This window comes from Condylostylus longicornis, unplaced genomic scaffold, assembly GCF_029603195.1.
Source record: "Condylostylus longicornis isolate FDR11 unplaced genomic scaffold, ASM2960319v2 ptg000006l, whole genome shotgun sequence".
NCBI classification, from domain to species: domain Eukaryota; kingdom Metazoa; phylum Arthropoda; class Insecta; order Diptera; family Dolichopodidae; genus Condylostylus; species Condylostylus longicornis.
In genome coordinates, this window is record NW_026577975.1 from 2,435,973 (window position 1) to 2,508,061 (window position 72,089).

Consider the following 72,089-nt stretch of genomic DNA (forward strand, 5'->3'; position numbering starts at 1 on the left):
TATGGACTTGAAAGTACTATATATATATATACACAAGTATAACAGTTTATGTTTATATTCTCATTTGTAAGTGAATATCATTATCAATTTCAAAATTTAAATAAAAAAAAAAAAATTCTAGTAAATTACAAAATAACCGATTTCCGTTCTATAATCTTTATCCGAGTATCCGAGTTAAATTTATTATACAAGTACCTACATATTATAATGTTATACTCATATGCATCTGATATACTCATACAATATTTGTGTATGTAAGAGAAAATTTAATTTAATTTTAATGAAATGATAATGATCATCTTTTGTTTTTTATTGATATTGATTATATGTGTATATAATTATGTAGGTTTGTGTATTAGAATAATTCTTGGGGTTAAAAATGTTAATGGTACGATCACTATGTAATTTTAAGTTATACATAGGCTTGTATTAATATTAACGGTGTTAAATATGTCGCATACATTTTATGGGTAATTTTAATAAAAGAAAAGTCACTTTCTTCTCAGGGATGAACAGATTGTTTATTGCCGTCTTCTCTCCTCTAATTGATAAATCCGTGCAGGTGATTCTACAAAATCCAAATTTATGGTAATACTTCTTAAGGCTGCAATAGTTACTGAAATTGTTAAACAATTTTTTTCCACATTCCAGAAGCTTGGACTTTATATTTTTCGAAAGAGGGACATTTATCATTCCCGTACAGAAGTTTTGAGATCTATAATAGGATGATGTTATTCGGGACATAAACCCAGATTTCTCAATCTTAAAACAGATCTCATTATAGCTACAAGTAATATCCAATTTCCATAGTTTAATTGAAATTTTAGTGATAAAAAGAAGTATGTTCGACCCAATAAGTTAATATTTTCTTGCTGAGAATAAAACTCTAAATCGGTCGAGCTATGTCCGTCCATCTATCCGTTAAACCTCGCGTTCGTTTTACAATATCCGATCATCAATAAGATATGGCACACATTCCAGGGTCATTACGAAAACTCATTCAATAGATAACTTTTGTGAAGACTTGCTTTTCAAGGTCCTAGACTCTAAAAAAATTTGTTTTTTTTTTAAATTTCAAATTGTTCCTTTTACAATAGCCTATTACTGAGAAAAATTATAAAAGTTATACATTTTAAAGGGGTGAAAAAAATAAAATTACCTTAAAATAGGCGGGTATTAAATTTTTTAAAATTTATATTAGTATTTACTCTTAAATTAATAATAAATATAGCAACAATGTTATTTTATTCCTAAATAATTGAAAAAATTAAAAAATTATTATTCTCTCTGTAATATGTAGTTAGTTAGTGTATGACAATTTAATATGAAAACCCTTGAATATTTCCTAAAAAGAAAATCAAAACAAAAACAAAATTTTGTTTTTTTTTTATTAGCATCCCCCGTATTTTTTCAACATTTTTATTATTTAAGCATTCCGCACTATTGAATTCAATTTAGTAATTGATTTATGCATATGGTTTTTTTGTTTGTTATAAAATATTTTATCTCTCTGTTGAGTACTAGTATCTACCATTATAATAAGTCAATTCTACACTGTCATATAACATATATTAATGTATATGTGTGTATTATAAAATCTGTGTCTATACAAAATGGAACGGAAATTGAATTGAATCATAAATTGACAAGTTAAAAATAATAATAAAAAAAACAAAATGAACGAGATTTAATATAATAGAGAATATCTAATATTCTTACTCGTTAGTAGGGAGAATATTATAATAGGCTGTTTGGGTACTGTACAAATATTCGTCAATTTCAGAGTACAACAATATTTTCAACGAGATTCCATTTAAATATCACCGCTTCAGTCAAATAGACAGTAATTATTGTTATTTAAATTATTGTTTTTTATTTCTTCTTTATAGATAAATGGCTTAAACAATAATCACACAAATTTTATTCAAATCTTTTATATAGAATTCAATCATAAATGAATAATAATTTTCAGTAAAAAATTTTATTCTGTATACGTACGTAAAATTGAAAATAATGAATTTCTTAATTGTAATGATGGAAAAATAATTTCAATTGATATAAACAAATGAAAAATTTACGTGTATGTATAGATAAATGGTATCCGTAGGTATACATACACAGCGCCGGATCTCTCATATATGCAAAGTATGCATTTATAATGGGCGCTGAAAACAGAGGCGTTAGTGAAAAACTAAACAAAAACAAAACTAAATTTTAAAATATATAAAATTTTCTCCTTTAACTATTATAAGAAAATTAACATGATAACATGTGCCCAATGTACAAATATTGCAAAACAAACAGCTAAAATTTTAATTCCAGGCCTTAATTCTGTGACTAATCTTACATTCAGAATGATAGAATTACAAGAAAGTAACTTATTATGCTCAATATGCAATGTTAATTGCACATTGTTCATTGCTTTATGATAGAGGGCGTACGTTTTGGAAACCGCGTAAGGCGCCGTGTATGTTAAGAACCGCGCCTGAACTTGCATATATAAAATCAGAATTGTATTTTTTTAAATTATGCACTTCCGTTAATTATTCGCATCTCAATAATTTCTGATTATTGTTGCGTTTGTTTTCTTGTTTTACTTATTTTACGTACCTATAATATTGCGTTTTGTCATTTTTAAATTAAGTGAAAGATATTTAAATGATTTTTTTTTTTGTTTATTCTAAAAGGTTAAATTTTTTAGCCAATTATGATGCCAGTTTTTTATCAAAGAGCGTTTTATTAAAACTTTATAAATGAATATGCATATACTAGTATGATATGTACTCGAGGCCGTTAAGCCTTTGTCACGTCGACTCATAAAATCTTTTGTGATACGATATGTACTCAAATATGGTGTTATGAATTTTTACTCTCTTAATTATGAATATTGATTATTGGTTATTTTTTTATCTCTTACAATTTAATAGAGAGAATAAATTATCGAAGACTTCATCTCTTCTCATTGTGCATATATTATTGCTCATGTGTTATACATAATTTCAGGAGTGTGTATTCCTCTTTGAATATTATTGCTCTTTTGATGTCAATTTAAATAATAATTTTTAACTCTTGTTGATTTAAAAGAGAACTTAAAAAAATGAATTCAGAAGACAAATATTGAATTTATCCAAATAGAAATTCTAAGTGCTTTGAATATATAAAAAAAAAAAAAAACAAAATTTTCATTATGATAACGTGACAAATTTTATTCAATTTTCACAAAATATTTTCTTTCATTTTGTCAATTTATTTTCGAGCAATTCAAACAAATAACAAAAAAATTTTCAAATTAACAATAACTTTAATTATTGTCATTTTTATTACAATTATACACTTAATTTTTTTTAACTTCTTTACTTTATTTCTATTAAAAAATATAACATTCACAGCTTGTTTGTGTGTATGTATGTGTGTAAGCGTATTAAAAATAAAACTTATTTGTCCTTAAAATTAATACTTAATTCTTTTAAAAATTCTATTTTTTTTATTTCTCACTGTAATGGCATTTACGTTATGTAATGGATTTGTGTGACGACGACGTGCTTATGTCCTGCAATATTGAAAGACTTTTTATCATTTACAAGCCACAATAAAAATAACAATAAAAAGAAAGGAGACAACAAAACAAAATAAAACAAAATAAAACAAAATAAATAAAATTAAAATTGTACTTAATGAAATTTTTTCTTTAATTTATTTAGTTCATTAATAAATTAATGTAATTTTATAAAGAACACAAGTATAACTCTTTTTTTTTTTCTTCTTTATTTATTTTAATTCTCATTAATTTGTAAAAAACTGAAGTTGAGTGAAAGATTAATGAATACCAGTAAATAGATTCTGTTAATTAAATTTGTTAATATACAAATTCTATTTGATTGCACCTAATCCACCTAATTTTATGAACTATCTAAACGTCTAACCATTAATTTTTATATAAGCCAGCCTGAACTCTTTCAAGAGCCAGTTTATTTTGAGAATTCAGAGTATATGCTATTAATATTGGAGTTAAGTAAATTTTTTCTAATTACAATCGTTCTAGCTACAATTTTTTATATTAAAGTTAACTCTAGCGACAATTTATTTACAGAATATAATTTATAAGGGAACTTTTCTAATAATTTTGTAACTTAAGAACTCCTAAATTATATTATGTATACAAGTTTTTGCTGAATTATGCAATAATGTGACGTTAGTGCAATTTTAACACTATGCTAATTCGATTTTTACTGCAGATCACCCTCTCAACGAGAGGGTGGATCAGTTCGAAATTACCTGAACTGGGCTCCTTAACATGGGAGAATCTAAGTAAAGTGAAAGGCGGATGAGCTCGTGAGACATGGGATGACTCTTAGGTTTCTACCTAAAAAAAAAAATCTTGTAATGCCTCTGAGTACGTACAGGTTGCTGCTACTTGACGTGGCAATTGAACAAGCCAATCGCAGATGAATGAGTGGAATCATATGCAACGCGACTAGAGAACTGTGCCAAGGCTGGATTTGCGTCAAATCAGGTCTCTAATTTCTCTCCAGCGGAGAGATATTGGAGCAGTGACAGGGGTAATAACGAAGCATTGTCTTATTGGTAAACATTCCAGGAGAATGGGCCGTCCTGTGAGTGATCTTTGTTGAAGTTTCTATGACGACCAGGAGGTGAAAATCGTGGTCCATCTCATTTGCTTATCTCCTAGGAATTAACAGACGGAAATGTCTTGGATCATTTGTTGTTTTTACGAACTATGAACCTAACGATTGTGTATTAAATGCCTATTTTAATTTCTGTTTTGTGTCGTTGTCCAGTGTATAATTTAAAATTATCTACTGCAATAATAATTAACTGTAAAGATGCAAGCTTCAGTAGAAACAAAAAGGGTTATTCTATAAGATCTTTAAGCGTTGTAACATAAAAGCTTTCAATTGTATTACTGCTACTCCAGTTTCTCAATTTAAATTATTATCGAGTAAACTAAAAAAATAAATTGAGTATAAAATTTTCCCGTTCATACTAAATCAACCATTTTCAGTTCTTCATCAACAAACTTTTGTTTTTTTTTGTTCTTATAATGTTCCAACAGTTAAAGAGTTTTTCATAATAATTTTCATATACTTTGTTTTTTTTTTAAATGTCCTCTATAAAGAAAAATAAAAATAACAAATTGTCGTATATAATTTTTGGATTTTTCCTCTGTATTTTAATAAACCTTTTACTACCATCCAAGTCATTACTATATACAAATAAATTCTAGAAGAAATAAAATGAAACGGTTAAAAAAACAAAACAAAATCCCTTTTTTTTTTTTTCTGAAAAAAAAAAGGAGAAAAGTATTATACACGACGAAAACGAGAGAGATACTTATCTTCGACGAAAGGTAAAAGTTACCTGACACAACATTGATAATCCAACAATAAACAGAAGAAAAAAAAAATCTGACAGACTTTATATGTATAAAAACCAATTCTCTATCTCATTCTCTATATATTTTGCTCTCAATGAAAATTTCTCTTTCTACCCTCTTTCAATTTTTCCAGTAATATTCTCTAATAATTTTGTATTGTTTCAATTTTAATACTCGTATAGTTAAGAAAAAAGGGTTTGTGTTTAAATTAACATTGAAAAGAATGGAAGAATTATAGAAGAGGAACGACTAAACAACTGCATAAATGAAAAAAGAAAAATATCTACTTATATAATATTATGATAGAAATATAGATTGAGGAAGAAAAATTAACTCGATAATCTGTGCAAGAACACGACTACCATTAGACCTTTAAAATTTTGTTTTGTATACCTTTTTTTGTTTTTTTCATTTTTGTGTCTCAGCCATCGAACTTCACTTCTTCATATGACCTTTTTATGAATTCTTTTATTCCCTGTTCTTTTTGTGTTTCTACGAGGAGGACTGAGTATTCATTACCAATAATTCTGAATATTTTTTTCGTTTCTTTACAAAATTTTCATCAAATCATGTTATACACGTATATTGGGATCTCGTACTTACTGCCAACTCACCATCATCGTTAATTCGCTTAATAAGCTGAAATTTTATTGTATGTTTTTTATTTTTGATTTCACTTTACGTCGATTTCATACATTTCATCACCTTTGCCTTTTCCCTTTTTAAAATATAAGTAAAACTCAAACTGAAAAGGACTTATAAGGATTTCGCTTCCTGTTTTTGTATGTATTCTTTTTATACTTTTTTTTTTGTTGGTTTAAGGTGGTGCTTTTTATTAAGAATTTTTCATACTTTCGCGTTTTGATTTTTATTTTTTGTGTTTTTCCACTAGACAACGTGGTTTTCTCCCTATAATATTTTAAATATATACAAATAGAATAATAAGTTAAAGATGATGTGGAAGATGAAGGAAATGGAAGAGGAATGGTGGTCTTTCTAATGAAATAAAAGTGTCCTTAACCCTTTTTTAAGAAGTTCAGAGCAAATGCTATTTTTTTTTCTACATAGTTTCATTTTCAATATTGACAACATAAGATTTAAAAAGAACGAAAAGTGAAACTGGAAGTTTGCATAGTTCAAATATCTCTTTGCTTGTCTTCAGGTTAAAAATTACATTTTATTCAAAATTTCGAATTCAGATTTAACAAAGTGTATGCAATATTTTATTTACAAGAATGTAGCCGTTACCTCACTTTTTTTGAGCGGATTAGATGAAAATTGCGCACAGATTGAAAACAATGACCCCTCTTAATTTTTGTAAATACTTTTTTTTGGTAGTATTTTAAACGAGAGTTGAACGACACTAAAACGTAAAACAACACTTAATAAAGACAAGTGAAGAGTTGCACCTTATAAAAAACTAAGCTGATATGTCAGTGTATTAGTGCTTTTCAGTCATTTAAAGTGCTGGATATTTATAGTATATCCCTTATGTAGGTTGGAGCCGAACATTTCATTTTTCTTATTGTAGATTATACAGAAAGTTGACAGAAGACAGTAGAATCTGAATATTTTCGTAAAATATTTAAGTACAAGAAGAAATAATAGAGATTATTAAAATTTAGCGAATGTTAGCAAAAAATAGCGAAAACTTAGCGGATGTAAATTTTAAGAATTTGAGCCGGTTTTTGAGGAGCTCCCGCGGTACAACAACAGGCTTAGTTGATCTATGTGTACCCTTCAGGGGGCCACGACAATCTAACCTAACCTAATTAAAACCGACTGGAGAGGACAGGCCATTTGGGGATCACAGAATATTTTAGAATTTTTGAAGCAACTTTTTATTTTGAATTCATATTCACCTTTCCCTTATCTTCGGCAATGTTATACAAATTAATATTTTCCAATATTTTTTTTGCCTTGTCAAAAAAAATTCTTATTTTGACTACACATCGTACTCGAAACTTTTGCTCGATATTAGGAAAACAATGAAAAAGAAAGAATTAATAATTTTTATCAGTATGAAAAATTTGTGCTCGTACAACTAGAAACCAAAAACAAACTAAAAAATTTTGAAAATTACAAATATAAGAAAATTTTATGCATTACTGATTACGTATATCATTCAAATCATCATCACCATCACATAATCACTTTAATCGTCTAGTATACATACATTATCCTTGCAATACATTGTTATTACATTGATGCACTCTTCAAAAATCCAACTGGTAACATTCTAATATTAAAAAATTTATCAACTTTTTTTTATCAAAAAAAAAAATTTTTTTTTCAATTTATTCAGAAAAAGAAAGGCTGAAGTCGTCAATAAAAAAAACTCATTTTTGTAAACTCATCCTTGAATACTTTAAGTTAGAATGAAAATAACGAGATTTCTATACAGTCGATAAGGAAAAGGAACAAGTAAAAAGTCTATAAACAATTCCAATCAACTTCCTGGAACACTAAAAATTAAAAGAATGAAAATCAACTTTTCTTCACTTCGGAAATTTTCATTGGAAATTTTTTTTCCTCTTCAAATTTATCAATTTTTTTCATTCATTTTTTCTTAATCAACGCAATTTATTTACAATTTCTTTTCATTTTTTTTCTTTCTTTTTGTTTTGCATTCATATTCCAAATTAATCTTGACCATACAATCACATCTATATATGCTCTCCATTGCAGACATTTTTATCTACTTTATAAATGCAAATTAATAATTTTTCTTGTCTTGAGGCTTTTTCATGCCTCTTTTTATGTCTACCCTTCTCTTCTATAAACATTTTTTTTTCTTGATTCTTTTTTTTGCATTTTCTCTTATGAGAGTATCAAAGTTTCTAAATAATATTTATCATATCCTTACATACATCAAATTTGATCTCTTCTAAGAGACATAAAAAAAAAATAAATAAAATTTAAAAAGAAAGAGAAAGAGCTATGAAAGAGTTATCACACACGATGATTTCTAGTAATTCTGGAATTAAAAAATATGAACGTGTTAACGTACGTCGTCTATGTTTAGAGTCTGGGAATGTATTTGGAACATAAACAACAAAAAAAAATATAACATAGGAACTGAATGGAATAGCAAGAAAACAGAAAATCCTTTAAATCCTAGTCAAATAACAAATGTACATGTAAAACTTAAAGTTTATGGGAAAGAGCAGTTTTATGAAAAGTTATGAACAAACTGTTCGGCGTAAAAATGGAATTATCAAATTAAATATTCCGGACACTGTGGCGTTTCTTACACATTTTGTAAGAAATATCAGTAGCAGCTATAAGAAAATGATCTTAAAATATATTGGGCATAAAGTTATTCATTACTGTTCCGTTTCGTGCGGGAAAGATGAAAAAAGAGATCGTGATGTGCAATTCTTACTCATCTGATTCTATTATCTTAGGAACTACGTATGTTCCGTGCGAAAAGCTTTATTAATTTTTCAACGAAATTCGGACTAATTATGTTTTATTCGTCTGGAGAATTTCATGGTGAAAAATATTTCTTACAGTTCCAAGGTATGAGATCATGACTGTCTTGAGTACCTGGTAGAGTAAGCCTCGTGCTCTAGAACTAGTTGGATTTTGAGTTTCAACAGGTTTTTTTTTTGGTTTCACAAAGGCTTTTCGAAAAACCTTATGAAAACATCTAATTTTGGTTGAGACACTACAATATCCAGTCTACAGTAATCCGGTCCGTAACTTCACTTCTACATTTACCAATCCAAACAGAATACTTATGATTTCTAACAATATCATGCGTCTCAATTTTTCTTTTATTTTCGGTCTCATTCAAAAAATTAGTTTTTTTTTTTTTTGTTTTGCAAATATTCAAAATATTTCTTCCTAAAACACAATTGCACATTCAAAATATCAAAAAAGTTTGAATGATATGTTCAGTAAATTTTCTATGTGAGTAAAGTAGTAACAATTATTCCAGGATAACATTTTGTTAAAAAACATAAAAAAAAGAATAGTCGTGTTTCTTCTACATATGAAAAGCATCTTCATTTTGCATTCATGTACGGAGTGTAAGCAAAGAACAAGACTTAAATTCATTAAGGCATATATGAAAAGAATGAGACAGTCAAAATAAACATAAAAAAAAGGAGTAAGTAGAAAGGATAAAGATCATAACGGTTCAGTAATTTAAAATATAGGAATTTATAAGACCTAGCATTTTTGGCCCTTAATTTTGTTTTTTTTTTGGGAAATCAGTAAGAAAAGCAAAATCAAATACAAAACAAAAACAAGAGGACTTAAAACATTATTATGATTTTAGACGTAATGTACAGGACAACAGGAGAAAATATTATGGAACGGAAAAAAAAATGTTTGCAATATTTCTCAATCCTTAAAAATGAAAGAGACAAGAGAAAAAAAAATCAAGGAATTGAATGCAAAATTGATGATTTGAAATTCATGATTTCCGCTTTTTTTTTCTTATTTTTTTTCCAAATTAAAGAAGTTCATCTCTTAAATTGAAAATTGTTAAGCACACAAGCAGTTTTTATTTTAACATTTAATTGCAATGTATGAGAATTTTTGGATAAATGTGATGATTATGTTATGAGTTCAATAAGCAAATGTGCTATTCGAGTCACAATAATTTTAAAGAGAGAAAAAATATTTCTGGTATACACCAAACTGCCAATTAATAATTTTATAAGCAGTACTTTATGTTTCATCAAAACGAAATTGCCATAATTAATGTTGTGAACCATTTTCATCAGGAAAGCTATTCCCATTTTAAGCGAACCGCATGTAAATGGGAACGAGAATCACAAAAGATCCTATGAGTCGACGTGAGAAGGGTTTCAGGGTTTCGGTTCCTGGGAAGGAAAAAAAACGAACAGCTTTTAAAATATCTGGTAGGAATGACAGCATATTTTAAGCTGGAACAATTGCAGAAATAAAATTTTAAAAATAGCAGAGCAGGTAAAGCAGCAATTGATTGCTCAGTATCGTCTTCGTTATTATGAATACTAGGTAGTATAAAAGACAATAACCATAGTAATATGGGCATATAGTAATATTAGGTAATATTCACGATAATTTAATTGGCAATTATAAATTGACGGCGGAGGTTCGTGTATTAGAAATAGATTGTTAACTGGCTACATCAATTTAAACAAGGAAGAATAAGAAAACTATAAAAAGAATTTGGTTTAACAAGATTAGACGTTCGAGTATATTGGTGACAATGCTTAGGGAGATAGAGATTTTGCTGGCTTTGATCAAAAGGTATTTCAACATTGTGTGGTGAGTATTTTTGTAAAATTTCATGTTTTAATTGAAAAAACTAAGAAAGCACATCTGAAAACAACGATTGTTATATCCGGATGTGATTCGTAGTTCCTGAGATAATAGAATAGGATGAGTAAAATTTGTATATTACGGTGTTACTCTTTCTTTTTATAAAAGCTTATTTTCAATCAAATTTTCACGACTTACAGGGTTAAGAAACTTTCTTACAGGGTTAAGAAAGCTTACGCAAATGCGCTCCATTAAAAAATATTTCAAATTTAAGTAGAAACTTTTCCAGACATAAAAATATCAATTACATTGTTAAAAATTTAATTTAATTTAATTTTGACACAAAAAAAAAAAAAACATGGCGGCTATTCAAAAAATTCTATTTTAATATTTCTTGTGGTATCTCCTTATCAATATCTGCAAAATATCATCAGAATGGTCATTGGCTTGAGGAGTTGAGAGAAATTTTCTATTTTTTATTCACAATAAGAATTGTAACCAAAATTCTATTACTTTTTTTTTTTAATATAGAAGAGAAATGTGAAAAAAAAAAAAAAAAATTTTTTTTTTTGATTTATTATTTTAATTTTTTTTTTCTTATTCTTAATTTGTGATTTAATTATCATTCCTTTATAATATTTTATTATTTATTTTTTGTTTTTTTCATCTTCTATTTATTTCTGTGTGTTCTAAATTGAAAAGGACACAAGAAAGCTATAAATCTTTCTATCTTAATTAACTTATTTATTTTTTTCTGTTCATTTTCGCTCATAATTTCTGATTTTTTTTCTTCTTTATATTTGTTGTTGCTTTTCATTTTCTTTATCATAATTTAATTTTATGTTTTTCTCATTTTTTAATAATATATTTTTGAAATAGTAAAAAAAAATTCTTGATTTTCTAGATTTAAATTTATGTTTTTTTATTACAATTTATTTGTTTTATTTTTTTTATTTTATTAACTTTTATTAACTTTTTTAATGTTAACTTGCATCCCACTTATATGTTTATAGGTGGAGTCAGGGACAGATCTACTGTTTATGCAAAGTAAGCATTTTTAATGGGCGCCGGAAGGCATGGGCGCCATTGAAAACTTATTTATTTATTAATTTATTAATTCATTATTTACTCAAAAGAGCTTTATATCTCGAATAGAGTTCTAATAATTATACATATTTCTACATATTTAAAAATTTTAAAGGACAAATGCAAGATATCAAAATATTAAATCAAAATCAAAATCAAAAATCAAAAGAAAATAATAATAAGAAAATAATAACAAGTAGTCGAAGTATACACTTAACGAAAAAGCGAAATTAAAAATTACAGAAGATTAAAAACCAAGATTCTCAAAGTTTTATACATAATTCATGAAATTTAAAAATTTAAATCGTTTATATTAAGTTCAAAAAATGTTTATTGATTTTGTTCTTAAATTTGTTAATACGGTATATCATTATGGATGGTAAGAGCCTTATTATATTTATCATCTTAAAAATTAAATCTATCCTTCGACGACTTTACGTGTATTTTACCAGCGTTTTTAATTGTATATTTGAATGAACTTCACTTTTTAAATAAAACTTGGCTTTTGCGTTTATGTTCTTAATACAAATTGAATGCACTTGAGTCGCTAGACTGCAATTAATTATAAAATTGATAGGTAGCAAGCAAGTTTGTTGTTCAAATGAGTTTCCTGTGTGGCGATTCTAGTTTCATATCCAAATAAGTTCTTAATTGCTTTATTTTTCGCTATTTGAATTAATTTAATATTTTTATTGCATACGTTTTTCCAATTATGTATAGCGTACTACATTATAAATGGGTAAAACATACTGAAGTACACAGATGTTTTTAATTAACTTAATAAATAAAAATTTACTTAATCAATAATTTTTTCCGAAATTAACTTGATAACATCTATAAATATTGCAAAACAAGAAGTTGATATTTTAGTTCCAGCCTCTAGGCCTTAATTCTATGACTAATCTTGTATTATTCAGCATGGTAAAGTTACAAGAAAGTGATTCGTGATGTACAACGTTTAATACATATTGTTCACTGCTTTGAAAGTAGGGGAAAGGGCGCGCATTTTATATAAAAAGTGTAGGGCGCTCAAAACAAGTTTAATCCGGGCTTGGTTGGAGTACAAGTAGATACGGTTCACATTTTTTTTTTCAACAGTTTTCTTTTTTACATAGTTTTGAACTTGTCTCTATGTGTGTTTAATTTTATAGTTGTTGTTATTTTTACATTTCAAATATAAAACATTTTAACTCCCAAACATAATTAATCCTTAATTTTCATTTTTTTTTTTACTGTTTTACTTGAAATTTTTTTCTCTGTTATGGTTTTCACTTTATTATTTTTCTCCTACTCTCCTATATATACTCTTTAATTGGTAAGTTTATAATATTTTTTAATTTTTTTTTTTTGTTTTGTTTGGTTTGATTTGATGGCTCTACTTTTTATGGGTGTTTATTTGTGTGTAGGTTTTGATTTACTTTAATTTTTCATATATACATACAAAAAGGATAATCGTGAAAAGTGAAATAAAAAAAAAATTTATAAAAATTTTTTCTCGATTTTTTAGTAATTTTTTTTTTGTCTTGTTTTATAAAATTCGTGCTTGAACAGAGAAGAAAATTTTTTCTACCACTACTTATTTACTTATATATATATATATATAAATGTATATATATATATATATATACATTTTACTTTAATAATAAAAATATAACAAATCAAATGGAAATGCTAATTCAATGTAACCTGCCACAGGTAAGTTAATTAGTTAAATTAAAAGGTGAAAGGAGTAAAAAAAGAAAAATAAAAAAAATAAAATATAAAAGTATGAGAAAAAATGAGAAGAGAATAAAAAAAATAATTTTTATACAATAAGGATAATAAAAAGAATTATTTTGTATATATATAAAAATTTTCTTTCTGAGAAGCAAACAGAAACGAAACAGAAACAAAAAATGTCCTTTCTTTTTTTTTTTTAATTTAATTTTTTTTTCTCACTTTTGAGAAAACCAGACGAAAAAGATGCCTTTAATACCAAAAGTATATAGAAAACCTATACTGTTATTGTAATTTTTTGGTGACTTTATGCATGTACACACTCTTTGTCTCTTTCTCTCTCTCGCTCTCTCTCATGCCACACATACATTTTACAGTTATTTAAGCACATGTACGTTAGAATTTTATATGATGACTTTACACCAAATATTATTTAGAGCACTGGGAGTTAAAATGATGAAAAAAAAATTAAAATTAAAAGTAATACAAAAATAAATAAAAAAAAAAGATATAGTTAAAAAAAATATAACAAGAATAATAAAAAAAAAAGAGAAAGAAAAAGTGTTAAAGTCAACCACATTTAGTGATGCAAATTGCTACGAAGAAAAACAACGAAGAAAAGAGAACGCAACAACAATAAAATAAACAAAAACTAAACTTAAGAAAGAAAAAAAAAATTAAAAAAATAAAGAACAAATTTAGCGGGAGAAAAATCTTATATAATTATTATTTATGGTTGTTTTTTAAAATAATTAAAAATAATGAACTTTTTTACATGAACACATACATATACACACACGTATGTTAGGTATATGTGAACATATACAGTTGAATATACAAGTAAAATTATCAGAAATAGAAAAATTTTAATAACAGAGAATCTGAAAATTTGTGAACAAATTGAGAACGATACCAATATCAAGTCAGGGCAGTTTGTACTCGAAATCGCAATTTTTTTCCAAATAATTCTTATTTAATCAAATATTATAATATTATTCATCCATTGTTGCATACTCAAAAAAACATACGATCAAAGTTCATTCGGATTTTAATATTTCTTTCTCTCTGTAACAATTAATTCCCACTAAAACATTACTTAATCAAATTTATGGGGGTTAGTTTAAACCACATCAGACCCAGTTCTTGTTTGTTCGACGCACTACCCTCACGACCGCTTTCAAGAGAATGAACAATATTCATTAAAAATTGCACATTGAGCACTCTCTTATAACTTTATCATACTAAGTGAAAGATTGGATATAGAATTAAGGCCTGGAATAAAATTTTCAGCTCTTTACTTAAGAATGTTTGTGTATGTTGGTAAAATCAATTTAATTTCGCTGTTAATTCAAAAAAAAAAAACTTTGGAAAACATTTAATTTTTTCATTGTTTGAAGAAATTTTCAATGACGGCCCTCTTTTCCGACGTCCTTTGCAAATGCTTACTTTGAATATATGATAGATACTACGCTGTCCTGTATGACACTATGATTTTGTACTATAACCTCTTTAATGCTATGTATATAATTCCTCATATTGAACATTTAATATTTTTTGTTGGTGATATTATTATAGTGATATTATATAGTATTGGTGATTTGTTGATGAAATTGTTGAACATTGTATTCTTAAATAATTTGTGTTCAATTATAGTTTTAAGCTAATTTTTCACACTACATAATTATATAGGCACACACTTTGAAAATATAGCGGACACTTTGAAATTATAGCGTATTGTTTGTATGCCCGCCTGTATATTCATTTACATATTTATTATTTAGATGCAAAAATTTTCTTTTTTTTTGTTTGTATATACTACAAAGTTATAGTTGTTGGCGGTACAAAGGTGGTAAATCCTTATTTTATTTTTCTTTAATTTTAAATAATAAGAAAAAATAGCGGAATTCTTAAAAGCATTTTTTAGTTTTCATTTTATATATCTAGTTCAATTTGGTTACAAATAAAAAAAAAAAGGAATAAAATTAAAATAAATAAATTATATTTAGATTACAAAACTAGGGACAATATTGTTTTTTGTAATTATATGCCTTAAAAATAAGATGAGCGATCCAATAAAGCTGCCAACACGAGTTAAACAGAACTGCCCATTATCTCCTCTTCTGTTCAATGTAGTGGTTCATGAGGTTATGACGAAATTAAAAAATACTGCTAGAGAAATAAAATGGACCTTTTCAGATAGTTTGGAAGATCTGGAATATATAGACGATATAACCCAGCTTACACACACGTGCTATGATATTCAAGTGAAAATAAGATGACTAGAAAAAGTGCTGCAGAGGTTGGTCTTAGAACAAATTCAGGCCAAACAAAATGTCTAAGAATTAATGCAAGTAACACCTTTCATTTGTGTGTGTGCCATCTCACTCACTTACATAGATGTCGTCTCCGAATTCTGCTACCTGGTTAGGATAGTTACTACAGATGGACGTGCAAAAATAGATGTGACTCAGGAATGACCTATAATGAACAGACTCAGGCTTGCTAGAATGGCATTTGAAAAACTATTAGTGTATTTTTAAAAAAAAAAATTGCAAATATTTTTTTTTTCTCAGCGTACTATAGATGTCTCCGTGGTCCCGATAATTGCCAAATTTTCGAATATTCAAATTTCTTTTTCTTGTTTTCTACTTCTTTTCTTGATAATAGATGAACTGCAAAAACATATGAAAAAATCCAGGATTTCCAATTCTACTCCGGCTATGACTTCGATTCCAATACTAACTGCCTTAAATAAATTTTAAAAACTAGAATTTCTTTTTAATTTTACATTCAATTAAAGAGGTTTGATACTGATAATCTGGAACCTCGGCTCTATTGTGCCACAATTTTTTAAATAATAAAAAAAAAATGGAAATTTTAGAAAAATTTCCACTTGATATATTTAATATTTAGATTCTTGATATATTTAAATTTAGAATGGTTCTCCTTTGATTTCAAAAATATTCGGAAGTTCTTATATAATGAAATAACGAACTCGAGTATTGTTATACTTAAGAATTTAACATCAAAGAGTTCAAATATTGAATATCTAAAATAATTTTTTTTTTTTTTAATTCTAAAAACTTTTTTAGTGGTTCTTATTATATAATATTTATGCAATTTGTAAAACATCAAAGAATTTTTTAAGTTTATAATTTCTTATTGAAATTAAATGAGTATATACTATACTTTTCAAGTATAGGCGACAAGGAAAACAATGATTTCCGAATTCTTTTTTCTTTTTTTTTTTATTTTTCTCTTATAACAGAATTTCAATAAGGATTTTCATTGAAAAAAGAAATATTTAAAGTGAGCTTTCTTTTAAAAAACATTTTGAAAGAAAAAAAAAAACTGAACATATGGATTTGTTATACCGGATTTTAAATAATTTTTTTGAATATAACAAATTAAAAAATTCAAAACAGAGTCTATATATTTTTAATACTTTGTAATTATGGAATAAAAAACGTTCTCATTTTAAGGAAAACTTAAGAATAATATAAGATTCAATTATTAAGGATTTGAACTGAAATTTTTATAACAATTGGTCTGCTTGAAAATAGTACAATAGAATTTTGTTCGAAACCCTTAGACAAAATGAAAAATTTATGTACCAGCTAAGATACTTCCGTAAAAAAGGGAATAATTTTCCAACATAGCCTTATTATACATATAATTATAACACTCACCTTACAAATTTTTAATTTGAAAGCTGCAACAAATTAAATTTTTCATTAAGATTTTTTCTTTTCATTACTCCTCTTGAGAGCATTGAAACCTTCTACTTGTCTTTAGTCAAACATCAGTTTTAAAGGTTTCATTGAGTAAGCTAGCTGGTGACCAGACTACAGTAATGTTTTATTGAATATTGATGTTTATTAATATTTATTTTATATTTTTTTCATTGGTGTGCAATATCAAATATTATAGTTATATTGAACATTTGCGAGAACAATGACATAAGTCAAAAAGCAGAGTCGAAATTTTACCTTTATTATTATTATATTTATACAAAAAATAATACAAAAAATTTGTTCTTATACTTGTAGAATAGTTTTATACTCACTTTAAGTTCCGGGGGTCGAAGTTATATTTTTGAGTTATGTATCGTTATTCTTTCCAATGTGTAATATGGGTAATTACTTTTATTATTAACATTTTATATTAATTGAATTAAATAAATATTAAATGTTGAAATAAATATTAAATGTTATTACTATAGTGACGAGATCAGAATTCAAACTAGAAACGAAGGGTCTCTACGGGTAATGATATAAAATTTCAATTATGATATTTGAGTACAATTGGCTCCAATTAAAAATTTAGATGTTAATCTGAATGTACTTCATTATCATTATTTTATTTGAGAGAGAAAAAAATTTTTCACTATTTCTGTCTTAATAAAATAATATAAAAAAATTTTAAATGATATTCCAGATATTTTCTATATTTTCTATGTTATAGAATTTATATATTTAGATAAAGTCATATATGTATGTATGTGTAGTGTTTGAAGAACTGAAATGGTACTCATATTATTTCTTGTGTAAAAAATACCATTGAAAAAGAACAACAAAAGTAAATTTTCTATAACAAAATCTTCTATATACGAGTATGTATATGATTATGTCCTGGCAAAAGCAATTTTTTTTTGCAAAATTTCTTTTTGAATAATTATTTAAGAATTTAATTGTTTCGCAAGGGTTGAATAAAGATTTCTGGTTCTCCTATTTATTTTAATTTTTTTTTTTTTTTGCTGATTTTTTTATAATTTTTTCACCTTCTATATACAAAATATAAAATTTTTATAAAATTTTTTTTTTCCAGATGCAATTGTTTTGGAAATATTTTTACTTTTATATTTTGAACAAATTTTTTTTTTATATAAACGTTCAGAAATTATTTGAATCCTTAAACAACTTAACTTTTATAAATTTTTTTTCTTTAACTTCTTGTTTTTGCTTATTATTTGATTTTTTTTTTAATATTAATTTAACTTTTTATTTTCTATAATATACTTATATATGAAAAGTCTGAAAATCTATTCCAATGATATACTAAGGATAAATATGAGTAATATATGTAAAAAAAAAAGCAGAAAAAGAAAAGAAAAATAAGGAGTTGTTATTTAATAAAATCAAATGAATTAAGATTTTGTTTAGTTTGGCAAAGAATTTTACGGGATTATGTCAGAATATTCAGAAGATATCGAAATTAAATAATTGTAATTGTCCTATTGGGGATTAATTTTGGTAGAAGATCATAGTTTGAGTATGAATGTAAAACCTAGCATATCTTAGACGCAAACCTATTGGTTTATAAATAATTTGTGTCTACGACAAGGTTCTTAAAATTTTTACGATAAATAGTAATATCACTAAATAGTGAGCTTCCTGGAATAACTCCGATCATTATGTATGTATAATGTAATAAATTTCGTTATTGAAATTTTTCTATTCTTTTGATATTCCAATTTAAAACATATTTTAAAAATAACGTAAAAATATATTTTTATATCGTAAATTGATCCGAATTTTCAAACGTTATTTAAAAAGTCAGAAATCATTTTTGAAATGTTTCTATTCTTTTGATATTGCAATTTAAAACATATTTTAATAATAACGTAAAATTATTTTTTTATATCGTAAAAGGATGTATATTTTTGACATGTAATTTTTGAGATAAAAAATCGGAAATCACTCAAATTCAAAATTATTAAAAAATTAAATTTTTATTTTTGCGTTCACAAAGTATAAATTGAGAAACTAGTCAATTCATTCATTTTTTTATCGTATATCGTAAAAATATTTTTATATTCAAAAATATCATTTTCGTATTGGTAAGTTTTAAAACTAGCATTTTTCTGATTGAAACTCAATTAGAATTTTCAAAATTTGCGGTGCACTAAAAATTTTAAAATTCTTGCCTTTGCCTCCTAATAATATGCAATTGCATTTAAAATATAAAATATAATTTTATTTAAATTTTTCGATTTAATTTCGAGTAACACTTTTGACACCAAATAATTATTAGAAATTAAAAATTGTATTTTCCCAAGAAATGTAGCATTTCAAGTTTGGCCCCAGTAAATGGGTCCGTTCCCAGGCATATGTCCCGCTATTAACGGGTTCGCAATTTATAAACTAATAAAAAAATGACGTTAATTCCTTTGGTCTTAATTTCAATTAAAACTTGAAAATATTTATGTTTTCAATAGAGAAGTTGAAAATAAAAATGAAAAAATCAAAAAAAAAAAAACAAGCGAAATAAGTAAAATTGCTTGCCTGCAAGGCCGGTTTTATTTTAATTGTTTTTGTTGTTGTTCCAATTCCAATTGCAATGTTTATTGCACTTTGGTGATATGATGATGGCTTTGGTAGATGGTGCATTATTTTGTTTTAAAATTTATGGGTATAACGGGAAAATTATAGGAGTTTTCCTTTTCTTCTTTTTTTCAAAAAACCTCCATTTTATTATTATTTTTCTTTTAATTTTTTTTTCCTTTTCTTATTATTATTTCTTTTTTGTTTTTTAATTTATAAGTTCAAAAAGCTTAAACGGTATATTGTGTGTTTTGAATATTTTTTTTCTCTTTCTATATGATTTTTTATTGTTTACTGTTTTTGATTGTCGTTGTTGTTTTTTCTTTTCTATTTTTTTTTGAATTTCAATTTAATTATTTAAATATTTTACCGTTAATTTTTGTTGTTCTCTTTTTGTTTGTTTTTTTTTTTTTAAGGTTTCCCTTGTAATGAAATGCACAATTATTTCTGAAGATTTTAATTATTTTTCTTATATATCGCGTTCTCATATTGTATAGAAAATTTAAAGGAAATATTATTGCAAAAATAAGAACCAAAAAAACAAAATGCAGAAAAAAAAAATAAAGAATAAAATTCAAACTATTAAGAGAACAAAGTTATAAAAGAGATGAGGGTAAATTATGCCAGGATTTATTTTTTATTTTATTTTTTTTTTTTAAATCAGGATTCTTTTCGTTATTTAAGTATTTCGTTAAATAATTTTTAGAATCGGTTTTATTTCCTTATTGTTTTGCATTTTGTTTTATTTTGCCATTTTATTATTCCCGTACATTGAATTCAGAATGTTATGAATTTGTTAATTTGTTTATAATATTATATATAGGATAACATTAGAGTTCTTTGTCAGGTAAAGGTGTCTACTCAATAATTAAAATGGTGATTTATGAAAAATTTTTATAATATCTTGATTACGGTAATAAATCAATTGAGGCGCTCAGCACATTAGTGGCCTACTTGTAAAAATGACACTACTAGTAAATTGCAATTGAAATATTTATTTTTTAAGAAATTTTTAAAAGACAAAAACGAACTTATGTCAAAATAGAATGAAATTAGAAGTCAACCAATTATTTTAAATATAAAGAAAAATTCTTTAGGTCATTGAAGCTTTATTGAACATAATAATTAATTTTTGCAAAAATGTTAGATAGTCCACTATTGTGTCTAGAGCGCCTCAATTGATTTTTATTATTTTATTCAAGAAATTGTATATAGTAAGTACAAATTACAAAATTTAGTTGCATTTGAAATAAATTTTAAAATAGAAAATTTCTTTCATACACCAATAGAATTTGTATCATCTTGATTACCAGAATTACCAGATACCTGATTAAATCTTAGACTAAAATTGATATCATATCAAACCTGATAAATAGAATAGATGGCAAAAAATCGAGTAAATCTCAAACATGTCCTCATTCAATACTCAAATTTTCAAATACAAATTCTGATTGTACTTGAAGTATTCTCACACCTGTTGATAGGTCAGGACAACTCTTTGAATATTTAAAAAAAATTTCACATTTTGATTTTTTCTATTTTTATATTCTTTATTGTTTTTTCTGTTTCTGTATAAGAAGAAAGGTAACAAACGATTACCAAGTAAAGGTTTAAAAAAAAAAAATTATTTTCCGTAAGTATTTAGTCAATAATTAAAGGGCATAACAATAATATAATATACATATGTATATGATGGAACATACATGAATATATATTTTCATCTATAAATATTAAATCTATAGGCATATAATGTTAATAATGTCGTATAATATGTACGACAACGTGTGTTTGCAATCATATATGATCGTTTAATTATGTATGGCATATAAGTGTTTGATTTGAACTACAAAAAAACAAAAAATAAACATACACTCATACACACATACAATAAGGAAAAAAAATTCTATATGATTACCGTAGAAAATCTTTAGTTTTAGGTTAGAGTTACACCAAATAATGACTTTAGAATTGTTAAATGAAAAAAAAAAAATGGAAAATGGAAAATTATTGAAAGAAATTTTCTTTTTTGTTTTTGCTTCTGTTTTTACTCATAATTGCATATAGTGTTTATAAAGAACAGGAAAGTTAAGAATAAAAACAAAAAACAAAGAGAAAATTATAGAAAATACTTAAAGTTTAAAAAATTGCGATATAGCTAAATTAGAATTGAAAAAAAAATAGAAAAAAACAACAAAAAAAAAAATTATAAAATTGCATACATTCAGGATAAATTCAAGTGTGCATAATTAATAGCATTATTTTGAGTAGAGCTTACAAAACAAAAAAATTTTTACAAATAATTTCTAAAATTTTTAAGTGGGCACCTATTTAAAATGGAGAATTTCTACATTTTATATCAATTAAAATCTACCTATACAAAAAATTATTATTTTTTTTTTTAAATTTCTACGTGTACATATATAAATAATATACATCTGCAATTAGGTTTCTTCCGTCAGCCCTGAATTTTTGAAAAGAATAAAAGAAAATTTTGTTCTGTATAAAATGTTCTTCGTACATTTAAAATTAAAAGTAATTGAAATTTGCAAACAAAAATTATTTTTTAAAATTTTTTGCTATTGAATTGTGAGTCACAAGAAGAAATACAGATCTTTCAAATTCTCGCTCCCATAATATTATGTTTAAATTCTTAAACCCTTTCATATCGGAATTCGTTCCTATATAAATCTCTTAGCCACGTTTCATCGATATTAAACTGTAATCGAATTCCAAAAAGTTGGGTGGGAATTCTATTTTTAATATGAGATCATACCCAATACATGGTTGTAATAGTTTCCTGCATCATTCTTATTCCCTCTCCCACCTTTATTTCCTATATAGAATATAGGAATTACCTATTTTTCATTCGAATATACTAGTTATCCATTTTTTATTCGACATTCACTTATGTGACTTATATTGAAGAAAAAATCTAATTGCAGGTGTAATGTTCATAGCAGCTACCCATTCATTCTTACAAAATTTTAACTACAATTAAGAGATACTTGCTTTGTGGAAAATAATTCCATTCAAATTGAGTGTCACTTTGTTTCACTTATCATAATGAAAAATATAATTTTTCTTTTTCATAGTCTTTCTTGATCTTTTGGCCGACTGCTTATTATACAAGCTGTAGATGACACAGATGATATCAGTATTGAGTTTTTTTTTCTATCTCACAATAATTATATCTCGTTTCCAGCGGCAAAAAAATTTTAGTGAAAAATTTTTGTTTAAAATGCCAATTTATACTTATATTTTATTTGACTCCTAAATACTTATATAACTTAAAACTTAGTTTTTTGATAATTGCTATTAAATTTTTTTATTATTTTCGCAGCTAAAATATTTATGTATGAAGGTGAAATTGCATTGACCTAATCAACTAGAGACTGACATTGTCTAAACCCTAACTGATTCCGACAATTTTATTCGAGTCTAATTAGGAATTGAAGACATCTTCCCTATCATATGTTTGCGTTGATAATAAAGTAGAAAACGATTAGAATTGGTTTGTGTCAATAATAAGACTGTGAATAATTAGTTTAATTTAAGAATATAGCGCCACTAAAAAAGGGTAGTTCGTTTGTTTAATTACAAAAATATTGCCTTCTGTAATATTAACATAAACTGTCTACACAATGATTGTACTCAAGGTATTACAATTTATTGAAGTATTTTAAGAAGTCATAATATTATATGTGAAAATATTGAATTTGGATTAATAAAGAATTAAAAACGAATTAAAATTGCTCTTAATCTAAATTATGAAAGGGTCGAATCCCATGTTTATTATGAATTAAATTCAATTTTATTAACAGAAATGAATGTTAGCATATTAATATTATGAATGAAAGTTAAAATAATAAATATAAATAAGTAATAGCATTCGTTAGACGAATCTTTTTAATACCGTAAAATTAATTTTCATACTAACTAATTCTAAAATAAATTTAATTTTATAACAAAATATCAACAACATTCACAGTTTCAGTAATATTTTTTTAAAACCAACAAAATCTTACAAATAAAATTAATTTTTTAGAATGTGTGTGTGCTCCCGTTAAGATAACTTTACGATAAAAACCATAAATTAATAATTAAGTTGATTATTTGACTTTTACTTTTAATGATAATATGAAACTGATTATCAGAAAATACGCATACGTTTATATAAGAACAAAGGCAAAAATAATAATTTATAGAACAACAACCTATAAATTTCCTCTTTTAAACCATATTGTATATAAAGAAGTACATAATGTTATACATATGCATGTGTAAATATTCGAAATTTTAAGCGAACTATGTATGCATATTTGCTGTTAAACACGAAGAGTAAATAAAAATTTGACTAAAATAGCTCCTCATATTTTTTTTTTTTTGGAGTGTATTTCTTGTAAATTATAAAATTTAATGGGAAAAAAAAAACTAATTTTATTCATTGTTTTTTTGGTATTTTTTCAACTTCATAGACAAATTTCCAAAAATTTAACTTTAACTTACACATAATATTTATGTATGTATGTATATAAGTAATATCAAAATATGGGCCGTTAAAATAATTTAATGATCTAAATATAAATTTTAAAGAGACACTTAAAATCGTTTTAAATTATAGTAAAATACATGCATACATATACATAATAAATATGTATAAAATCCTGATTATAAAATGCAAAATAAAATATTATAGAAAATTTACTAAGCATTTTAGTAGCTGTTATATGCATGAATCTCTATATACTGCTTACATGCATACTGTACATATTTAATCTATCTATATACTTTACTTATATCTTGAATATAGTATTTTGGGTGAGGATATTTACTTAAATTTATGAGTATATATAAGAAAAAAAAATTTTATTTTATTTTTTTCAGAAATATATAAAGGATAATAGATTTTTAATTGGTAGGGATTTATACATATATGTATATACAATTAATATGATTTTGTTGTAATATAAATTTGTTCTATAATATTTTAAATTTAAATAACTTGTGACTAAATTAGAGTCTGGTGAGTATAATTAGAAATTATTAAGTTTATAATAAATTCAATTGATTTAGATTTACTTAAGAATTTCAATTTTGAAAAATTAACTCAAAATAATTTCTCTTATCTCTTATATAAATTTGTGAGTAATGGCTTTAAAATCCGAAATAATTCTTAAAAACAAAATTTTGCAAAAAATGTTTTGGAAAATCCGTTCCTATAATCATTCTTGTTTTCGAATTCTTAAAAAACAAATGTTAAATTATAAAAATAATTCCAAAATTTTACCCTACCGATTCTTCATTATTTGCAGCGATCGTTATATCTAACTTTGAAGCACAGAAAATGCCATTTTTTTCATATTTCTCGGTCATAATTGATTAGCAGTGGCTATTTATTTTCAAAAATACTGCCAAGTTAGCACTTTATTTTCAAAAATCCCGATTAATTTGAACCCAAAGATATTTAAATATGACGTTGTGCGATTTGAACGCAATAAAAAATTTTCTTTCACACAAATGAGTTTCGAATAAATGCCAATGAATTGATAATTTACTAAGAACAACAAATTTTTTTTAACTAAATCACTATCTAATGCAACTCAAGTTCTATTGGTTATTTTTTGCAAAAACTGTTTGGGTAAAAAAAATTACGCATTTACCCACCTATTTACAAACATACATGGGTAAAAATGAACTAATTTACAGGTTAAAATTTATAAAATTATAGTTGCACTATTAAATTTAGGTATTTCGTTACCCAAACATAATTTAACAACATTTATTAATATGAGGGTAATAATAATATTATTACCCTCAATTTTCAATAATTTAATATTCCAAATATAATCTTGTTCAAAAAGAGATTGTATCTATTGTAACGGTATTTAAGAATTAAAATATCCTTATTATAATTTTAAATGAAAAATTTTTTTGATTTCAACTTTTTACATACTTCTTGAAATATTATTTACCCAAAATAAATTAAAGAGAAAGCAATACAAATTTTATAATTCAATTTCGTTAAATACTCTCTTAAATTGTATGAAACGATTTTAGACTTCGTTAAAACAAGTTTGATTTAAATAGATTTTTAAAATGTATGATTCAATACCGTAAATATTTTTCATGCAATTTAAAATACAAAATTATTTTTCAACTTGACTGTATCCTTTTTGGTATCAAAAAATCAATTGTGAAAAAATTATTTAGTTTGATTAAGGGAACCAATTGGAAATTTTATAATACATTTAATTTTTGTAATTCGAATTAGACATAAAATTTTATTAGATTCAAGATAAAAATTATACTAAAAATATTGAAAGTTCAACTTCTCTTCCATCAAAAATTTTCAAGACAAAATTTTGAAAATTTTTTAACTAAATTTTTATTTGCTTTTCTATTTTTTAATCTGATAGTGTTAAATTTATATTTCATGCTACTTAATCTACATTTTAATTTCAGTTTAATGCCATAAAAAAATAAAATTAATAATTGTATCAAGCTTTTCAACTACATTTAATTTATATCACGCTTACATTTAAATTATTACAAATTAAACATACAATTCGTTTAATACAAAAATATTGTCGTAAATCAAACATAAATATCATACATTAAATGTATTAAATAATAAATGTATTATACAAATTCATTCAAAATGTTCAAACAAATAGAATATAACAAATTTTTCAAATAATCGCATGATAGAAATAAAACTATCACGACATAAATGCGATATATCACAAAGGCAAATTATGTGATATAAAATTAATGTGCTACAAATTTCTATATACTTACGTAATCACAAAACTATTATATTTGCAAACAAACAATGTATACATACATTATATGCTACTATTTCAATAATATTATTAATTGAATTGATCTATGTATTACAGAAAATAATTTAAAAAATTATTATTTTTTATAGTTTGTTAAATTTCAAGCTTTATTTCAGCCACAACTTCTTAGAAAAACTCAAAAAAAATTTTAATTTAAATTTATTATTGTAACATTTCATATGTTATATCGATTAACCGTTATACCGTACCAAACCTGTTACATATTAACATGTCTATACAAAAATAACATTTAAATACGAAAAAAGGAATAAAATGTTAATGTTATGTTATATGTATTTATTAACATATATTTTCGAAAATAAATATTTTAACAGTGATTGCTATAAATAACAGAAATCAAAATGTTAAAATAAAATATTAAAATCAAATATGTTAAAATTTTTAAACATTACAGAAATTGACTCTTATAACCAGTTTATATTTTTGTAAGAATATGTGATTATAGAATTATTGCGAATATAAATGTCATAAATAATGAATATAAAGGAGAAAAAATGGAAAAATTTCGAAGTACGAAAATAAATAAAATAATTTGTGTGATTTATTTTGTAAAAGAAAAAAGAGAGAAATAAATAAAAGCAAAATGAAGAGTAAAACAAAACAAATCAAGAATCAATGAAAATGAGATGAGAATAAGAAAAAAAGTGTTAATAAAAAGCAAAGAAAAAAAAAAAAAGGAATGACTAAAATGAGAGAATGAATGAATAACAAGTTAAAAAAAAAACAAAAAAAAAAAAAAGTGACCAATAATAAGTAGGTTTAGGTAAAAATAGAATTAAAGTAGATTGAAAAAGAAAAAAAAAACGTCAAAAATTATTAGTAACTTGTATGTATGTAAAGTATGTAAATAAAAAAAAAAATATAGTATGACATCAATTTTATACTCTCAATATTCAATAAATTTTTTGTTGTTGTCATTCATATTACAAAATTCTGTTATTGTTCTCTGTTAGCTTCGGAATTTTAATTCGTTTTTCTCCGAAAAAAAATTTTATTATTATATTTTATTTATAATATGAATTTTCGAATTATTTTAAGAATAATATTAAAAATATTAAGTTTTAAGAATAATTTTTAAGTTACGATTGCTCCAGCTCCCCGACTTTTCAAACAATTAATGAGATTAATTTTGTGTTTCAAATTAATCTCTTCATTTTTTAAATTAGAAGAGATAATACTATTGATGTCGATAGTGTCGCTCTGAATGTCATGATACTTAAATTATTTTTGTAATGAGGTTGTTTGTATATTACAGTTAATATTCAATAAATATGTGTGTGTGTATTTATGTAGTAATGTATGTATGCATTGATGAATGAAAAATTGAATAAATTGTGTGTGTTTTTTTTTTTCATTTTCGGTTGTTCTTGTTGTCTTTTTTTCATAGATTTGTATTTTCATTTTTGTATTTCCTTTCTCACTCTCTTTTTTTTTCTGTTCCTTTTCGTTATTGTCATTTTATTTTGTTTACTTTGTTTTTGTTTTTTTTTTCTGATTTTTTTTCAAATATTCGAAATTAAGTAGACGTTCGATTCGAGAATTTATAAGAAAACAAAATTGATTGTTTGATTTCTTTAATTTTTTTTTCTTGTCTTTTTTTTTTTATAATTATATTGTTGTTGTTTTGGGTATGTGTAAGTGAATTTTATTAAATTTTTTTTTTGTTTTTGTATTCAATGATGAGAAAATGTTTTTTTTTCGTATTTCTATTCTTTTATTACTTTATTTTTGTAATATTTTTTTCTCTTTTTATTTTTATCTATTTCTTTTTTTTATTATTATTGTCGTTGTTATTTTATAACGTTATTTTGTTGTTGCTTTTATTGGTTTTTATACATTATTATTTTATATTTTTTCTTTCTCCCGGTATATATTGCATTTGTATTGTTATATACATATATGTGTTATATTATGTTTGTAGTATATTATTATTTCTCTCTATTTTGTATGGTTTTTTTTAGTCATCGTTAAGATTCCCTGCGAGTAACATTAAGAATATAAAAGAAATAACGTTTGTTTTTTTTTTCGTTGTACAAGTGAATAAATTTATTTCGTTTCATTTTCGTTTTTTAACTAAAATAGGTATATATAATTTTTATTACGAAATCAAAAAGAAAAAATTTTTAAAATTTATTATTTGCTAACTGTAGTTATACATATATTAAGAATTTTTCTTTAATAATATAATTTAAATATATAAAAAAATAATTAATAGAAGAAAATAATGCGGTGATATACGATGAATTAAATAAGAATTATTCCGCTTCCTATTTAATCCGATTGAAATTTTTGTGTGCGTTTAAAAATCAAATAAAATTTAAATGATATACAAAATATAAAAGTTAAGTAAGAATAAAATTTGAAAAAGGATTGCGGTAAAAAAAAAAATTATGTGTATTTATAAATAAAAACGTCGGTCAGATGCTTAAAGAAATTTGACATACATTGATATACACATACAATACATAAATAAATAATAAACATACTAAATAGTTAAAAGTATAACAATACAAAAATATAATCGAAATAAATTACGGAAACGGATTATTAAAAAAAACTTTATAACTGTATAAATGAATTTTTCTAAAAAAAACAAAAAAATATAACAATTATTAAAATAATAGAAAATATAACAAATTTTGGGAAGTTTTAAAAAAATTCAAATATAATTCGGCAAAATTTTCTCTAATTTCAAAATACTTACATTTTATAAAAAATTATAATAAATTTTTACAATCAAAACAAGTTTAATAAATGTAAAATATATAATTTTAAACAGAATTTCAATTGTTTGTATATATCAACTACATATATATGTGATTACTCAAAATTTCCGTTATAATATGGTATAATAAAATATAATAATAACAATTATAATAAATTTCAATCTCTTTACCTGTCCTACAAAAAAAATCATAAATCATACGCGATAATTTTTTTGTTTTTTGTTTTAATTATTACTAAGATTATATTCAATGTAGTTGTGTGTAAATATAATAATTTTAAACATATATATATATATATATAAATTAAATTAATACATTCGTATATATTCAAATATAATACATATATGTATATAACTGTTATACTACTACCTTAATACTTATCTATAATTATATTTTTACTTGTCAGCAACAGATCAACTGGAAATCATATTTTTATTAAATATTTTTATTATAATTCAGATAAAGTCATTGAATTTTTTGTTTTTTATACATTTTTAATATAACTATATACACAAGAGAGAGGGAGAGAGAGACAGAGAGAGAGCGTGAACCAACAAAAAAAAAATTTACAATTGAAATAAAAGTTTTATTCTTTTATTAAATTTATAATTTTAAATTTTAGTCGTATTCTATCATTAGTTCTGATTAAATTATAAAGAAAAATAAATACTTAATAATTTAAAAAATTAAATATTGAACTGAGCTATACTTACCTTATATATACAAACCTTTTTTATAACAATAAAATATTATAAAATTATATGTTATATACCAAAAGTATATACTTATATATATTAATAATAATTAATAAAATTATAAGTATTGCAAAATTTTCAATAAAATACTAAAAAATTATTTAAACAATTCACAATTAACATAAAAATAAAAAGGAATTTTATACAATTACTTAACTTATGCGGTGATATTAGAAAATATTAACTATTATACTAAGATTAAATTTAATTAAAAAAAAAAGTGAATATAGAATAATTTTTATAAAAATAATTTTATATAATTAAATTCACAATTACTATAAAATATTTTTAATAATAATTTTGTATTTTCGCACAGATAACAGAAAAAAAATTATTAAATATACCAGAATAATTTAAAAAAAAATAAATAATAGTACACAATAAAAAATTCTTTAATTTTTAAATGAAATGAAGAAAAAAAAGAATTAAAATTAAATTAAAAATAAAGTGAAAATGTTTTTCATTAATTTACCAAATTTAGTTTATAAATTTTTTAGAAAAAAAAAATAAAATTAAATTCCAAATTGAAAATTATTTTATAAATTTAAAAAAGTGTTTTATTTTTTTTTTAAACATTTCGAAATAAAATTTTTGTGTTAAATAAAACAAAAATATTTTTTAAAAATAATAAGAAAAAAGTTACTTATTAAAAATAAAAATGCTTCCAACTGCTGTTTCAACAACTACAACAACCACAACAACTGGTGGTATTGGTGGTCCAATAACTGGTATAGATTTAACAACAGTTGCAACTTCACCAACAGTTCAACAACCTCCTATGGACTGGTTATTTAAAAAAGAACGTATTTATTGGTTAGCACAATTTTGGCAGCAGGTGAGTGAATTAAATTATTTTTGTTTTAATTTTTTTTTTTTTGGTTAAGTGGTGTAAATTTTTTTTTTAATTTAAAATTGGATTCAATAATAATTGAAAAGTTTTTTTGCGGAATTTTATAAATTTAAGAGTTTTGTTTAAGAAAACAAAAAATAATTTAAGGCTCTATTAATTTTATTAGGAAAATTTTGTTTTTTTTTTCCCAAAATTTCTTGATCAAATTTAGGAATTTACTTAGTTATGAGAAAATTTTTTTGCAGAGTTTAGTTCAGAAATTTCAAATTCCTTAAAAATATTTGAATTCTTGATTAATTTTATTAGTAATTGAGTTTGAATTTATACTTAGTCACATTTAATACCGTATTAATCGGAATAAATATTTTAATTTGATTGAATTCGATTTAAATTATTACTTACGGCAGCTGGCTATACTCAAAATGATATGTCTCATATGTTTGGCTATATCCAAAATGATTAGCTTTTGGTACTTACGTAAGTATACTTAAAATTAGTGAAAATTTTAATTAATTAGTTAATGTTTGATTGAATGATTGATTTTTAATTTTTGATAATGAAATGTTTTTTCTCATTTATGTGACAATTTTAAAAGGAAACTGGTGACCTATTAATATTCCAATTTTTTTTTTTTTCAAATATTAACTAAGTACTTAGCTATTTATGAAAATGGAACAATGTAAAATCTATTTTAGCAATAATTTATTTATAGAACTTTTAAGTAATATGTGACTTTTTCTAAAATAATTAAGTAACGCTGAGATCACGTACTGATAGCGTCACATTTGATATGTAAGTACTTAAAAAAAAAAACTTAATTAATTAATGATTTACTTACACATAATCAATTAGAGATTATGAAAAATTATTAGACTTGCAATTTATTTGTTGTTCAAACCGCATTTTTAGAAAATTGATAAGTGCTTAAAAGCAATAAATTTATTTTTTTGAACAACATGCTAGTTTTGTTGCTCCTTTTGTATCACGGAATATGGTTTATAAATAAGTACTTTGGTAGCAGGTAAAATTAATTTCTTAAATCTCCAATTAATATTGGCATTTAAAATATTCGAATTATTGATTTGACCCTATAATTACTTAAAATATTAAGAGTCTGTGAAAATTCTTGAGAAATTTAAAAAAAAAAATGATATTTTATGATTTCAAGTTAAAAATAAAATTAAAATTGCTGATCGAAATAACTCAATTTACTGCTTATAATTTAGAAAGTGACATATGCTCTCGTTTTCAGGTGAAATATTCGATTATTGGTTATACCCATTTACTTATTTGGTATACTAGGTTATTACTTTTATAGTTAGGTATAAATTTTTATTTTTACGGCTATTGATTTTATTGAGATTCATTTTTATTATTAAAAGAAAAAAAAGGTACTTACTTATATAAAATTTCCTTTTTGGAAAAATTCAAAGTTGTTGGGCTATTGATGGTAAATTTATTATGGTTTCATCTATAAGTACATAATTTAAGTATTGTAATAAGGTAAAATTTTAATTATAAGTTTTTGAAAAAATCATGATATACGAATGTTGCAGTTACTTAATTTTGTCATAGAATTTTGAGATTCCGAATAATTCTTCGAATTAACCCCTGAAAATATGATAAATCATAATTTTAATAAGGTGCCTAGGAAAAGTGTTTAGAAATGTCCAGTATGGCTACGAATTTTTTTTTTCACAGAAAATTTATTTCAGTTTTTATAGTACACATATTTTATTGTAAAAAATTTAGTTGTAACTATTACTCCTATAAATTACTCAATTACCCCAACTTCTTTCACTCCCCGTAAAACTTTTCAAAGTAATAAGTATGAATTTTTAATGTTTCAAAATTTAATTTTGATTTTAATGTACAATTTGTTTAAAGACCACCTACTAGTATACATATCTTAAAGACCACTATTATTCATTTTGCGTAAACCACAAAACACAAGTTATTACTTAGTTTATATATCTTACACCTCAGTACAAATATTGTTAAATTACTTATATAAAGTATAATTCAAGTCTTCATTCATTTATAAATAAGTATATTAAAGAACAGTACTCATAGTTTTAAAACTATTCACTTGAAATCTTCATACTTAAATCGCTTATAGTTTAATTTTATATCTAAACCTTATTGATCTAATGTAAGTACTCAATTACTTGATTTTGTCTCTTGTAATGGAAATTTTCATATAATTCGTTTGTGACATATAGGGTCTTTTTAGTTGCGAAGACACAACCCCACTGCATATTATTTCTTTATTTCACTTATAAATTTACAAATTAAGTCTAAATTCGCCATTTTCAGTTGAAATACGTACCAGATCAATGTTATTGCCAAAAATTATAGCTATTTTACATAGGTCAAGCTAAAATTATCTTCTAATTTAGTCGAAATAATTCATCTTTCCAGTTTAATAAAAAAAATTGAAGTATAAGTAAAAATAGCTATAAGTATAACAACTACAAACACATCAAACATGAACATTTCAGATAAATAAATAAAATTTTGTTCTGCTTAAAGAAAAAATAAAATTTAAATATATTGATTTTTCTTTGTATTCAGATTACAATTTTAGAAATTAGTTTCTAAAAATATTCTCAAATTATTTTGTTTTTTTTTTTCTTTTCATATTTTATCCCTTTAATCAAAACTCCTTCGTAAGTATATACATAAGTAACTAATTGTAGATTAAAGAAAACCTACAAAAAATACGTTTATTTATACAAACATACAATTTTTTCTCTGTATTTCTTTAAGTAATTGAAATTATTTAATGTAAGTATAGCATCAGATATATATCGCACCCATAGGACAATATTATTAGAACATGAAAGTTGCCCCTTAGTTGAAAAATGCTATTCATTTTTTTAATAGTTAGCTGCAGTAGAAAGCCAAAGGACGTCATTCACTTTAAAATTAAAAACAAGTAAATATTTAGATGCAATTTGAAATGATTCGCCGGAATTACTTACATTTCAAGAAGTTAAAGTCATTTATCGCATATTTTTGGTCGGAATACCATTAATTGTATGCTTAATATTATATTGTTTTTGAAATCTTACAATCGATGCACGAATTTAATTATTAGAAAGAGGATTGGCGTATAAGTTCTCGAAATATAATAAACAAAAAAATGGAATTAGTTGCTGTCAATCAAAATATGTTTAAATTAAGTATAATAAAGAGCCCTGCATCAGATAGAAGTTTGACAGAATAAAATTGAGAGAATTTATGTTACGTGTTTCTCTCTCAATTTAATTCATGGAGAATGTCATACGATTATGTTAAACAGTTAAAATATCGGTTAAAAATAATTTTTTTTTATTTACTTTATAAACTTATTGACGCTTCTTTTGAGTTTTTTGGAATTCTTATTAACATATTTTCTTGGAACACATATTTTGAAATATTTTATTCTCAATTTTTGAAATTATCGAAAAAAAAATAGGGGATAAGTATATAATTTTTTATATCAGAAGTCTATTTTGAACAGACGAGACAATTAGTTATTATTTGTTAGGCTCTGTTTATGATGTCAGAACGAACCAAATTGTGTCGAGTTGTCTTTAATAGCTTATTGTAATGAATGATGTGCGTATACAGAGTATAAATAGTGCCAAGAATAAAAGGGCGAAATACCAAGTATTTCTTATTATTTTCAAATTACTCCTAATCAGCTTAAAATAGAAAATTATAGACAAAATATCGAACTTTCATCAGTATCTAAGTCATTTTTTCTAGTATAAAAATCCTGTTCTAGCATAGTTTTAGTATTATTTTATAGGTGCGATATTTTCATTGAATTTTCATTCAAAATTTATTTTTATTTTATTGTAAGTCTAATAGAATACTGTTAATTATCTTATTTTTATAAAATTTACGTATCTAAGTATATAAGAGCACATACAATATTTATATTGAAAATTAACCATCCTTTTGAATTATACATTATTATTTTTGTATATATATATACTCCCATAGTAATATAACAGATATATATACGACGATTGTGTATATCTCTAAAATTGTATAGTTGTCGAATTAAAAAAAAAATCGTTCCCTTATTTTTATTTTTCAAAAAAAGAAAAAATAAATAAATAAAATTCATCAAAAATCTGCAGACATTTTATCTATAACTGTATATATATATATGTGTGTGTATATAATTGATATAAATTAATTCCATATATAATATAGAATCTTGTCTATATTACAGATATTGATAATTATTACACACTTACATACATACGTACAATATTTAAATGACATCTGTTCATCTTAACTTTTAACTCATTTTTTTTTTTTTGTGAAAAGTTTACATTTAATTTTTTATAATTTTTTATTTAAATACATACATATATATATACATTAATTTCTATGATGTAGTTTTATTATATATAAGTATGTAAATTATTTGTATATATATACCGATAAATTTATATATGCGGAGATACCTCAAAATATATCAGGATTTATATCTATCAGAATATAAAAATATATATGGATAGGTATGTGTATCACACAATTGTATATATATTGTTATACAGTTGTGAGGCTAAATATACTAAATGTATAGTTCAATTGTAAGATATACATAAATATATTTTCACGTACAATTGTATATATACATAGATATATATATATATATATATATATATATATATATATATATATATATATATATATATATATTTAAAGATATTCCTGAGTGAAGATATCAAAAGTAGTAATAAAAAAAAACAACTCACAAGTAATTGTAATATTTTTAGAACAAGTATTTTATATATTATTATGTTTGTATGTATAGCAAAGTATTATATATATATATTTGTGTATGTATTTAGTAACATTTAGGCTATAACTACTATTTTATATATTTTTGTATTTTCTGGTTTGATTTTTTTTTTTCTAAATACAACCTTGCCAATTAGACGGTTAATGCACTTGTATACAAACTCATTTATAGAAAATATACTTCCATAGGCACAATATACTGTATATAAATATATATATGTATGTATAGCATCCACGAAGTAATATTTATTTACTATAGGTATATAACTAACATTTAATGGAACGGGAAAATAGATTATACTAAATTTTTTTTTTTTTTTGGTTTAGTTATACTCAATATTATTTATTTCGAGTATATTGTAAAATTGTACACTATTTTATAAAATATTAAGGACACACTTAAGTATTTATTTACTTTCTCTTTTAATGAAATTCTGAATTAGTATTGTGAAGTATAAGGATATTTCCGGTTTTACATGGTATTAATAAATTTTTTCAGATTACTTATATGAACTTAGTATATTTAGTATTGAGTAAGTGTACATACCTAATTGTGAGTACACCATTAAATATGTATACTTGCACAATAGTTTCGTGGTTCGGAAAAGTTAATAATAATTCAGTGTCAGCTGTAGTCGGCGCGAGTAATAAAAGAATTAAAAAAAAATTAAATTGAGAAATTAACATATTTTCAGTATTGCCCACTTTCAATAGCCACTACCATAGTCAAAATAGGAAAATTTGTTTTATATTTAATGTTAGTTTGCAAGCTAAATTATCAAATGGAACAAGGAAATGCTCTCTCATTTACAAAACAAATTTGTAATCATTTGAAAAATTTTTATATTTTAAACTGTTCTCATTATTTTGTAGATGAGTGTATTTTTATATGTGCGTGTGTATGTATATGTCTGAAAATATCCATTGAAAAAAAAAATTTTTTAAATAATAAAAATAAGGTAATTATTTTGTTTTCTCTTATATTATTAGAATTTCTATTACAAATTTCTATTTTATTTTTTAGTCACTATTAATAAAATTTAAAGAATTTATTTTTACGGCATCGAGTACACACAGAATTTTGTACAGTATAATATGTATGTGTGTAATAAAAGTATAAATCAAAATAATTTTAAGAAAAAATGTGCATAATTTTTTTTTTCTTGTAACTGAGATACTTAAATGTATTTTTGTTTTTGTAATTCTTTCTGAGGGGGAAATTAAAAAATTTTAAAATGATTATTACTTATAGTTATTTCCACAAAAGTATACGTATATTCTTACATGTATGTATACATAAATAACGATTTTGTTACAGAGTAATTTTTATGTAAGAAATCATTATTAAGTAAATGTTATATTTTGCAACTATTATACATGGTTCATTCATTTGGAAAGTGTGAGCGAATAAAAATAATAATGGCATGGCGAAAATTATTCTATAAGTATATAACCATAATGAAATTGTGAATCATGATATTTATTGAGATTGCTTTGATTATGATTTGCTTCGAATAAACGCATATCTAGGTAAACTTACTTTATAGAAATATATACATACATATACAGACATACAGGGTTTACTTATAAGTATATATATTTAATTATATTACAGTAATATTTCAATATTAATATTTTCTTAGCGGCAATTAATATTGGTTATTCAACATGCAATATTGTATTAGAACTACTTAGAGTATCGATTTTAACCTTTGCTTTTATTTTTGGTTTATATTGAACTATTTCAGATGAAAATTTGTGCTTATATCATTCTTCTATGCCGATTTTTTCTCTTTTGTTAAAAAAAAAAAATATATATCAAATAATATTTTTTCAGATTTTTCTCATTTGCACCGAAAGAGAGAGTCCAGCTTCAGTATAGCTATTGTACGAAAATATTTTTGAAATAAAAATTTAATCTACTACATTTATTTTGAATAAACAAGCAAAAAATATTTGTCTGATTCAACAGCTCGACTTAAATAAAACATACTAATTAATTTAAATTTAAGAAATTTTCATTAGATTATTAGTGGCTAATTATAGAAGAGGGAAATTCCAGTACATTTACCCTACATTTATGATATTAATTTTACAATCAATATTTCTCTCTCTTCTCTATCTCTCTTTTGCTCTCTTTTTCCAAAACGAATAATAATCTCATATTTGTTAGTTTTCGCATTTAATTGCCATTGCATTACAAAATTATTATTTAATTAAAATAGTTTTGTAAAACATTTCTGAATCGAATTTAACTATAAAAAATATAACAAAAACAAATTTCTATTTTATACAACCTAATATATATACGTATATGTATGTACATATGTATTTTTATGACGTACACTAAAATTAAAATTTTAGAAAAAAAAAAACCGAAAAGGTGTTGAATTTGTAGATAAAATTAAAAAATTTTTTTTATTTAATTACAATTCTATAAGGCCAGAGTAAAATATCGCATTTAGTACACTTATAAATTTTGTGAGATATATTTATACAAGTAGATATAGATGTATATATATTTAATGTACATATACTTAATCTTGATATTTATTACTTTGCATATTATCTATTCGCGTTGTAATTACAATTTGTTTTTTTTTTTTTATTAATTTTTCTGTTCCTCATATAAATTTTATTAATACCTTATTCAATATTCAAAACTAATGGTGTATAACAAATTCATACGTATACATATATACATTATGTATAAGTAATATAATTTGTTGAAATTGAGAAATTTCAATTTATTATTATGGGATTATAGTTATAATAAAAATCTAAATCTTAAAATGACTTTATACTCATATATATATTAAATAGATGTATGTATGCTTGTGCATACATAGGTACACTTATAACATTAATAATATTACTTACATATATTGAGTTTTATTCGAGTATTTCATCGATATTATTCATACATATTGAAACGAAGAAAAAAAAAAAATCGTAAAAGAAATTATCGAATTGTGGTACTAAAAATGGCACCTTTTATAATGGATTTTTTTTTTTTTTGTAAAACAATTTAATTTTTATTATTGACACAAGTATATAAAGTAAGAGAAAAACTAAAATAAGAATTATAAAACCTTTTCTCTTCTTACTATGAATACTATTTAAAAAAAAAAATTGTTTAGTTATGTGTAGGTTCTCACAAATGATTACATAAGTATCATAAAATAAATAAGTATCTAATTTTTTTTTTTTTGGAATTCCGAATACACTTAATTTGAGTACATTTCACAAATATAGGTGTTGAAGAAAAATAATATTTTTTCTATTTGATTTTGTTGAGCATAAATGATTAATTTTGTTTTTTTTTATCTTACTTAAGTATGTAAGCTTTTTACAATAAAAATTTTCTAACCGAATTCCTAAAATTACAAAAATTTCTTTTTAATTTGGAATTTATTTTTATCCGAAATTATTAAATATTTTAATGTATTTTTTAAATTTAATTTTTGCAATCTATTTGAAAATTGTTTTTTGAAATTTGAATGCCTTCGAATTATAGAAGTTCTACTCAGGTTTCGCGCATTAAGCTGTTTCCGAAAAATGTACCTCCCGCTCTCCGTTCCCGTTATAATAAAAATTCGCATAATAATTTCGTATTCACTTTTCGTATAACTTTATAATACTGAATACTAGATTAGAATACTTTGTACATCTTATTTTTCAAAATTTTTTAATGGCGCCCCTGTTTTCTGGCGCCTATTACAAATGCATACTTTGCGTATATGGTAAATCCGGCTCTGGTTCTACTATATTTCATATTAGTATACAATTAGGTTATGTATCACTGTTTTATACATGCGGTTACGAACATTATATTTGATATTTCTTGATATTATTTTAAAGTCAATAAATTTTGATAAAAAAAAAATTAAGTACATATTTTAATATGATAAAGTCACTACATTTTGGTTTTTTTTATTAAATAAATGGAAATATTTAAAATTTTCTGTACTTACTTATATATAGATTTTTGTTAAAAATTTGTTAAGTATATTTTTCTTATATAGAAACGGATTCAAAACTTTTAAATTTAAAATATTTTACCAATAATCCTATTATTTGCTTGCGAATCAAAGTTTTTTTTTTAAATTTTATTTTAGACATTTAGAATCAGATCGTCTATTTTACTATTTTAATCAGTAAGTGGAAAGATAGTGAATAAATCTCATATATAAATTTGTATAATTTATAAGTAATTTTCGAGTGAGAAGAATTGTTCGGTATTGCGTATTCACTTTGTTTTTGAAAGTGAGACGTTCAGTCGATAATATGAGCAAAAAAAAATCAAAAATCCAATTGAAAAAAAGAGTGTAATCGAATTAAAAAAATGATTTGAAAATGAATAAAAAGTTAGCGAAAAAGCGAAATACACAATTAGGATGTTAAGTAGATAAACAATTGAAAATTTCTTGGGGCAATTCATTTTTCAAATTATAGGATAATATAAAGGAAAGAAGGGATTTAGTTTAAGGAATTAGATTTACAAGTATATAAATTAAGATCTTTAAAATTCATCCAGTACTTAGTACATACGTAAAACAGTGATAAGTACTTGGCACTTCAAGCCAAAAAAAAATCAAAATTTCTTTAAAATATTTTCGATATTTTTTTTTAATATTTTAAAGTTAATATTTATTTTCCTCTATTAATTTTTACATTATAAAACTTATACAATTATATTTTTTGTATATATATTTTTATACCGTCATGTACCAATATTTATTCCTATAAAATTTCCTTAATATTTTTAATTTTTTTTATTCTTTTCCATTTAAATCTTATATATATATATACTTAGTACTTATCTTAAAATTTATTATTATTCTACATAATTAAATTTAATTTAATGTTATAAATATTCCATATAATATTTAATATAAAATCTCTTATTTAAATTAATTAAATTAAGATCTCATATACGTATTTGTAAAATATTTAAAAATAATTTAAATAATTTATATTTTATGCATATAGCTTTTCCTATGTGTGTATATAAATAGAAATTTGTAAGTAATAAAATTTTTTTTTTTTTGAAAATTTACGTAAAGAAAAAAATAATATTATTGACTAAATAAATAAAAATTTATTGAATATTTAATTTAAGATTTAAATAGCTTTAAATGCGCTAAAAAAAAAAATCTTTTTAAGACAAAGGAAAAATTATTTTAAAATTTAATTACATACATATTTCTTTGAATGTATAAAATTTATGTATGTATATAAGTATATGATATAAATATATGTATAATATGAAATTAAATATAAAAATAATTTTATTTATTTTCATTTATTGAATTAAAAAAAATATATATGTATATTTTTTTCTTTTAAATATGTTCAATTTAAATTTTAATAACACTGTTGTATGCAGTAATTTTCATTTTAATAATCCTTAATTATTTAATATATATAAAGACTTGAAAATCCTTGAACTTTTTATTTAAATAATCGATATTAAGTATTTTGTTCGTAATATCTGCAATGTTTATTGTTTTCAATTATAATTATTATTGAAGTATATATACAAAAAATATATATAATGTTATAGGAATTTTGTATAAAAATTTGATATGTAAGTACTTACTTGAATTTCGGCATCTATGATTTTAGAACATGTTCTAACGTAACGATTATAATTAAAAGAAAAGGTTACGTTAAGGTCTTCTTTAATTAATTTTTAGCAAAAATGATATTCTTTGATATCTGTAATTGCTTTTATATGGAAAAGTAAGTCAAAATGTCAAAAATATGAGATAAAAATGATTGAGAACTTTAGCCAATTTTCATTGTCATTAAAACTATTTTGTATGATTTAAATTATTTTTGAGCTATAGATGAAAATTGTCTCATTTTTTTCGATATTTCCAAAAAAATGTCGAAAAAATATGCTACTAACTCTATTCGTCGGTGCCTTACGCCATTCGTACGCGTATGGCAGCACTGTTTAAACCAATATTAATTTAATTCATTTCATATTAAGTACTCAAAAATATATTTACAAAATACTTATTGTTATATTTTTAAATTTTGCTGACAATATTGTACAATTTTTTTACCACTTTTATCGTAATTTAATTAAAAAAGCATGCACTAAAATGTGAAATTAATAAACAAAAATATTTCAATGACTTTTTTTGTGTCTGTGTGTTTTTCCACAAAAAAAAAAAAACAATTGAAAATTTCCATTTTCTTTATTATTGCGGCACATGTCACAAGTATATATATGTATATATATATCAATATTATTGTAAATATGAAACATAAGTAAATTAATTTTTTACAACTATGCTTATTGGTTTAATTTTTTTAAATTATTTGTTATCATCATCAAAAATTTAAAATAAGAAATTTCAATGCTTTACTTACATTGTATATGTAAGTATGTATGAAAATTCATTTACAAAATTTTTTTTACATACATACGAGTACAAGAATAGGTACTTAATATGTTCTTTTGATTTGCCAATACGTATACGTATTATGTATAAGTATAGATATTTAAGCAGAGAACATTCTTTGATTAATTTATTTTTTAGCACATTTCAAATGAATATTGGAACAAAATTTTCTGTTTTGTTTCATTTTGTCCGGCCGAATGTGTCCGGAGATGCGTCTCTGTATACAAAATTTCTACATACACAATTTCTGAGACAGACAGTTGAAATTTTATATACAATAATGGGTGTTAGTGAGAAATTTGCTTCTTAAAGAACATTTTGACATATTTTCTTCTTTCTCCTTTTCAAAACTGATGGCCCCCTAAAATTCTATTCTACAACACTCCATTGCCTGCTGTACGGCACACTATGGAAGTCTGAAATTTTAACAGTTTCCAAATTTATACTTCAGGAAATTTTTTTCGTTGATTATCAAAATTCTCAAAATTTGAAAAAGAAATGTCTTGCAGTCACAAAATATATTTATGCATCTTAAGCTTAACTAACGGTTGCCCATCTAACCCGAACTGAATCCCATTATGTTGTTTATTCTTTTTTAGTTCTTATCCTGAGTTAATTGATCCATACTAGTCGAAAAGCTAGGAGTGTTTTATTAATACTATTATATTTACATAGTGCATAATAGAAAAATTAAATCTCATCCTGAAGGTATGCAATATATTTGTTATACTTATTAAAATATTGTTTTTTTCTTTCAAGGAAAATGTTCTATTGTACAAACCATTGGTTTGATTAAAATTTATTTATTCTAAATATATTTGCATTGTCACTTTTAATTTTACTTCCTCATCCGTCTGCATTCATTTCATATTTCATAAAATCATCAAATTTAAAAAAAAAAAATTTTTTTTTTTTATTAAATATTAAGTATTTCCAAAACAATATTGTATACACAATCGACCTACTTATATAAAAATATTTCATGTATATATATTGTATGTCCAATTCAAATGAAAACGGCAGCAAAAAAAAAATTGAAAAAACATGAAGAACAAAACAAAAAAAATATGAAACCAAAACAAATTTTTGACCACCTGTGCGCTAATTTTTTTTTTAAATTTTTTTTTTATTTTATTTAAATTTGATATTGGCACTAAAATTTTTGCTTCAAATTAACAAGCATTTTATAAAATAATAATAAGTAAAAAAATAAAACAAACAACCTTACATAATTATTAATTATTTTATTCAGTTTTTTTTTTTTTTTTTGTTGAAGAAAATTGTGGATAAAACGGGTGCTGCAATCGTTTCATGCGAAGACATAAAATGCATATATAGTAATAAGTATACAAGCATATATGTATGTAGATGTGTATATGTTCGATACGTTCATACATATATCTATATATGTATGTACTTTAAATAAATTTCACATTCATATTTCTCAAGTTCATTCACTAAAATTCGTGAATCATGCAATTTAAGAAATAATAAAAATAGGAAGAACAAAAATTTTTTTTTTTCAAAAGAATGTATGGAAGCATCAGTTTTATAATTTAATGTGCACACATACGTGCACATAATCAAGTAATACTTATATAATAATTTGGTAACAAGTATATTAAACACAAATATTGTTGGCTGGCGTAACGTATACTGCCGCGGTTGAGGGTTAAAAGAAATTGTGCATTTGTGCATCTATTCAACGTATACAATAGACATACACACATATATATGTGTTTATGAATTATTAGAATTAATTTATTAATGAATTAAATATTTGTGTATACTTGCAAAATTAAAGCAAAAAATTATATAAGTAACTATAATACAAATTGCTTTCCAAGATAAATTTAACATGCTTGTGATCGTCACAAACTTTTCGAAAAAAAAAAAAATTTCATAAACAAATAAAATATTATTATAAAACAATTATTATAAAATATAAAAAACAAAAAAAAAAATTTTTTTTTTTCTTAAAATCTCATGTGTTCGCTTGAGACGGTCACACAATTTTCCATGCTGTTTTTCTTTAATTTCCTTGCTTGTGCATTTTTTATTTTTCTCTTGTTTTTTTTTTTTGTTGTTTTTTCTTCGTTTCGTCAACAAGAGTGTCCAGTTATTTTTATTTGTTTACATTTTAATGTTCTTTGTTGTATAACAGTGTAGTATAACAGTAAAAATCATAATATTAGAATAAAATCCCCGTGTTGTTATATTTTTTTTTTATTTTGATTTTTATAATTTAAAATTTTCTTCGCGATTATTGTTTATTATTTTTGATAAAAACAAAAAAAAAAAATAATTTGTTTTTTTTTTTTTTGCATTCATATTTTACAAAACACACGCTGAAAAGGAGAAAAAAAAAATTAAGAATATAACAATATAATCACACATTTTATACACGTGACCTATTAATCATATAGAAATTGATTTAGAGATGCCATCGGAGTAATTTAATCGGAGTACTTAACAAAAATTTTGTAGTTTTAAAAAAAATTTCCAGTCAGTCACATAATATGCCAGTTTCATTAATAAAACGTATGGATTTTCAGATTTATGGATTAAAGTAGCATGTTACCCGCGGTACAGGCTGGCTAATTGTATAAGAGTATATGTTGTCAAATGTTTGAAATTTATATAATTTTAAAGTATTAGATTTAAAAACTTTCCAAATTTATATTATAAGAATTAATTGAACCCATAATCGCTGTATAGTAAGTATAGAAGAGTAAATTGTACGTTGTGTATAATGAAAAAATTTTCAAACTTCGAAAATTTACCGCTAGGTTATATTTTAGATAATTTTAACGGTAGTTTAATTTATTATTTCAAAATAAATTTTGCAATTAAACAAAATAGTAGCCACACATCTTTATTATTTATATTTCAATTATTTACTATACATCAAATGAAGTTATATAATATGTTTTAATAAGTATAATTTGCAAGGTATGGCAACCTTATTTCTTACGTTAACATTTTGTGAATATTTACAAAAATCCAGTTCGTCCAAAATTACGTTTTGTAAAAAAAATATGTTTGTAAGACAGGTTTATGAGAACAAAATTTTTGTTGCATTAATTATCACTTACACAGAAAAAAAAATTAATTTTTTTTTTAATAAAAAAATTAAAGCAATTCGAGCAAAAAAATTTATTAATTTGTAATTTTATATGTTAAACAAAATTAATTTGAAATTAATTAATCATGAATTTTCGTTTATTTTTTTAACATTTTGTTTTTTTTATTGTATTCATTTAAAAATGAATTTCTCGTGTGAATTAATTAATTAATTATTGTTTAATTTGGATTTATTTGTTTTATTCATTTTTTTTGTTTGTATGTTTGTTTTTCAGTTCTTTTTTAAGTTTTTGCGATATTTATAATTTTCATTTTGTATTATTTTTTTTTGTTCGATTAATACTTTGGTCAGTAAATATTTATGGTATACTGATTCATATGTATGTATATACATACATACATACATACCGCTCGAATTTCAGTTATGTTGTGATTAATCGAATAAGTCAATAAAATTTAAAAAAAATTTTGTATAAGTATTGGGACATTTTTTATTAATTTAATTTTTTTTTCATTAATTTTGTAATATTTTTGGTATCGTGTATAATCAAATATAATTTTATAAAATATTTTTTGACCCGATTTGTCATTCTTTAATTGAGTTTTTTTTTTTTTGTTGTGTTTTAAATTTATATAAATTGGGGTAGATTTTGTAGAAATGAAATGAAATTTTTCATTTTATTATTTATGGCATAACTATGATAAAATAAGGTAAAGTAATTTTTACGATTCGGCAAGCTTACGCTATTTTATTTACATACATACATATGTAAATCCCTTTTTGAGGTGCCGCCATTGTCATAGGAAAATTTCATTTTTAATTTGTATTAGTAATTAGCAGCTATGGAAATGCATTACCTGGAATATACCAAGGTGAATACGAGTCCCAGTTTAAAATTCGTTTGTCACTCGGTTAAAAATAATACTTTTCAAAATTTCTCTCAGACAGTCTTAATTCTTTTTATAGATTTGCGTGTCACTCCATTCTTTGACTATTCCTGGTATCACAGACTCTTATTTTTATTAAAAAAATTCAATGTTTTTTTCTTGTGCTCGGTATTCTGTATGTTTTGATAATCTTTGCTCGATGCAATATGGAATACAACATTTATAGACCATATTTCTTTACTTTTTTTTTTATTTATCGCTAATATTTCACTCTGACACAAGTTATATAAATTATCTATTCATTATTAACATAAATTTTTATATTTTTTTGATCTTAAAATATTACGTAAAAAAATTTCACTTTCAAATTTTTGACTTGTAAAAAATTGTTCGATAGTGGCATACGTACGTATATGGTCTCGTTCTAGATTTTCATTAATTGAACGCAACACAGAATAAATAGGATGAAAAGTAAAGTAATAAAGTTGTAAGGAATAATCGTAATTAAAAAAAAAATTCGTGCACACTTAGGCGACTTGGAGGGATATAATGAACACAACTAACGTTAGCAATCAAATTTGTTATTGTGCTATGTTTAAAAGCTTTTTATCTATTATTAAGCTATTTAGATGTAATTATTTACATTTTGCACCGATAGATGGCTTGAATTCCTTTTTAAGACTTAAATAAATCTCACATTACCAATTTCTGAAGTTTACAAATGTACAGTCTATTTTCTATTTGTACTTAAATAAATTGTAAATATAACGGGATAAAAGAGACAAGTTATTTGCACCCAAATAATTTTTGGAGGTATTTTCGTTTACAAATCTACTTATGTACATCCTATACATATATAATTTTTAAAAACAACAAACCCTGAGAGATAAAAGAACAAGAACAAAATATTTTTCCCAAATTTGAAACTCAAGAGTCTACAGATGTCTTTTGTTTTCTATAATCTATAAATTATTTGTAATAACAAAATATCTAAATATAACTTTAATCACCTAGAAACAATTTCAAATAAAAGAGATTAATTACAAAAAAAAAACAATTAAAAATCATTTAATATCTCTTATACTGCACAAACATAAATTACTCACCAAAATTATACGTGTACACGTTCAAATAATGAAAGAAAAAAAATATCAAATATTTACACCTGAATAAATTTCTTCTTTGTGCACAAAAGCATTAAAGTCAGGCAAACAAACAGAAAAAAAAAACCACGGGTTCACAAAATAATAATTATTGTGCAAAAAATAAAACAAATAATAATCAGAAAAAAATAATAATAAAAAAATATCAAAAAACAATAACGAAATAAACCGATAACTATTGAACACAACCCTTTTTAAAGGCGGAGCCTAATTGAATATGAAATTCCTGTAATTGAAAATATAGACGAATGTATTGAATTGCAATTATAGATAAAATTATAACAACAACAAAAGCAAAAAAAATAAACAAAGCAAGCAGAAAATAAAATAAAACGGAAAAGAGTACAACAAATATATTTTTTTGTTTTTTTTTTTGTTTCTTGTTTCCTCTTTCTCCTTTATCTCTCATTCTAACACTTGTCTTTTTTATACAGTACAGTTTATTGTTAATTTGTTTGTTTGTTCCCAGCTACAGAGTACATTAAAATTTATTTATTTATTTTTTTTCTCTTTCCTTTTATCTTTCTCTTACTTACGATATTCGCTCGTTCTCGTATAAAAAATATTTCGCATATTACTCATTCAAGCAATTTTTAGTTACTCTGTTGTATTTTGTGTACTGTGTGTGTGTGCGTTTGTATTTTGCTCTAAAATATTGAATGAGGCGTTCAAACTATTTTTCATCTGGCTGACTGATTTGTACCGTTTTAAGTTTTTTGCTCGTGTTGTTGTTGTTTTTTTTTTTTTAGATTATTGGCTTTTTGTGCAATTTTCTGTTCGTGTTTTTTCCGCTTCATTATTATGGTTTGTTGTTTGTGTTGTTTGGTGTGTGTTTTCAATAAAGCCAATAATTCATCAGAAATTCAGATTAGTGATTTTTTTTTTGCTGGTTTTTCTTTAGGTTGTTTGTAGCTATGAAAAAATTTGTATGTAAGTATATGTAGAATATTATATAGATTCAGGGAAATTATTATATGAATGATCATTGATTTGGATTGGATATAAATTGAAGTTTTCCTTTGTTCTCTTTTCAATTGTTGTTTATTTGCGAACACAATATTGATGATTATTGATTTGTTGATGTATAAATGTTTGGGCATGTATTATAGATCATTCAGATAAAATTATTGAGTAAGCTAGTGTATTTAGAATATAGGATTAGTAGTAAGTGTACATAGTAAGTGTAGTTCAATGTGTAATAGGTGAATACTATGTGTATGTGTACATTATGTGCGTCCGTTTGTTTGAAATCAGTACAAAACAATAAAAAAAATTTTATTATGCTTTGTATGTTATTATTTTTTTTTTTTTCGAATATAAAAAATTATTTACGTGATTAGTAATACGGGAAACAATATAATATTCTATATATTGAATTTACTATTTATAAAATATAATTATAAATTTTGTATGAACGTGTACCAAATTATATACAATACATAGCCACGCAGGTACGATATAATATTTGTACTATGTGCATATACAGTGTAGTGTGTGTATATTGTTAAAGTATATATGTATGTACTTAATAAATTTTTATTTTGTTTAAAATTATTATTTTGAATTTAATGGTTAATTAAACACTGTATGTATAGAACAAATTTTGATTTTGTTTTATAATTTTTATTATAAAATTTAAATTTGAAAAATTAAAAACATTTGAATTATAGAATAAGTAATTAATTAATTATAGATTATGAGATTCATGTGGGTATAAGATGAAAAGAAATGCAAAGTGTGTGTATATGCCCATATGTATGAATGTGTGTAATCAAAATAAAACTTACAAATTAATTTGTTTATTATTAATTAACTATTTTTGAAATGACAATTTCTACAATATTAAGAGAATATTATTGGCATCAATATTGGAATGAATCTATAATTAAATCACGTTATAGGTAATATGTACATATACACTCCAAAGAAAAGTTATTGACTAAATCTATGTTTTATACAATATTGAATCTGTATTGAATATAATTCTTTGGTTGTAGATTTGTATTGAAGACCGAATATACCCGATACAATTTTGCATTTAAGCTATGTAAAATATAATTAAGACATTATTATATTAAAAACTTCCTACTTATACAAAGTAATATTAAATTCGAAAAGGGGCTTATACTTATAATTAATTGTTATCAAAATAATTATAATTAGTCAGTCAAATGCTTATCTCCAATTTACTAATTCTATATGTATGGTCAGAGTAAATTTATAATATTCTTAATAGCATATGTAGATCTAGTACATATTAAAATTCTAAGAATAAAAATATCATAATTACAAATGTGTAATTAATGATAAAATATTTTATTTGAACAAAATTTAATCTTATTTTTGTTTTAGCTAATAATAACTATATACGATATTAGATTTTATTGAGAATTATAACAGGTGATAAATATATTTTCTTGTTTTTGAATTACGTAGACAGTTCAAAATATTCTCGTACAAGTAAAGAACATAGAAACTAAAAAAAATATTGTTCATTTAAATTTGAATAATTAAATGAAAATCAATTTGGAAATATTTGTTATTTAATTAATTTTAGTAAATCTTAATACTTTTGTGAAATTTTTGTATATAAATTTGATTTTTATTGTATTTTACATAACTTTAATAATTTTACATATATTTTAATAAAATTATTATTAATTTATTTTACAGAAAGCAATCCTAGCTGAAAAAGAAATTTCAACATTAAAAGAACAATTAACAACAACACCAAATACAGAATCTTCAACAATATCAGATGATACAAATGAATTAAATAAAACATCATTATTATCATCGGATTTAAATAATACGCTTAAATCATTATCATCATTGACATCAACATCACCACCAAATTCATTACAAATTAATAATTCTCATACAAATCAAACAATGTTAACATTACCACCAAATTCAGCATCAATTTTAAGTACATTACCATTATTAAATGGTTGTACAACAAATCCATTAAATGGTGCAATAAATTCAACAACAACAACAACAATACCAACATTATTAAATTATAATTTAAATGGAAATTATATTGCAACAGCACCATCACCATCACCACCATTATCAGAAAATGAGAGCATTACAAGTATTAATAATAATCATAATAATGATAAGAATAATAGTGATAATATTTCAATTGATAAAACAATTGAAAATGATAATAAAATAATAGAAAATAAATTAAATAATCATAATGGAATAGAAATAATTAAAGAAAAAGGACAACAATATCAATTAGAATTGGATAAAAAAATTAATGAAAAAGAGGCGGTGAAAAAAATTTCAACACCTTCTTCATCACCGTCTCAAATTCCACCTCTTTTTTCTTCAGAAACTCCTATTTCTTCAAAAATATTAAATAAAAATGATAATGATAATAATGATAATGATGATGATGATGATCTTATTATGATAAAAGATGATGAAATAGAAAAAGATAGTAATCATATTTCAAAGATATGCAATAATAGACTTATTAGTGATAATCAAATAGAAAATAAAAATTGTAAAAATTTAAATTTAGATGAAAATTTAAATAATACTAAAAAATCTGTTAATGTTGAAATAGTTGAAATGAATGATATTAAACAGAAACCTAATGATGATCATAATATTAAAGAGATTATAAATGAAGAATCACTTAATAATTCATTAACACCATTACAAAATGATAAAATATGTAATGAAAAAAATAATAATTGCGAAAAAAAATTAAGTGCAACTAAGGCAATTGAAGAGGAAGAACATAATAACAATAAGAAGAAGAAAGATGAAGATGAAATATGTAAAAAATCTATAGAAAATAAAAATGAAGAAAATATCATTTGTGATCTTAGAAATAATAAACTAAAAGAAGAATTAGCTTTTAAAGACAAAGAGGTAAGTTTTGAATAAAATACTTGTAATAATATAAAAATGTTATAAAAATTATATTGCAATTACTTATAATATAAATTATTGAATAAATATTTTATTTCATTTGCTTCATAAAATAATCTAAAATTTAGATATAAAATTGATAATTTCCATTGCTAGTACAAGATGTAGTTGTTTATAATTTATTAATTATTGATTCTTATAAGAATAAAAATTTCTTCATACAACTCCAAAACAATTGGATCACGTTATAATAGAACGATTTAAGGCAGAAAAATTTTTTTTCCTCGAACTTCATATGTTCTTGTGATTGTGTGTTTCAAATAGAAGATTGCATATGTGACATCTCATGTAATCTTGGAGATTATAGTATACTTAAATGAATGTGAAGAACAATTTGCCGGCAATTTCTTCATATCTCTGTTATAGCTCAGTTGGTAGAACGTCCGCCTAAAAAGCAATAGTTCACACGTTCAAGTCCAAATTTTTTAATAAATTTTTCTGCCTTAACATTTACTTTTAATTCGGGGTCATTCATTTGTTTTGCATTTGAATGAAGAAATTTCTATTAGTTATTCTTTTAAAATTTCTATTAAATTCCTAATTCTAGCCAAGATTTATTCATTTCGTTAGTAATGTTGATAGAAGTTGGTATCAACAGTTAATAATGTTGAATGAAGTGAAAAATTGTTAAGTGATTAAATATTATTGAATTTGTAAAATCATCACATTAAACATTTGAGTCCGTATGTGGAAACTAAATCATATTTCTTAGTTTTAAAAAAGCATGTGTTCCTATACATAATTGGACAGGAGTTATTAAAAATTAAATTGAACAAAATCAAAATTTTCCAAAAAGTGAAATTTGAATGACAATTCCTGAATTCCCGGTATATACTATGGTATATGTTCGAATTTTTTTGAAAACTATAATCAGGATTTTTTTAGAGGTTTCCTATAATGTTATACGCGCTTCAGGTATATTCTGTTCTAAGTTCATTTTTTTACAAATCAATTTTAAAACACATGAAATTCCATGATATTAAAAATTAAAAAATCTATGATTTATAGAATAATTTCCTAATTTCATAAAATAAAATAATATACGTTCAATATAGCAACTAAATAATAAGTACCAAGATAACCTGATTTTTATTTAAATTTCAATATTAAATTTTTTCAGTTCCTATCTTTTTACGGGGCAGTGAAATTCCGAACAGAACAAAAAAAAAATTCATTTATTATTTATTAAAATTAAAATCGTGTTTACTTATTTTTTTTTTAAATTTTCTATTTAAAAATAGAAAAAAATATTTATTATCTATCAATTTTATGTGTTATATAAGTTTGTAAAGTCAATTTTAAGTAATACCCAATAAATCTATTTCTAAATTTATATTTTCACATTTTTTTTTTGAAATGTTTTGTGTTTCATGTGATATTTTTTTATATGAAATCAGAAACAAAAATATTGGTTTGAATTTTTTTTTTTCGGTATTTGTTTTTTTATTATTGAAGAGATAATCGAATTTAATAATCAAAAATTTAAAATAAATTTTTAATATTCAAATTTAACGCATACATTTTTAAGTATAATAAAAAAAAAAAAAATTTTTTTTTTGTTCGGAAATTTATAATTTGAATAATATTGATAGATTTTATTATTATATATGAAATATGAGACAACAGTGGGATTATTCTAAAAAAAAAATGAACAATATATAAAATAAAAGCAGACGTCCTCAACATTTTTCATAACGCATACGCATATGAAATTGAAAAAGGTTCATGGTTACCAAATACACCCTAAATTTAAATATTAAATTTCAAGAAAATTGGTTGATTATTTCCCTTTACATGGGCAAAAATATAAAATCAACCTGCAAACAGATTTTGTTCTCGAGGCTTGACATGTCCCAAAATTTGATCAATCTGTGACATAGCCGAAATAAAGTCACATATAAAATTTTATTAAGAAAAATTATTGAGATACCCGTATACATCGAAACAAATACACCGACAGACCGAAATCTTCCTAAAAATAATTTCTTTAAGGATCCCTGCAATGGAGGAAAGCTTTCTCAACGAAAACTCGACGACATATCGAAAACAGTTAAGGCAATCGATTTGAATTTTAACGCAATATAGTTTAATTGCTTAGAGTAGATAAACGCCGAACGATTTTATAATCAAGCAGTAATTACAAAACTATAAAAATTGCATGTCTGCCTGAGCCTAAAAATACTGTCTGTTTAATTACATAATAAATAAGTATATAAATATTAGCTTGTATTACAGTTTATAAAACACTGAACTTCATTATTTTTCATACACGTATAATTTAGATTGGCATTAATCTATGTATTTTTTTTTTCCTATTGAACTTTTACTGTATTTTAATTGATAGTCAAATTTTAAATTTAGCATAGAAGCAGAATAGAGGAATACAAAAAGAAAAAATACAAATTGATTATGTTAATTAAATTCAAAATATTTCGAAAAAAAAATAAATAATATTTTTTTTTTAAAGTGTAATAAATAATAAATGTAGCAACATTAACATGAAAAAATATACAATGTATTTGTATTTCTAATAAAAAAAAATATATTTATAAATTAATAAATTAATTAAAATAAAAATCAAATTTAGAAAATAAAAAAAATTATAAAGTTCGAACTGATTGATAAATAAAGATTATATATTTTTTTTAAAGCACGTTTCATAATAATGATTTTTAAATATTGTGTACGATTTGACTTATATAGTTGTGCATGTGTTTAAGAATATTATGATAATAATTTGACCTTAAGTAAATTGAAATTTTCGATTTAATTTGAAAAAAAAACTTTTAGAATTTATTGTAATATTTTTAAATTATTAATTTTGATAATATGAATATTAATAATTTAAAATAAAATCATGTGATTATATTATAGGTATATAATGCATTAAAGGGCACATTAAAAGAATATATAGGTCAAACTTGTAGAACCAAACACATTGATTCATACTATCTTACTACATTCAAATACGAAGTTCTTTTTACGAAAATTGAATTACATTGTAGATTACTGAAGAGTGATATGGGCAATGGAACCCGTCTCCATAGACCACTGTAGCCAGCCATGGCATATAGTAGTCCTCCCACATCCCGCTTATATACCAGTTGCCAGCAAATTCCCCTCGGAGAGTTGGGTGTTAATCGTATTACATAGTAAGACCCCTAATTAAGCCGTTTGTTGTCACTTACACACAAAAATTCTTTTAAAATATTAATAAGGTGTTTTGTAAAATGTTCTGTAAAATAATTGAACCATTTGCTCTTATAGCGATTCTTGCGGTATTCTTCTTATATCTTTTATTTGTAACAGATCCCTGTACGCATCATATTATTGCTTTCTTCTGCACATATACATTTAATTATGTATTTGCACGAATTACATTTATATATATTTACGTTGATAACGGTTATTAAAACTGGATCATCATTTTTATTATAATTTGTGTAATTTAAATTATACAAAATATCATTATAAATTTGTTCAGTAATTAATTAATAATTTTCTACTTAATAAAATAAAAGTGATTATGACAAAAGGAATGAAATAAATTTTTATCAATTTTATAACAAAGAGAAATTGCACAATTAATTTTATTCATAAAAATTAACCATTATAAAAATTAGTAATCATTATTTGTTTGTTTTTGAATAATTTCATTTAAAAAATATTTTATTATTGCAGATAAAAATATTATCAGATGAAATTCTACGTTTAAAAATTCTTTATGAACAACAAATTTTACATAATCAACGTCTTCAAGATGAATTAGAAGAAAAATTAAATGTTATTTTAAGATTAGAATTACGATTAAAAGATAATACATTAGAAATTAATAAAAATAATAATAGTAATGAGAAAAATCAATCAATACAACAAATATCGTTACCAGAAGATGATGATGATGATGATGATGATGAAATCATTATTAAAGAAGAAAAATTAAATAGAACTTCTACAACAGAAAATGATGATAATTTGAAAACATCTAATTCAAAATTAGATAATAATTTGATAGAAAGACAACAACCTTATGATACTGAATTTAATAATAGCTCCGTCCGGAATCAACGTGAAAAATATGATACTACATATAATTCAGAAGGTAAGTTTAAAAGTATTTTCATTTTCAAATTTAAATACATCATTAAATTTCATTACATTAATCTTGCAACTTTTTTAAAAATTTGTATTAAAAATTATACAAAAAAAATTAACACTATTTTACTTAACTATTATATAATTAAAGCATCACATTATGATTCACAATCAAATCCTAGTACACCAAATCATTTCTATTATAATGATGGAAGACGTTCAACTGATCCAATCATTTTATCGCCATTTTCAGGTAAAATGGATATAACTGAAAATGCAGCAAATAGTTTGCAACAAATGGCTGCTGCCGGTTCATTTAGTGGAGGACATATTTCAAATCCATTTCAAGCTAGTTTACAATTTGCATTTTCAACACAAAGTCAAGATCGTCCCTCATTTTCAAGATTTTCTGATGATTTACCATCATCTAATAATAATATAAATTCATCATCTGGTCGATATAATACTGATTTATTAATACCAAAAAGTGATCCAATGGAAGCAAAATTACAAGAAATGCTTCGTTATGGTTTAGATAAATTTGCTAATCATAATTTGGATACACTGTATATTTCAAGAAGAGTAAGAGAATTACTTTCTGTCCATAATATTGGTCAGAGAATATTTGCAAAATATATTCTTGGTTTATCACAAGGCACAGTATCAGAATTATTATCGAAACCAAAACCGTGGGATAAATTAACAGAAAAAGGTCGAGATAGCTATCGAAAAATGCATGCATGGGCATGTGATGATGCCGCAATTTTACTCTTAAAATCATTGATTCCAAAAAAAGGTAAATTTAAAGTTCATTGTTTTATTGTGGTAACAAATATTGCAGTTAAAAAACGGAAAAGCATTCATTTAATGCCATTATTATTTTTCTTTCGTCTTTTTTTTAATATTTAGATTCAAATATGTCTCAGTTCGGTTATTCAGATGAACGTTCGTCCGATGATCGGATTCCAACGCAAGTTTTGACAGATTCTTTGTCTCCATTGTTATCAAAATCAAATATACATGTTTCAACTTCCTTGGGCGGTCAATCATTTTCTAGTAATCAAAAATTAAATACAGCCAAAGATGAAGATTCTCGCTCTAATGATGATTTAAGATCACCAAGTAATACAAAAAGATGTACTACTCCTTCATCAATCAAGGAATCAAAAACTTCAAGCAATCCTGCTATTCAAGAACAATCTTCTAGAGTAGATTATCAAGAAGATCTTGCCAAAATTATGTCTAGAAACCAAAGAGAAATGGCTCCGGCATTTCCAAGCTTTCTGTTTCCTCAATTATATGCTGGTACTCCAAATGGAAGCCTTCCGCCTGATATGGCTAATTTTGAAATAGCTTTAGAAACATATCATCGAGAATTAGCAAAATTACAAAGTAGAAATGGAACAAGCTTTCCAAATTTTACAGAATTACTTGCACTTCAACAACATCAAGCTGCTCTAGCTCTAAGCAGTTCAGTTCAAGATTTGTCGATTAATAAAGAACAAGCAGAGATTCCGAATGCAGATGATGAAACAAACCCTAGAAAAGATTTTGATGAATCCAAGGAATATGATAAAAAAACAGATTTAAATAGTTCAGATAACACTACAAAAATTAAAGAAGAAGATATGGTTAATACTCTCTCTTCCGGAAATGTACTGGCTTCCAGGGATTCAAGTCCAATAACGAATAACATATTAACACCATCTTCTGAAGAGTTTACAACATCCGTTAATCCTTTACAAAAAATGGCTTCTATTACTAACTCACTCATAACACAACCTCCTCTGCCGCCACTTCATACACAACCACCAAGACCTTTGAAAGCTGTACTTCCACCAATAACGCAGCAACAATTTGATCTCTACAATAATTTAAATACGGAAGATATTGTCCGCAATGTCAAAGAAGCTCTGTCACAGTATTCTATTAGTCAAAGATTGTTTGGAGAAAACGTTCTTGGTTTATCTCAAGGTTCAGTATCAGATTTATTAGCTCGACCAAAACCATGGCATATGCTCACACAGAAAGGCCGAGAACCTTTTATTCGCATGAAAATGTTTTTAGAAGACGACAGTGCCGTTCATAAATTAGTTGCTAGTCAGTATAAAATAGCACCGGAAAAATTGATGCGCACTGGAAATTATACAGGAACACCACAGATACCTACAAGTCTTGCTAGCAAAATAGAAGATATTCAAAATACTTCCATGCAAAAAATTATCAGTGATTTAAAATTTAAACAAGAATCTCAACAACAACATTTAATGCAACAAATGCGAGCAGTGAACGCGTTAGCAAATTTACCTCAACATCAAGCAGTGACTGCAGCTGGGATGTTATTAAATCAACCCAATTTAATGCCACATTATGCTACATCCCCAATAATACCACCAGTTGCTCCGAATTCAAATAACAATGCGGATGTTAATTCTGCACCTAATAAATCTCCGTTGCCAATTGTTCCAATCCCTTCTCCGCAGCCTGCAAATGTAATGAGGAGTGGTCAAAATCAGCATATGTCTCCTACCGTTTATGAGATGGCTGCATTAACACAGGATTTAGATACCCAAATAATCACAACAAAGGTTAAAGAAGTTTTGTTAGCGAATAATATTGGACAAAAAATATTTGGAGAAGCTGTTCTTGGATTATCACAAGGTTCTGTTTCTGAGTTGTTATCGAAACCAAAGCCTTGGCATATGCTTAGTATTAAAGGTCGTGAACCGTTTATTAGAATGCAATTATGGTTATCAGATATGAATAATATAGAAAGATTACAAACATTAAAAAATGAGCAAAGAGAGGCAAGTAAAAGACGAAGATCGATAGGACCCGCTGGTAGTCATGATAATTCTGATACAAGCAGTAATGATACTAATGATTTTTATACAACAAGCCCTGGCCCTGGATCTGTGGGGTCCAATGGCGTTCCGCCAAATAAAAAGCAACGTGTATTGTTTTCGGAGGAGCAAAAAGAAGCTTTGCGGCTGGCTTTCACTCTAGATCCCTATCCTAATGTAACTACAATAGAATTTTTAGCAAGTGAATTGGGCTTAGCAACTAGAACAATCACAAACTGGTTTCATAATCATAGAATGCGTTTGAAACAACAAATGCCACATGGTCAACCTGCGGAACCAATTCCTACTCGTGAAAATCAAACAGGTCCACCTTTAGATCCAGTACAATTTAAAATACTATTAAATCAACGACTTATGGAAATGCAAAAAGATAGAATGGGTTTAGCTGGAGTTCCTTTAATGTACCCACCATATTTTGGTGGTAATTCTAATTTAGCTGCTTTGATTGCCGGCCGTAGTCTATTTCCAACCAATGGAGCTAATTTACAAGTTTTAAATTCAGCTTTAAAAGGTCAATTTAATGGTATCGATTTATCTTTAAATAACAGTAACGAGAATAATAGCATACAACAAGAAAGTGATCAAGATTTTAAAGATGAAGATCATAGAAAAAATGATGAAATTGATATAGAAGATTCCACATCATTAAGCAAATTAGAAAATAATGAAAATGATTTAGTGAATAAAAATGATGAAGAACATTCTTTAAGCGGATTAATTAATTCAAATATAAGACCATCACGTAGAAAAGCTGCAGCACCACAATGGGTTAATCCAGATTGGCAACCGAAATCTCTATTTAAGTCAACTAATATTTCAGAATTGAGTGATCGTATACAAAATGAGGCAACAGATTTTAGTAAAAGATCTGAAAATAATGATTTTGATAAACATTTATCAAATATTAATGATGAATTAAATCCAAATAACTCAACAATACCAATAGTACCCGATATAAATATTAAAACAGAAAAATTAGATCCAAAAGAAAATGATTTCGATGATGATGAAGATAATAATAATAATGAAAGAATTGGATCTATTTCAAATGTTCCAACAGAAAATTTATTAAAGAATTAAAATATTTTCAAAAATATTAGAAAAAAAAATTAACTTAAAAACACAATATTATGGTGTGCAATCATTTTTATTTTAAACTTTATATATGTAAGCATTAATTATACTATAAAAATGAATAATAATGAAAATACAATAAGAGTTAGTAGATTTCTTTTTCGTTTTTTTTTTTAAATTAAAATCTAAGAAAAAATATAATTTAATTTAAGTAGAATATAATGTTTACATGAAATTTAGAATATAAATAAGTATTTTAAATTAGAAATAAGAACAAACCCAACATATGAGTGTGCATTTAATATTTTATTGTAATTACATTATAAAATTACATTAATTTATAGAATTTCAATTTGAATTTTCTTTAAGAATAATACATAAATGTAAATATATAATTTAATAATTAATTTAAGCATAATATGAAGTACTATTATATGAAAAAATATTTAAAAATTAAATAAATGTATATATTATATTAATAATAAAAATAAAATAAATGAATAAATAATAAATTATTAAAAAAATGTCTTCTGAGTATAACATTAAATTTATAACAATCGCTAAATTAGTTTGTATTTTCAAAAAAAAAAAATAAATTAATGCAAGATTATAATATGGATTAAAAAATTTTGTGTACAATGTAAAATTATGTTATTCAATTTATTTTTTAAGCAGAAATGTGTAAACTTTTGATGTTCTTAAAAATGGAATTTTGAAAAACAATAATTAAAATTAAATTGATTGCTATATTCTACATTATTTGTAATAATAATTTCTTTGTTGTTCAAAGATCAATTACCCCAAATAATTGGGATTAATAAAATTAATAAAGCGAAAACTTAAAACTAAATCAAATTTTTCAAATGTGACACAAGAAATGTTATGGAATTTTTAATATCGTAACTCTTCAACTCTTACTTCTTAACCAAATTTAAAAATCATCCATTTTTTTAGAACAAATGCATTATAAATTTCTAAATTGTGTTTAAAGAAAATGATAATATTTCATTAATTTCTTTTGGTTTTAAAAACATTTTTTTTCTTCGATTTGCACGAATTTAAAAAAACAAATCAGATGTTAAATGCGTGCGCCTAAGATCTCGAAAAAATATATAGGTCGAATAATTTTATTTAAATGTTCAAGAATGTCCAATTTTTTTGGGTATTTTTTATTTGTTGTTTTTTTTTTTTTATATATATAAATGTGAAAAATAAAGTAAAATTTTAAATTAGAATTAAAAATACAGTTTTGTTATATTGGAAAAAATTTTTTTTTATTATTATTTTTTATTATATAAAAGAAAATACAAAATTTTTAAATCATTTTTAAGAAATTGAAAAAATAAAATGAGAAAAAAAAATAGATATAATATTAATAAATAATATTAGAATTATTGTACTTACGAAATAAATTATTTAAAATTAAATTTTAATAATTACATTTAATAAAGAAAATAAATTTTATTTCATACCATTATAAATATATAATTTAAGTGATAAATTGAAAAAAAAAAGAAAACAAAAAAATAAAAAAAAAATATGGAATAAAATAAAAATTTGAAACATAAATTTGGTGATTAATTTTTTGAGTTCTAACGAAATTCAATGTGTCCTTTTAATGTTCTACGGTAAAGAGTTCCATTAATGACTCCCTTAATAAAATGACAAAATATCTCCGATTTTCAATTGGAAACTATAAATTTTTAAAATGTTTTGAAAGTACGAGCAAAAAATTCAATTGTGTAGGTCTTGTATTTCAAGATCTTTGTTATACAATCGCACTTCCATTTTGTTAGAATTTAGTATTTTAAAACTATTTTTCTAATTTTCATGAAGCTATTATATAAAAAAATTTTTATAATGGACAATAAGATACAATAATCTTAATAATTACAGTCTTCTACTAAAAACACAGAGTTTGATTGAAAAACTTTTTTATCAAATGAAAATCGATTCTAAACACTTGTTTGTTTATTTGTGTTAATAATATAGATTTTATTTCAGCCATTTTTGTATAATAATTAAAAAAAAAATCCATATTTTATAAAATATGTAGAGTGCATTTAAACACATGAAATCTCATTTAATTTCATTTTATATATGATTAGCTTTACGATATAGTCTATTTTGGACGAAGTACTAAAAAGAAACGAACCAAAAACTGTAAAAGTAACTTTGAAAAAATAAATTTATAAACTTTCTGAATTTCGTTCATCCGACGGCAATTTTTCGTTTTAATAATTATTTTTTAAAAATTACGATATATGTACGATATACGAAATTTAAGGCACAATTTTTATTTAAATGAAGTGATGAGAAAATAATTTAATTATAAAATAATTTAACTAAACACCTATAAATATTTTAACATTTATAAATGGTGTTAATACAAATTTATTGTGTTACCTTTACAAAATGAGATGAAAAAAATAAAAACAAAATTTGTTCCCTTATTTTCGTCTTCTTTTTTTTCCTTAATTTAATTATTACTGAGTACATTACTCTGTTTTTCAATTGTTCTTTTAAGAGTCACTTACTCTCTTTTTTTTTCTTTTTTTCTTCTCTTTGTTTTTTTTTTGTATTTTTCTTTTTGTGAAAATTAGTAAATTAGTTTCGAAAATAGTTTTCTTTTTTCTTTGTTTTTCCTTTAAATACCCATTGGGTAAAATGTACAACATGAATTGGCTACAAAGGCTAATCAAATTCTGTTCAGTGTACTTTTTTGAAGACAACAAAAAAAAAAACAAAAAGTTGAAAAATAAAAAATAATTCAAAAATTTTATTTTTTAGTTACTAAAAAGAAGCAATAACAAAAAAAAAAAGAAGTAAGTAAAATATTTTTGAATAACGAAATTTGGTTGTTTCTTTTTTTTTGATTTTTAACTTGAATATTCACAATAGATTATTACATGACCCGTGATTCCTGATTGTATGAAAACATTTTAGTATATACGTTCCGAATTTAAGAATTTTAAAAATTAAGGGTTTATAAAGGGCACATTTATTTTGTGAAATTAAGCAAAAATTTAATTCAATTAAATATTATAGTCTTACAACAGTCTTATTAAATACAATTCTAGAAATAATCAGCTTAGTTAATTATAGTTATTAAAATTCTAATTTTATTTACCTAGCGCCATCGATTATCACATCAAAAATTGCTTTATGTATTTTATCAGAACAAATTTGGAAGGCCATAATAAGAGGAGGGCAGTTATAATGTAATATTTAGGGAAACAGCCGTACAATTTGTAGAATGCATAAAATACATCAGTTAAACCCATTTTAAATTAAACATAGAAAAATTCTCAAACTCACAAGTCACCAATATGCTAGTTTTCTTTGAAAATAACCAGTTTTCGACAAAATTTTTTGATTCTAAATTAAAAATTCTAAAATCTAATGTCTATAAGATCAATTTTGAAAATTCTATTGGAAATTCGATTTTCTAAAAAAAAAAACAATGGTAAACGCGAATAGGCCGTGTTCTGAATGAATACATTTAATATTTCACTAGAAATATGCTAAAAACAATGACAACAAAAAAAAATTTACAATATATGATTCGTATATGTATAAAAAAATAAAAAATATAATTAAAATACAAATTACAACGAAAAGGATATGAAAAGATTTAAAATAAACTACAAATACAATATAGAAAAGAACAACAAATTTAAAAAAAAAAATTTAGAAAATTTCTAAAACATTTACAAAGCCCTCATCTGTTATGTTTTCGTGTTCTAGAAAACAAAAATTTCTGAACAGTGTCATATGTGTGTGTATGTATGTTTTAATTATCAATATATATATATATATTATGAAGATAAAAAGGATGTTGCAAATATATACATACATACATATGTATAAGCTCTTTAGAACTCAGTTATTCGTAATAATTACTATTAAAAAAAAAAAAATAAAAAAATCAAAAATATTTTTGTCTTTTTCTAGGTAAACAAAGATTTGACATAAGCTGAACATTAAATAAAATCCAAAAATTTTTTTTTTGCTATTTATTCTTCCCTTTTTTTTTGTGTTGCCTTTAACTGTTATAACCATTCATTGCTTAGATGATGAACGTTTATTTCATCACGCGGGCAAGTTCAAAGATATACCCTTTTTTTTTGTGCTTACTTGCTTCTGATTTAACTGTAATTATTATTCAACTATAATAAATGCATAATATTTACACACACTCAAACATAATTTGTAAAATAATTATTATAAATAAGATTATATGTATGTATGTATATAATAAAACTATATATGGGATAAAAACATGAAAAAGATGAAAGAAAAAAGAAAATTTATCTAAAAATTTTTAGTATTTTCGAATATTCTCTAAGGCAATGTCCTTTTTGTTTTTCTTTGTGTATGTTTTTATTTTTATTTTTATTATAAATGAACAAAACTATACTACTTCTGACATCATACATTAATTTAGGTATTTGCACATACAATATACATATTTATATATTAATGTATGCATGTATGTATATGCAAAAATTGACAAAAATATAAAAAAAATTAATAAAATGCCATTAAAAATAATTTTCGGAATTTATTTTATAAATTAATTTTCAAAAAAAAAAGCATTTAGTAGCATTTTGAAAAAAAAAAAAAAAAACAAAAAAATGGCGCTATGCGGGGTTAAAACGAATTATATTTAGTTTTTTTTTTTTTCAAATAAATTGAATGATTTTTGTAGTGTTATTTTTGTATTCTAATTCTATCATTGCACAGTTTATTTCTTTGGGGGTGTTTACGTAGCATGAGCATTTGAAAAAAATGCATTCAAATTTCCTGCAACTCGAATCATTTCTAAATATTGGTATAATAGTTCTGTAATAGAAACAAGTGAAGTGGGAAATATTATTTTAAGAAAACTTATGAAATGAGGGTTAACTCTGCCTTTCATATAATTCCCTACAGGCGAAATAAATGATTTTGCTTCCTATATATGGAAATGGCTTCAACATAAATGAGATATAACATTCGAACTCTTGTTCTGGAAACGTAAATTTTTTATGAACATATTTACTAAACTGACTAAAATTAGTTTTTGTATTAGAAATATTTCAAGAACTAAGCATATTTTTGATTCTTTGACCTTGCACTTAACCTATTTGTGCCACGCCGATCTCGGAAACCAATACACGTACTTCACTGAAATCTATACCACAGAAAGACGGCCATTCGAGATTAGTATTGGTGTAAGAGAACGTATTTTAAAAAAATTTCCTACTTAACATATCTTTGCAGTTCACCATCGATATATAGTATAACTAAATGGTATTCATTAATATTCAAAATTCATAAAAATTTTGAAATAGTTTTATAGTGCATTTTCTCGAAAATGCTCCTAAAAATGGCATAATATAAATATGTAAATTTTAATATTTTATTACTAACATTGTATATAGAATTATGAACTTATTCCTCCCTTTTAAAAAATATCATTTTATCATTGATCTTATATATAACACAAGAAATTCAATATATACAAATTCAAAATTCATTAACATTTTAACGTTATATTTCTTACACGAATTATGAATATAGTATATCAATTATTTTTCTATATGGTCGAATAACTATAATAATTACTAAAATCAACTTTTATCTTTTTATTAATAATCTACATTTTTTTGTTTTTTTTTTGAGAAAAATATCATTAATTTTTATTTCTTATTAATTCAACATTAAATATTCTTGTTCTTATAAGTGTTATACACAATCTATATACAATATACTGGTATTATAGCAAAAACTGATGAATAATTTACAGGACACTAATAGTAAAATATATAAATACATATATATTGGTCAATATACCAATATAATTTCATCAAATATTATACGATATAAAGGAATTTATATTAAGTCAAAATTTATGCAGGTTTATTAAGAAATATTTATTATCGATCAAAAGTAAAAAAATTTTTATTCAGAAAAAATTAAAGAAATAGAAATTATAGAGGGGTTCCGAATTAAACTCAATTACAATTATTTAAATATTATTCATTAAAATGTAAAAATATATTATGAAGGATTATGGAGGATGATAACGACAAATTCCACCTGCTCTTCAAGACTCTATATTTTACGCAAGTTGCATTTATTAGAGTCGTGGGTAATTAAAAACGGAGAAAAAATTTCATACTTTTGTCTTTTAATTTTAGAATTTTTTTCTTTTTAATATTTTAATAAGGGTTTTGTTAATATTCCAAATACTAGGTATATTGTAATAGCAATATCCTTGTAAGGATCATTTTTCTTTTGTAGATATTTATTTTTAATTATATTACTCATGACTTGATCTTCATTATGATGGTTTTCGATTTCTATTATCAATATTTTTATATCTGAATTGTTTTTTTTTATTATTAATGATGTTCGAATATTTTCATTATTAATGCCTATACATTAAAAATTATTTTCAAGTTCATCAACAATTTTAATAAATAATTAATATAAGAATTATTCATAATTTAAAAGCAATTCAAGACAAAGGTGTTTCTGCTTGTTCATTCGGTCTTCTAATATGGAAAAGGAAAAATTTTTTATACTTTATGGTCAAAAGGTGTAAATGTAATTTTTAAAATTTTTCATGTTTTATTTGTTTGTATTCAAATTAGTAATGAAATTTAGAAAATTTTTAATGGATAAGTAAAAAATTAAATATTCCATAAATAAAACAATTTTTTTGAAGAAAGCAATTGACCTAAATTAAATTATGTAAATAAAAAAAAAATTATTTTAAAATTGTAAAGAAAATTTTTAATTTTTATTTTTTTCAGTGACTCTCTACAATAGGATGTAATTTTCTTTGTGTGTGTCCAGCAATGGCATAATCTTTCCAATATTGGCATGATATCGTGTGGCATGATATAGTGTGACAATGATAAGTGTGACAATGGCATAGTGTTTCACAAAAAGTAAATAATAATTGAGTGACATTGTGTGTCTAATAAAAAATAAATACAATTAGATGGTAGAGAGAGCCACTCAAATTCAAAATTTAACACGGCTTCTTTATTATATTGAAATATTTAACCTTATTTATGTTAATCACAATATTAATATTAAGATTCCCATCAATACTTTACATATTAAATAACAGAAAGTGATTAAGGTGGCTGATGACCTAAATAGGAGGTAATTGGAATTTTTTATTCTCAATTGTTTGAAATATTCTTGTTCTTATAGTTGTACAGAATATCAACATCATACTAGAATTAGAGTTATCATTTTTCTTAAAATATAATTTAAATAAATTCAACTATGATTCCGAGAAAAAAAAAAATATTTTCAAATACCAAAACTTCATATTGAAAATTAAGATGACACATACACAAACACAACTTGTTTCCCTTGCAGTAATATTTTTCTAATTATAAAATTTCGATTTTCTAGTTTTCGTATAAGCGAATCATGTACACTGTGCTTAAAAAAATATTCTGAAAATGAAAATTATAATACCAACATTGTTTTTTAATAAAAATTACAAGACAATGAGAAAGAAATAACGTAAAAATAAAAATTTATTTATGATTGTCAGTTTTTCAATTTTCATTTTGAATATTTGCTGATCGTCGCTGCTATAATCATTTTTTTTTTTATTATTACACCTGGACAAATTTTATTTTATTTTCGAATTTCTCATTTTCTTATAAAAATTTAATTTGCATTTTAACCTCAATTGAAAAAAAAAATAATAACTATTTTAAAAAATTTTTTCCTTATTATCTTTTCTTATGTAGTTATTTTTGGTTGTTGTTGTTTTTTTTCTTAAATTATAAATCCAAAAAATTTATTGAAAAGAGAAAATAAAATGAATAGAAAATTATGTGAAATTTTACTTTAATTTTTTTTTTTTTTTGTAAATAAATTTTAAATTAAAATGAGAAAATTTTGAAAATATTTTTTTGGTAATATGGTCAAAAAAATTTTCAATAAAATTTACAATTCTGTTGGTATTAAGATTTTTAGAATTAATTTGAAGAATATACATTATATGGGAATTAAGTGACAGGAAAATTATGAATTAAGAAACTTATAATTGACGATTAATGAGATTGTAAAAAATTGTATTGTGTTCCCATAAATATTAATAATTTAGTAAATATTTCATACGAGTAGTATAATGGCTATGATTTTGCAGAAACAACAATTTTGTGTCGTATATTTGTATACGTATTTTGTTGTCGTATAGTCGTAGACGAATTGTCGTATATGTATTTTGTGTCGTATATGTACTGTCGTATACGTATTTTGTTGTCGTATAGTCGTAGACGAATTGTCGTATATGTATTTTGTGTCGTATATGTACTGTCGTATACGTATTTTGTGTCGTATAGTCGTATACGTATTGTCGTTTACGTATTTTGTGTCGTATATATATTGTCGTATACGTATTTTGTGTCGTATAGTCGTATTAGTAACATCAACTAAACATATATTTTAATTTAACATCATTTCGTAACCCTTTTTTTCCCAGTATACCAATTCTGAAACATATTTTACGGTGTTCAATTTGGGCTACTTTATATGCATCAGATTTGCAATCAATTCAGCTGATATCAAGTAATCATTTTTGAAGCACTAAACGTTAATGTTATAGCTTTGAAAATCTGATCTTTGGCGCTTGTACGAAAAATGCACTCAATCGGCAACGTGCGTAATTAAGTTAAAATTATATAGAAAATCAAGAGTTTTTCAATATTTATTTCAGCAACTTTTGATATTTTCTTTCCTTCTTTGTGTACAACTTAATAATTGTCCACTTCCCTCTTCTCTCATCTCTTCATATTTTCTATAATGCTCAATATAAAATTTCCATTGAAAATATGTCAGTATTTGGTACATGTAGTAAATTTTGATTCATTGAAAGAATTATTGTTTAAAAAATCTACATTATTTATCGTTCAATTTAGGTTAAAAAAGCAAAACGTAAAAAAAAAATAAAAATTAGATGAATAGAAAACAATAAGAAAAAAAAAAATGATTGCGAAAACAATAATTTCTTCAATTCATTCATTCGGCATTTTAATTTTATTGTAAATTTTGAAATTGTTTCCATTTTGATTTTTTTTTTCCTATATATTTTTCAAATGTGAAACGAATTGTCTTACTCTCAACAACCTGACTTTGATCTATAATCAAAATGGTTAAACAATAGTTACGATAATAAAGTTAAAAACAATGAAAAAAGTGAATATTTTTCTCATATTAAGAAAAACGTAAATAATAAGTTTAGAAAATATAAAATTTGAAAATTAATAAAGTTGTGTCAGACTAATGGTTTGTAAAACAGCAATTTTCCTTTCAACAAGTGAAAATAATGCTTTTAAAAACATTTATGTATAATATTACATTCATATACCAAAATATTTCAAACACTGCATACATTTAGGATGAGAAAAAAAAAAAATAAATTGAAAGAGGCTTTAAAAGAATGCCCGAATTTAAGGGTTAATTGCGAGTTAAGAAAAATAAATATATTGTTGGATGGCACGGAATTTACTGTTAGTTTTCTATATTTATAGAAATTTGGAAAAGTTTGTATTTTCAGAAGTATTAAAAAATTCAATTTTTACAAATTTCGAGAAGTGATAGCTTGAGAGTGGGTGATGGTAGTAAAAAGTTTTCTTCCAACTAAATCAACTAATATATAAAAAAAGTTCTTAAAATTTTTAGGCCGCTACAGCTTGTAGTTCAGGAGAAAAACAGTATCATAAATTTGAAAAAAAACCAAAACAGATTTTAGATAACGGTAAATTTTGGCGGCCATTTTGTTTTTTAAAATTCAAGCCGCGGTAGAAGAAGAAACCCACTACTTTTCTGCGTTTGCAAAATTTCAAAAATATTTATGGTTTCGTTACAATAATTAGTCAAAAAATGGCATTTCTAAGCGCTATTATATGTTAGGGGAGGGGAGGTAGGTAAAAATTTTTTTTTATACAGAAATACATAAGCTTCTAATAAAAATCAATTTATATTTCAGCTTTCTATTTGCACAGATGTGGAAATTTTGCAAACATCTCTACGAATGGACTGACTGACGGACGGACAGAGTGAAACTATTAGCACTTTTTTTTCAAAAAATTTTTTTGTAAAAGTGCTAAGAACTAGAAAAAACATAGAAGAATAAATAAAAATAAATGTAACTTAAGAGTTTAAAATTGGCATTTAACAGTGATTGTTTGGTCATATTTTTTTTTTTTTTAATAATACACTGTTTTTTTTTTCGAAAAAACAAGAAATAATACAGTTAGACGGTTAATACAATTTTTTATATATAAAGAAAAAAAGAATTACAATGAATAAAGATATGATTTAAGTGTTACTTAAATTTTGATCAAAAATAAAAATGGAAAAAAAAAATTCAACTATAAAGCTTGTAATTAAAGTTTATTTCATGGAAAAGTGATGGAAGGTACGAATAACGAAAATATTATGTGAAAATTGAAAAATATAATTATAATAGAGTAAATGTCACATGTTTACATACATACATATTATATGTGTTCAAATATTATGCATGTATGCATTACTTTTCGTGAAGTTTTCAAAAAAAATTCCCGTAAATTAAGTTTTTTGGCATAGATTTTCTATATTATACCTGCATACCTACAGCACACCTATACACTGTATGGACTCTTGATTAAAACTCATATTATGTAAATTTTTCAATACAAAATGTTTACTAAGTAAATCATTAGGAAATTTAATTGTTAAAATTTTATAAAAGTGTGTAGATCAGCTGTCTTATACAACATTTTAAAATATATGGGAATTTCATATAATTTTTCTATTGAGTAGCTATGCATTGGTATAAAAATAAATTTGAATTTACAGAAAAAACATTTAATTAAAAAAAAAAGTTGTACTTTACCTATGGTACAAAGCACAACCCATTATCTACTGGGGTAAACCATCAGGTAATGTAAAGCTCCACAATATAAAAATAATAAAACGTTGTAAGGGCACAAATAAAGGGGCTAAAAATATGCTTTGAAATTAGCAAAAAAAAAAAATTGAGAAGAAAAATTATCGAGAAGAACAAACTGAGGCAAAAAAAAATCTGGTGTGCATTTAATCAGCATTGTAAAATTGTTGCATAAGATTATGAAAATTTTTTTCGAACAATAATAAAGTGAGGTAGTAAGCAGCCTATGATTTAATTAGGTGAAAAAAATGTAAATATAAATTTTGGTTGAAATTCATTTTCTGCGTAATTTATTTTCCTTATGTAAAGTTCCCCACACCATACCGTTAACAATCAGAAGCCAGAAAAATAAAATTTCAAAAAATTCCGTCAATTAGTTTCTTATATAAGGTAAACAATGCAAAACCGGTCCCAAATTAAAATTCTATTTGAAAGCTCATAGATATTTCCGAAAAAATTATTTATTCATTCTTTAAATGTTGCATAATGTTATGGCCTAAAATGTTAACTGGGTTCGCAGTTGAAGCCAGATAATTTATTTGAAATGTTAAGTGGATTTTTCATTACTAGGCGGAGATTGTATATTTTCGAGATTACGGAGATTGTATAATTTTAAGAAAATCTGTTTAATATTCTCTTAATAACGATCAAAAATGTAAATTCGGGTCATATAGTAAACGTCCAGTATCTTAGAACCTGACAATGTTCTAAAAGTTTATGAAAGCGTACCCACCGCCAAAATATACTCAGATATAAATTTTCATGAAAATTATTGAACAGCTCATTTGTGTTGATACTTGTTGAATATTTTCAATATCGTTTCTTGTTTTTTTCTATTTTTTTTTTTTAGTTTGTACCATAAAATACATTTGTTTTTTTATTATACATGAATACTGTTACTGTATACTTCTAAGCTCCATCAGTTTATAGAGATGTAATGTAATTTTTTCATTTAACATTATAAATATGCAATCATATAAAGTAACAAACACACATTCATGAAAATTATTGAACAGCTCATTTGTGTTGATACGATTGAACAAATATTATTAAAAAAATAAGTCGCCTGAAAGTATGCAATTTTTTACTTAACAGAAACATTTGGTTTCGATTTGTTTTTTCTTTTAATTTTATGAATTTCTTCGATTTAATTTTAAATCTATCATAATATTTTGAGCTTTTAATTTTTTTTAAATTTCAAATCAGAATTAAAATTTTTCAAAATTTTCAAATTCCATAAAATTACATTTGAATTAATTACCTGAGAACTTTGATTTCATAATTTTCGAACAACACATGCTTAAATTAATTAATTTTTTTTCCACTTAATTTATCATTTATTAATATTTAAATTAATTTATTCATGTATTATTTTTATTATATTGTTCAGATGGGAAAAATATTGTTTAATTTTTTTTTTATGAAAAACATTGAAAATTGCGAAAAATCGCGGCGAATCTGTTTTAAAGTGTCTCTTATTATTATATTTTGTTTAAAATTTAGCATAGTATTCTTTATTAAATAAAACCTTAATAAATAAAATTATGTTGAATATTAATAGCAAAATATCTACATATGTGTATAAAATGTGTGTATAAAAGAATCAAAAAACTTAAATTTATTTTTCATAAATTTTCACATATAAATTTTATTATTTAAAATCATTTTTGTTTTAATTTTTTGCATTTTTTTTTTCTCTGTGTAATTCAATGCAAAATATTTATATTAGATTTATATTAACTACTAATGTAAATATGTGTAGTTATTCATGTAATTATCTATGATAAAAGTTGCAAATTACTACACAGAATAACAGAATAA

At 23.7% G+C, this 72,089-nt stretch overlaps 1 protein-coding gene across 2 annotated transcripts; it reads left to right on the plus strand.

The window, feature by feature from the left end:
- Positions 1 to 30,606: 30,606 nt before the first annotated feature.
- LOC129618403 (homeobox protein cut-like) lies at positions 30,607 to 59,452 on the plus strand. Of its 2 annotated transcripts, none has more exons than XM_055533143.1 (5): positions 30,607 to 30,958; positions 50,004 to 51,221; positions 54,963 to 55,383; positions 55,528 to 56,172; positions 56,286 to 59,452. In XM_055533143.1, exons 1-5 carry the CDS (start codon positions 30,782 to 30,784, stop codon positions 59,318 to 59,320), a joined length of 5,496 nt encoding a protein of 1,831 aa, XP_055389118.1. In that variant the 5' UTR covers positions 30,607 to 30,781; the 3' UTR covers positions 59,321 to 59,452. The 2 variants fall into 2 exon arrangements, with proteins under 2 accessions (XP_055389118.1, XP_055389119.1); XM_055533144.1 differs by having other exon boundaries at positions 55,630 to 56,172.
- Positions 59,453 to 72,089: the final 12,637 nt, after the last annotated feature.

Excerpts from the sequence above, each read along its gene's own strand:
- LOC129618403 (XM_055533143.1), top strand. The coding sequence starts at position 30,782 with ATGCTTCCAACTGCTGTTTCAACAACTACAACAACCACAACAACTGGT. Across the intron at positions 51,222-54,962 it reads TAGCTTTTAAAGACAAAGAG|ATAAAAATATTATCAGATGA; the intron begins GTAAGTTTTGAA and ends TTATTATTGCAG. Across the intron at positions 56,173-56,285 it reads ATCATTGATTCCAAAAAAAG|ATTCAAATATGTCTCAGTTC; the intron begins GTAAATTTAAAG and ends TTTAATATTTAG.